The sequence below is a fragment of the Alnus glutinosa genome, chromosome 12, assembly GCF_958979055.1.
Source record: "Alnus glutinosa chromosome 12, dhAlnGlut1.1, whole genome shotgun sequence".
Taxonomy (NCBI): domain Eukaryota; kingdom Viridiplantae; phylum Streptophyta; class Magnoliopsida; order Fagales; family Betulaceae; genus Alnus; species Alnus glutinosa.
The window spans coordinates 24823752-24895129 of NC_084897.1; the positions used below are offsets into that span (position 1 = coordinate 24823752).

The following is a 71378-nucleotide window of genomic DNA, read 5'->3' on the forward strand; positions in this document are numbered from 1 at the left end:
TTATTTGTTTAGGTGGCCATATTTGGTCGTGGGTTGCACATGCACAATGCAAAGTCACAACTCACAAGTACATGGGATGGGTCTTTTGGGTTTTTGCCGGAATTCCAAATTTCTGGGCGGGTTTGGTTTAGGCCCGCCCACATAAACATTAGGACAGCCGAAGCAAAGGCAGCCTATCCCGACGGAACACGTTGCCAGCCAGCTCAGAGTCTCGGACCAAAGCAAACAGTACCGTATAAGAATTTCACGCGCGCTCTCACGTGCTCCGCCTTATCTAAAACCCCCGTCCAAACTACACGACAGAACACTGAGAGCGAAGCGTGAACGAATACCAGGCGCAAATACACTTGTGAGCGAAAAAGCCGAAGGGTGTCACCTATTGAGGAACGACGCCGTTTCACCCCAGCCCACAAACCAGACCAACCCTCCCTCCATTTAATTTATATGGCCAAAGATGAAAAAGCACACAGGCCAGTGATGAAAAGAAGGGGCATTTGGGAGCTCTCTGGTTCAAACTTGTAGGAAATCTGAGAGAGAGAGAAAGAGAGAGAGAGAGGTAGCTTAAAGGGTGGGTCTCAATGGGGGAGCAGAGGAACCGGTGGAACTGGGAGGTGAGCGGGTTCGAGCCGAGGAAAACGACGTCGGACGATCTCAAGCCTGGTGCTCCGCTGGTCCGGAGGTACTCGATCTCGGCAGCATCGGCGCTGGCCCATTCGGAGCTGACGAAGCCCTCGGTGGCCTCCAAGGTCCAGCAATTGAAGGACAAAGTTAAGGTCAGTAGCTTCTACTTTATCTCTAGCATTTTCCTTTTGTTTCTTCTTTGGCTTGATATTTACTGTTTGAGTAATGGTATTTACTTGTGAGAAGCTAGTGCTTTGAATTTAATGCGGATTTGGCTAAGAAGTTATACCAGTGAAGAATTTGAATAACAAGCGAAGAAAGTTGGTCTAAGGAGCCTAGAATGAAGTAACCACTTGACATTTTCTCTAAGGGACACATTTGGTCTCGTTTCCACTAAGCTCTTAGATCAACTGAAAATTTTCATTACGTAATAATGAAAAACTGATTCTTCCATAAAAAGAAGATAACAGTTGAGATGGTCATAATTTGATGGCCAAAAGTCCATAGCATCAGAATGCTATTAATATTTGGCTTGCCATGTTTTTATGCAAGACTTGCCCTCTGCATGATTAGATGCACATTTAAGCTACATAAATCTAGAAGATAAAACTAAGGGTCAAGAAAAAAATATGAGCAAAAAATACCAATTTCCTCTTTCTTGAACCTTTTGTTCTGATAATCGGGATGGATTGCAGGCTTTTATGTCCTTGGCAAGTTCTTTCGGCTTTGCTGAGGGCTAGAATTATAATAGCTGTACACTATATTGGTGGATTGGTGTTGTATGTGTAAGAAAAGTGGGGAGCATATTGATCATCTTCTTCTTCATTGTGAGGTTGCAAGAGAATTATGGAGCTCGCCTTTTTAGTTGTTTAGGGTTGTATGGGTTATGCCTCGAAGGGTGAGAGACTGTTGGTGAGTTGGAGGGGACAATTGGGACAGCGTAAGGTTTTTGATCTGTGGAAGTTGGCTCCTTTATGTTTAATGTGGTGTATTTGGAGAGAAAAGAACACAAGGAGCTTTGAAGATTGTGGGATAGTGATGTTAGAGTTAAAGAAGATGTTGTTTCAATCCTTTTATACATGGATAGTAGTGTTGGTTAGATTGTCTGTTTTCTAATTTTTTCTGAATTTTTGGAGTTTTGTTCTTCTTTTTCTGTACTTTAGGAGTTCTCTTGTATACTTCTTGTGTATTAGGGTTGCGCCCCTCTGCGCTTTTAATAAATTTGAATTACTTGCAAAATAAAAAAAATTGGAAATCCTTGTTATTTCCTATGAAGATTTATTCCTTGCCAAAGAAAATCAAGAAGTGTGTAGACCCCTTCTAGACTTTGTAATCTGGTGTTGTCATGTTTGCTTATTATATTGAGTTTTGGTGGTGCTTTTCACATATGGTGATTTAGGTGTGTATGTGGAGCATGTGATAGTGTTAGATGTTTAGATGTTCTTGTTGACAACCATATCTCATATTTTGCGCAGCTTGCAAGAGAAGATTTCTTGGAGTTGAGACAAGAAGCAAATGAGCTGCAGGAATACTCAAATGCAAAACTTGATCGAGTTACACGTTATTTAGGTGTTCTTGCTGAGAAAACCCGTAAACTAGGTAAGGGTTTGTATTCTGTCTTTCGGTTGTATGGTCCATGTTAAAAAATTAAGAGGATGCTATTTTCCCTGGGTTCAGGGACTGAAGTATTTCATTTGATATATGTGGAGTGGATGGTATGAGACTGTTTTTCTAAATTCATGATTGGGTAGAAGGATTGATATTCCATGCAACAATTATAAACATATTGTGGTGGACATAATCTCATCTTTGGGATAATTCATCAAAGTCGTGAGTGAAGTTTAGATATACCTCATGGCTCACATCATCTCATACTTTTCTTTGTAAGGTTTTTGGTTTTAATTTTTTTTTTGGGTATAAATGTCAGATCAAGTTGCCCTTGAAACTGAGGCTAGAATTTCTCCTCTGATCAATGAAAAGAGAAGGTTGTTTAATGACTTGTTGACAGCCAAAGGTACTCTTCTATCATTCTATGAATTTTTTTCATTTGAAAACTCTCTCTCTCTCTCTCTCTCTCTTGCTTGCTCGCTCTCTCACTCTCACCCAGGCACAAACACCCATGCACTCACATGGCACATGCTTGCATGTGCTTCTCAGAAAGTTCTTTCAGTCCTTTTGATTAAAAACTTTAAATTCTTCATTTCAGGAAAGATAAGGGTATTTTGCCGCACAAGACCATTGTTTGAAGATGAAGGTCCCTCTGTTGTTGAATTCCCTGATGATTGCACTATCCGCGTCAATACTGGTGATGAAACCATTTCCAACCCCAAGAAGGATTTTGAATTTGACAGAGTTTACGGACCTCATGTCGGACAAGGTGAGCATAACTGTCATTCTTTAATTTTCTTTCTCAATTGTTGCATCTGGTTGTACTGTATGAAGTTACTATTTATTAGTTCATACTCTGGTTGCATTTGAGCATGTTGATTAGTATCCTTGAGATTTTGTATGCAGCGGAACTGTTCAGGGATATTCAGCCACTGGTGCAGTCAGCTTTGGATGGATATAATGTTTCTATATTTGCTTATGGACAAACCAACTCTGGAAAAACACACACAATGGTTGCTCTCTTCCTCTTTCTCTATTTATCTGTCCACTTATAAATGTACTTGTTTGTGTGTGAGCTCTCTTTATCTCCATGCATGTGATGCATCCTTTTTGTCAGTACATGCAGATTTATACATGCATGAGAATGTGCTGCCTTGCGAGCTAATTTAAAGGGCTTCTAAGTTGGGGTGATTCTGTTGTAAGATTTGATGACTCTACATCTTGAAGAACCTTTCTTTTCCTGTCCCATTTTAAGGGATTACTTGGGAAGAGAGTAAACAAAGGGTATGGCCCTAGACAGGGCCTAGGGGCTTAAAAGGACCCACGCGGTTGACCCCAACTAGTTGGGTTAAGTGGATTTGAGTTTAGTTGAGCATAAGGGGTTACTTGGGAAAAGTAGAATGATTAGTATTTTTCACCTACTGACCTTGACTCCTCTCTTTGCGTGGTGGACTCTTCTCTTCCTCTCCCCCCTTTACTATAAAATGATCTGGAAAAACCTCTGTACAAAATGAACTGGATCATCCATTCATGTTAGCCCAACTTGCAGTGTGCCTATTACTAGGGGTGATTTAATGTCTCTCAGTTTTAGTGGGCTACCTACCCTGATTTGCTTTTGCATTTTTTAGGAAGGATCCAGTCATGATCGTGGTTTATATGCTCGCTGTTTTGAGGAGTTGTTTGATCTAGCCAACTCAGATTCGACTTCCACTTCGCGATTCAAATTCTCTGTTACAGTTTTTGAGCTCTACAATGAACAGGTTATTTTACTGTCCTTACTTATCTGTGGTAATAATGTTCTGTTTTCTGATTTTTGTTAGATGCCAGTTTTAACACAGCACCATCATTATGTTTTGATCTAGACCAGTTTCCTGTCCTTCTAGGTCAGGGATTTGCTTTCCGAATCTGGGACCAGTTTACAAAAAGTTCGAATGGGATCACCGGAGTCTTTTGTAGAGCTTGTGCAGGAAAAAGTTGATAATCCATTGGAATTCTCTCGAGTCTCAAAAGCTGCTTTTCAGGGCCGGGGGGAAGATATATCAAAGTTTAATGTTTCTCACCTGTATGGTCTTAGATTTGTTCCGTAAAAATATTTTACATTTAGTCTAGTTTGTCCTTGTTGTGAGTGTTTTAAGTTTTATAATGGTTCTTTATTAGATTGTAGTTATGCTTTGAGCTGATATAATTTTGGAAGAGTAAAAGTAAGCCCTCTTCTGCTTTTGGAAATGGAGTCCTTTCGCATTACTGTAATTAGACTACGAGGTTTTCATGTGATAGAATTACCCAATAAGTTCAGATGCATTGTAGTCATTCCTGAATTGCCTCTGCAGTATGGTTTGTGCTCTATAACAATGAATGTCTATTGTCTAGTAAGTTCTATTAGCCTTTTGCATCTTTGCCGAATCAGTTTAAAGAAAATTTACAACCTGCTCTTTAATATCTTTTTGATAAGTTAAATTTTTTTTTTTTATAAGTAACCTGCTCTTTAATATCTCATTTGAATACTTAGAAAAAGATTCTTCAAAGTCTGTACTTTATAGAGTTGCGCCATTTTGCACTTTCTAATTAATTTTTACTTCATAAAAAAGAAAAAGAAAAAAGCAGAAAGCCTTTAAGTTGTTGCAATATATGATCATAATGAAATGGAGAAAACCATCAAATCAAGATGATTATTTGCAGTATTGATTTTTAAATGGGATATGAGATGGTAGATCCTTTTGTTGTTGTCTGGGCAATGCAAAGTGACTATTGAAGTTGTAGGAGGTAGCTCACTGGATGGGAGTTGCACCTCTTCTGAAACTTGAAACTTTGAAACAGGAGATGTTTTCATCTTCTGTTGCTACTCTCAAGGTCAAACAAGGCAGTTTGAAAGATTTTAAGCTTTATTTGGATTTTCCCAGAAGTTTAACTTGTTGTTCTCTCTAAAGGGCAATATAACTTGTCAATTTCAGACACGGAAAAATATGATGTAGCCAAAGTTTCCAGTTATTTATTTGTGTGTGTATGCCCCTTACATATGTTTGTCGTATTACTTAATGCTCTTCTCTTATTCATCTATGTGCATTTCTTGTCTCATTATTGTCAGGATAATCACAATGCATATATATTATAACAATTTTATCACTGGAGAGAACTCGTACAGCAAGCTCTCTCTTGTAGACTTGGCTGGAAGTGAAGGTTCAATTGTGGAAGATGATAGTGGGGAGCGTGTGACGGACCTGCTGCATGTTATGAAATCACTTTCAGCGTATGTCATGTTAGATAATCTCATATTTTTTGCCATGTAGCAATCTCTAAACTTGGATTTGCTGCTTGCTTATCAGGCATAATGTGCATGTCTCTCCTTGGGATTACCAGTCATTGCACTTACCATTGGTTTTGATCCAAATGTTTTATTCAATCTAATCTTATATAAATATACGTAAACATATATTCTCAGTTCTCTTTCTTGTTTTTTTTTTCCCCTGGTGTGGTTGTTGCTTGGTTAGTTAACCAGGACTCACATTCATTTAATGTTGGAGTTTTCTAGGTGTGGTGGGTGAGGTAGGAGGGTATTTGTTATCCGATTCTTTGGTATATATTATAGCAGCTATATCTCAGAATGCAGAATTGTCATCATTTGCTCAGGCCATTCTCTTCTTATTGCGTTTTCTGCTGCAAATGTAGGTTGGGGGATGTATTGTCGTCTTTGACTTCAAAGAAGGATGTGGTACCTTATGAAAATTCAATGCTTACGCAGATACTTGGAGACTCACTAGGTATTGAATTTTCTTCTTGTGTTTATGGTGGCAGTTATTATGGTCATAGAGTTATAAAAGCAACAAAAGTAAGTTTCCTGAGTAATGGTAACAATAGCAAATTTTTTTAATGGGGCTTTATTGCTCTTTGTTGTTTTTCTACATGTAGTTGCACTCGATTGATAATGAGATGCTTAATAAATTAGTCTTACGAGTGTGTTGTCTGATGGTAGCTTTGCTGAAGGAATGCCTAGTTGGCATTGTAGACTGTTTGGTTTTCGAATGATATAAGGCCCATTTTTGACTTGGACTATTCTTTGGCTCCCTTGAAGCTAATTTTCTAGTGTTTTTACCCCTGTATAGAATCTTAATTCCCCTCTATTTTAGTATTAAAAAACAAAACTTATAGTTGTCATAAAAGTACCATTTTATACTCATATAACTAAAGTTCATGTTTGAATTATTTTAAAAATATATGTTTTTTTCTATACCTGTTCATTGTCATAATTGAATTTCGTTAAAGACTGGGTTCATGGAAGAGTTTCTTTAGCGCATAGTTTTATCATGTCAAAGATTTTGGTTTCCTATCTAATAAAGAGAATGTTAGCATTTTTTTTTTCTTGATAGAGATCAATTTTGTCATCATCTACCTTGTTTTTACTTTTTGGCTGTTGGTGCCTATGCGGGGTGATGCAGCATGGCGTAGTTGGTCGTTGAATCAAGGACTTCGCAGGAAAAACTGAAGAAAACTCTCCCTAGAGTGTTTCTTATTAAAAAACTGATAACAATATTGAAGTCTGGTGGCCAAGCCGTCCTTATTAGGCTTAAATAGAAGTAGGGTTGCAACCTTGAAGATCAAATTACAAAATTATCATGCTGCGATCTCGTTCGAACAAGACAAAACATCACACTATGATTCGATCGAAACTACGATCAAATTGCACTCAAATCCCCTTGGAACAACCTTGGTCATACGAACTTCGACTGAGATATCAACTGAAGCTCTCTGGAATTAGTACTAGCGGTCCTCATCTCTTTGGTCGATTGAACTTCCTGAAACAGATTTTTCGTATTTCTATTGACAGACAGCTTTGAGCTAGTAAATATTGGAATTGGAAAATCTTCATGAAACACAAATTTGTAGCCCTTTGAAAAAGCTTTCCAACACCACCAAATTTGCCTCCATGTGATATCGGATCACAAGATATGACCTTTTTACTACGATTAGTTTGCTCATAAACTGGCCTGCATCATTCTTCCTGAGTTGTAGAGAATTCATTCTCGAATTCTAATCGTCTTTGCCTCGATCTTTTGGATGTCTATTCAATCCCTTCCATCCCGTCCTCCTCAATAGCAAAACAATTAGGAAGAGAAACAACTTGCAACTAGTCACAACATGACTTTGAATAGTAGATATAAAATTCTTCACACCAACTTGAGAGAGATTAATTTTCACACACCTTTTATTTATTTTCTTCAACTCACTCCATAAAAACCATTTGAAAACGGATTAATTATTTCGTGCCCACTAAAAATTAAATTTTCTTCTAGCATGTTGAAGCCATCATCAAGAATTTGATTTTGAAAACTTGATAGAAAATTTTCAACCTCAAGAAAATCAACATTATTAATTTTTTTTAAGACCCCATTAAGATACTTTTTGAACTTTTGCCAAATACTTGGTGGACATCGTTCTCTTCAACAATTTTTATGGTATCAATCGAAAAACTTACCTCCTCCAATAGATCATCTTTGTCAGAATAGGTATCATAGATAAGTAGGGAGTCCCAATCTGTTGAAGAATCTCCGTCAACAAATTCATTTTCCACCTTCACATGAGATGGATTTTGTAGATTGGTTTGAGCTTTGCTAACAACAGTCAAGGCGGGGAGCAACTAGTCCAGTGCATCAAGCCTCACCCCCCACTGTTGAAATCATGGCTCCAGTCCTGCATCATGTGTTGTCTCATCGTGTTCACACATCACCAATAGTTGCATGTCTTCCTCCATGTGCCCCTCTACGTGCCATGGTAGGAAAGTAGTTGAGCTCTAAATCTCTGATACTAACTGATGTAAAGCACCTTGGCTTTCATAACAACTGATGCATTGCGGCGTAGCGGGTTGTTGAATCTTCGAGCACACAACTCACAACTCTTTCATAAAACTAAGAAAGATCAAGAACTTTGTAGGAAAACTAAAGAAAACTCTCCCTAGAGTGTTCTTGTTGAAAAACTGAAAACAATATTGAAGTCTGGCTGTCAATCCGTCCTCATTAGGCTTAAATAGAAGTAGGGCACTGTCGTTTGATTGAAACTATGATCAAGTTGCGATCAAAGCTCTCCCTGGAACAACCTCGGTTGAACGAACTTCGACCAAGATATCAATCTAAGCTCTCGGGAATTAGTACTAGTGGTCCTGTTAAGGACCCAGGTTTGTGATCGTGTGACTGGTTTGGCTAGGGGTAAAGCCGCAGGGTCTAATTCCTTGAGCTTACCTATGATGAACGGGGGTAAATGATATGAGGTATTCGAGGTACCTCTGCCTCCTAACAACTACTGGAGTTGTGTTGATAATTTTTCTGCATGCCTTTATTCATTCGAAACCCCATATAAATAGGGTGAATTACAAATACAGCAGTAATTGGTTGATTTCCATTTTTAGGGAAAGTATAATTCCCTTTATTTGCTTCCTACAATTCAGCTACTAATTGGGAAGTGAAATCCCTTATTCTTAGGCTACAACTGGGAAAACACATCCCCTTATTCTTAGGACTTTCCTACCAAAAGTCGTGCTCCTCAAGCATAGACTTTTCCCCCCCAACCTTCCATATTTGTCTCAGCCGCCACTGTGGTTAGCATCAGGGTTTGCTAGGGTTTTTTTAAGCCTAACATAAGTGCGTAACAGGTCCTCATCTCTTTGGTCGACCGAACTTCTTGAAGCAAATTTTTCGTATTTCTATTGACGAATAGTTTTGACCTAGTAAACGTTGGAATTGGAAAATATTCATGAAACACAAATTTGTAGCCTTTTGAATAAGCTTTCTAACTCCCCCAAATTTGCTTTCATTTGATATCAGAATCACAATATATGACCTTTTTTTTACAATGACTGGTCTGCTCGTAAACTAGCCTACATTATTTGTGGGGGGGGGGGGGGTTTGTTTGTGGGCAAGCATTAGTTGTTGATTGTTGATATGGAATGTCAAGCTTAGGTGGAGATGTGATCCCATATAGGCACATTCATGGTACAATCCCCGATATGAAACAATAGCTATTTTGAGAATCCTAGGTTTACTTTAAACAACTATGAGATTAAGGGGAGGCATAAACAATTTAGAATTGTATTTCTTTAATAACAAAATGTCATATATATGAGCTTTATATATGACATTTTGTCATTAAGGAAATACAATTATTTTGTCATTAAATAAATACAATTCTAAAATGTTTATGGAAGAGGGAAAAGAATGATAGAAGTTTTGAGGACCGGGAGAGGATGTTGGAGAAGATTTTATCTTTATTCCTTAAAATTTTGTATCTGTGGACAGTTGTTTATGTGTCTCCTCTGACGATTAGTTATAGTGGTTTCCTTGTTCTTTTTGCTACTCCTTGTTAAGTATTTTATTTTGTATACTTCTTATGTACTTTGAGGCGCCTTACACTTTTAATGATATTTATCGATTACTAATAAAAAAAAATGTTATATATATGAGAAGAATATAATAATAAATTGATTCAGACATTTGATATGATGTAAATGTAATAACGAGTTGAGCCATACATGTGGGTGGGTGTAGAACTGTAGAAGGAATTGCGAAATCTCAATAACTTAAACCTGTAAAATGGAGATAAGCATGATAATAAACATAGCTTTCCTATTTGAAAGGGTGTAAGATCCTGAATGAACTGTGTATGTGGTTCAGCTGGGTGAAGACCCGTAGTCTTGAATTTGTAAACCAGCTACGTATCTATTACAGGCTCTATTGGGGTAAGGCGCTAAATTTTCCAAATCACACTTAATGCTTAATGCTCATATTGGCTATGTTTTTGTTGTTGTAATTGAGGGACCAGTACCAAAAACACTTCTAGAAAGATCAGATGTGATTGGATCTGTAGCTATTTACTTAGAACCATCCCAAGAATGCTCCTATACATTTTAAGGAGCACTGAGTGGTACCCAAGAGTTGTGTTAAAGAAGCTCATATCTTTCCAGCCAACCTTACAACAATTAGAAATAAGAGAACTCTACCACCCTAGCTGTTTTTCTTCTCTTTCCCTTTCTAAATCATCTTGGATACAAGTATCCTTATTTTTGGTATTGTGCAGAGTTCGTTGCTTTTAATTTTCTTTCTTGAATAAGTATAATTGGCAAACCATCTCCTGTTGCTTTTAAAATTTTTATTCTTTCTGTAGGTGGAAGTTCGAAAACTTTGATGATTGTTAATGTATGTCCAAATGTAAAGAATCTGTCTGAGACATTATCATCTCTGAATTTCTCTGCCAGAGCCCGAAATTCCGTGCTAAGCCTTGGAAATCGAGATACAATTAAGAAATGGAGAGATGTTGTAAGTGCCTACTGTTTTCTTACAAAATGAGGTGATAAAGTTTAGCCTTTGCTTCCATCAACTTGTGTATCCTGTAGAGAGCTACTTCATAGCAGTAGTTTTGATTTTCTGATATACTCCACCGGTAGGGTCTGAACAGTAGAGGTGACATGAACTCCTACACGATCACTGAATGAAATCTTTTGAATGCTGCTGTGGCAAGGACCCTGAAAAATGTTCCAAAGAGAAAATATTGAAAAAAAAAAAAAACAAATGGTGAAGCTACTTATTTTGCAATTGTACCTGAGTTAATTTGAGGACCCAAAATAAACTTGTTGAGTCCAACAATATTAATTTATTATCCATTTTGGGGGTGGGGAGGACCCTATATCTAAGAGAAAAAAGTGCCTCAAAAATAGTGTAAAGATGATAATGAAGAAGCAGCTGTTCTACAGTTTAAGCTAGTAGCTGATTTGAGTATTTTTCTCCTCAGAATAAAGTTCCTAAAGTACACAAAACATAATCATTTCTGCATTTTGGCTCACTGTCTTGGCAAGTTTTATCTGGCTACCATTCATGTAAGCACAACTATGAAGTGCTTAGCGGAAAAAAGCACAATCTTAACACATTTTCTTCTCTGACATGTATTTTGTGATGGTTATTGTAGGCAAACGATGCACGTAAAGAGTTGTATGAAAAGGAAAAGGAGATCGAAGATCTGAAACAAGAGGTTTTGGGACTGAAACAAGCTCTTAAAGATGCAAATGATCAGTCTGTCCTACTCTTTAACGAAGTTCAAAAGGCGTGGAAAGTTTCTTTTACACTGCAGTCAGATCTAAAGGTTTTGTAACTTCCATGAGTTTGGTATAGTTTTCCAATTCCATAATGAGTTACATGTTAAAATGGATTTGTTTTTGACATTTTCCCCCGTGTTAACTGATTGAATCTTGTTTATTGATTAGCATAATATCATTCCTTTCACTTTATTGTGATGAAAAGTGCTAGTTTTCATCACAATAAAATGAAAGGAATGATATTATGCTAATCAATAAACAAGATTCAATCAGTTATTTGGTCATTAAATAGGATCAACTTTTCAGGAAATTGATCTTTTTTTGATATTACACTAGTGAAAAAGAAAAAAAAAATTGGTGGAAGTGATCTTTTATTTGATTTGAGCCTTGTTATGTTTGCTTGAATGTGTCCCTAGTTGAGTGTATATACCCACATGTTTATAGAAAGCAATACACTTAACAAAAATGCTCCAAAGCTAATGCAAACACCTAAGAAATAGCAATCGCTAACACTTACAGGAAAGAAAATAGAAAAAAAGAAAATAATATAGAAACAGAAGTGGTATAGGGACAACCAATTTTGGAAGCACACCTCTCAAGAAAGAAGACTAGATAAGGTGCGTTGGTCATGCTATACTTTGAAAAGCTTGACTATTTTGTTCTAGTCCAATACTCCACATCAACACTTTCCATGCTAACCTTCTTTTAGCAAAATTCGCATGTAACTATCAGAAACCATAAAGACCCCAAACAACAAAGTGAGACATGGTCTACGTACTCCTCATTCCTTTTACACATGTACCAATCAATCTCCAATCATTCTCATTTGTTCAAATTAGCCCCCATGAGGATTTTGTGAAGAGCAACTCTACAAAAAAAGACCTTGATCGAAATAGAGTACACCAAATTTTGTTCCAATGAACATTTTGTCTGTGTTGGGCCACCGAGTGCCTTCTCATAAGAACTAATCTCAAATTTTTACTAATGTGATGCCAACCTCATGTCTCCTCTCCAACCCACTCCATCTTAGCCCCCTTCAAAGCTCAGAAGAAACCAACATGGAGCTCGTCTCTCACTCTTGTAGAGATCTTTGAAAAATCAGGATACATATGCAAAACTCCTGCAGACCAACTCATGTAATTTGCCACTAAAATGTCATCCTCTGCCATGTAAATGGATTTGGAAACTACACTCTCAAATGTGTCTTTGTACTCCACTCATCATGTCAAAAATGAAGCCTGCCACTGACCCCCACCGCAAAGAAGGTAAAACCTCTTCGACCTGCATTCACTTTTTAGCTTCACGACTCTTATGGGGAACCGACTATTGTGCAATCTTTATCATGTTTTCTGCAAGTATAGGATGGTTAAGATACTATAAACTCTTACTTTTTATTTCAAAATGTATATCATGTAAATATGAGTGAACTTTTAAGTTTGAGTGGTACTTATTTGGTATTTAACTGATTGGTAATTTCAAATTTTTTATTACCTTCTTAAGTGAAGTTTTTTTTATACTCTTTACTTACCAATAGTTTACCTGTCAATTTATTTCTCTACTCCTTCAAAATGTTTGGTATGTATTTTGTTTATTTATTTATTCATTTTGTTGTTTTACTGAAGGTTACATTAGTGATTAATTAATCAGCTTAACAGCGTAGTCTGTCCTTCAAATTGGTCTTTTACTGTCAAGATAGATCTTATTGTCTGTTCAGGTAAGCACATGGTTAAGCTGTTTCATTATCTTGTTTGATGCAGTCAGAGAATATTATGCTGGTGGATAAACATAAGATTGAGAAGGAGCAAAATGCTCAGCTTAGAAATCAAGTTGCTCAACTATTACAGTTGGAGCAAGATCAAAAACTGCAGATACAACAGCGAGACATGACAATTCAGACTTTGCAGGTTGGTATTATATATATATATATATATACACACACATATTTTTCAAGTAATGACAGAACTCGTGTTTGCATGAGATTGAACTGGTGGTCTCTCCTTCAAACCCTTGTGTTTGGAGGAGATTTCATATAACTGAATTGGTTTATGATGAAATTTCGTTGACATAGGAAACTCAAACTTTGTATCTGTCATCCTAATCAAGACATTGTCTTTACATGTTTGCATCTCTAAATTATTTTCTTATAATCACCGTTCTGATGTAGGTCAAAATTAAAAGCATTGAATCACAACTCAATGAAGCTCTTCATTCCGCTGAAGCCAGGTCAACTGGCTCAGAAGGACCTGGAGTTTTGTCTCCCAAGGCAATTGGGGATGGCATAGATTCTTCAGCAGTGACAGTGACCAAGAAACTTGAAGAGGAACTCAAAAAACGTGATGCACTGATTGAGGTCTGTTATACTTAACAGTCTGATGTGTATTATCATTCAAATGGTTGGTTAACTTGCATCTTATTCTTTGTGGATCTTATTCGTGAGTATGAGTGGCCTCTCAGAACTGTTTTGGCCCATTGTCCCTCTTGTCCTCTGAGCTCTCTCACCATTATCATGTCAACAATATTGCTCTCTCTCTCCCTCTCTTCCCATGCCAGAAATTAGGACATACTATATATATATGGTCTTCAAGATTGTAGAAATGATTGTTTCTATGTGTTGAGTTTCAATTAGATAGTTAGGATATTATTACTCAAAATAATTTTTATAAATTATTATTTGACCTGGTTCAAATGGATGTGTTTCTAGGATCATTGTAGGGAGCTGAGTGTCTCCATCTTTCACCAGATTGAAATATGTGCTCACAACCTGACTTGGTTCTTCTAGTTTTGTAGCGATAACCTATTTTTAAACCCATTTTTCCAGTCCCTAAAAACTTTAAGCGTCTTACTCCTTCAATATAATTATTTTCTGATAGCATGATTTATATGCTGTTGTTGCAGAGATTGCATGAAGAAAATGAGAAATTATTTGATAGATTAACAGAGAAAGCATCTTTGATTGGATTGGCCCAGGTAGATATTCTCCCACTCAGATTGGAATAAATGTTTGTTCTAACGATATAAATATTTATGTTTCAAACAATTATTTTTTATGGTATATGCATGTTTTGACAAATCTACCCAAGCTGTTATTCAAAGTTACGTGTAGATGCTTTCCACTTCGATTGGAAATTGGCTCACACAACTTGGTGCTTTAATGGCATACAGGCGAATTTGATGTAAAAAAAAGGCAAAGCTATAGAAAATAGGCATAAACTGGTGAAGTGCCAGTTATAAGTAGAAACTCTATCCTTATGAAGTAGAAGTTAACCACCACATGATATTGGAACATTCTTATACTTATTGGTGGTTGATTCTTCAGACTGAAACTACAGGGGTCCAATTGGAAGCTTGTGCTCAAACTGACCAGGATGTGAGTTAGTCCTAATTTACCTTTAAATCAATTAATAGGATTGTTTTTTCAAGTTAAAGTATTGTGCTTTGAGATCTTTAGATTCGCAAGATAATGATAAGGTAATTACCTTCTCAATGACAGTGGGTGTGTTTGGTAAAGATTGTTGAGTTGATTTTTTTTTTTTTTGGACTAGTAGTAACTAGTAAGAAGTAGGCTTGGCAATTCGGGTTCACGGGTTAGGTTCGTGTCAACCCGATCACATAAACGGGATTGGCACGAACCCGACCCGATCATTAATCGGGTTGTGACACGTGACCCGAACACGGCCCGATTAATAATCGGGTAACCCGAACACGACTCGACAAACATGACTGATAATCGTGTAACCCGTTAACCTGACCCGACCCAACATCGTGCGGGGCGGTGCGCACGATTACTGCAAAACACTCTTCTTTGAATGCCCCATCATCATCACCTCTGTCCACATCTCTATATCCCCCCTCCCTTACTGCAAAACACTTGATTCCCATGGCTCTCAATCTTGCTCCCAACACCTTCCTTCTTCCCCCCATTCACAACTTTCCTCCCATCCCTAAGACAAACCCACGAATTCTCAGCCCCCAGGTTGCTCAAATCCGCGAAGAAAACCCCGTCGGAGTTCACGCTGACCTTGAACATCCCCGATAAGTCATCCGAAACCGATATGTCCGAAAAGCAATCGACTTTCTCCTTGACCTCCCAGACCTTAAATCCCAGAACTTGATGTTGCCAAATACTCCTGAAGGCCCGCTTTGAGACCCAGAAGCCATTAACAAACCGTAGCCAAAAACCCAATTCAGTTTCGTGGCCGGTATCGCCGAGTCAATATCGGCACCGTAAATCTCGTAGTGACCGATCTCGGCCGCCGGACTCAAGCTCTGCAAATCGTAAACCATAATCGAATTCGAATTCCTCCGAGCCGATTCGAAGCTCGCGAACAAAAACTCCGGCGACGACCCGACCGGGTCACATTCTCCCAATTCAAGCTCTTTCTCACGAACCCATTTTCTTCCTCTCTCTCTCTCTCTCTCTCTCTCTCTCTCTCTCAAAAACGGGTCTAATCGTGTCATAATCGGGTTGACCCGATTACAACCCGAACCCGATTACAATAAACTCAAACCCTATTTTTCCGTGTTGTGTTCGTGTTGGGTTCGCGGGTCGTGTCAAAAATTGCCAACTTTAGTAAGAAGTGATTGATGTGATATAAAGTAGAAATAATTTGTATGGAAAAGCGAAAAAGTTTTGAATTGTAGTGATTTTTTTTTTGAATAGTAATAAAAAATTATTGATGTGATATAAAAAGTGAAAAAAGTCAGAATGTTTTGAAGTTAATTGTTTTTGGGAGAAGTGAAAATAAGGGAATTGAAGGGGTAGTATGTTACCAAACACACCTAGTATCACCGCCAATGCGACAACTAAATTTCATCCTGCATCCGTACATTTCCAAATTAATAACCTTCTTTTCCTTCTTGTCACAGTTGTTGGCCTAGAGATATCTCTATCAAGAGAAAGGAAAATTTTGTACCTTGAGAAACCCTTTAAATTGCTTGGTTATTGTATATGGTTGTAAATATATGTTCTACCTGATGCTTTGACAAGTTTGTTAGGTAGGAATTTTTGCTAATTATATTTCGGGGTGGATATCGGTTCGGTAGGCAGTTAAGTCGGTTGATTCGGTTGGTTAACCGACTTTTGTGACTTTTGTCGGAATGCAGTCAGTGAATTATTTTGGTTAAGTCGGTTAATAGGCGGTCGGTTAAGTCGGTTAATAGTTGGTTGGTTAATTCGATTAAGTCGGTTAATAAGCGGTCGGTTAAGTCGGTTAAATCGGTTAACATTCGGTTAACATGGGTAATGAAACGACTTCGTTTTGATTTTTTTAAAGGAAAAAAGAAAAAGAAAAAAGGATCAAACATTTTGTTCTTACTAAAATGATGTCATTTCGTTTTATGTCGGTTCAATTAATCGGTCGGTTAAAAGGCGGTTCGGTTCAGTTCGGTTCGGTTCGATAATTGTTTAAAAGGCGGTTCGGTTTGGTAACTTTTGGAACAAAACTTTATACTGACTACCGAACCGAAATTAGTCAGTAGAGTCGGTAGGCGATCAATGGCGGTTCGGTAAGCGGTAGTTGGATAATTTGTCCACCCCAAATTATATTGGTCTCTTTATGATGTTACCATGCACTAGAAGTGACAATATGGATTTATTTTGGTGAGTTGTGCTGAGTGGTCAATCCAAGTGGTGGTTCCTGATTCTTAATTTCTCTAACTTTCTTTTCAGGCATCAAGTCCATTATCCAGAGGGATGGTGAATGTTCAGCATCGGGACCAGGGGAGGTATTACTTTATTTCTGTAGTGATATTAGTTATTGTTTTGTGTTTTTTTCCCTTTACTTTAATATCTTCTTATTGAATTTCTCTATGATTGTCTTTAAACAGGATTGATAATAGTAACTATAGTAAAGGACATTCTATGGATGTTATTCCTTCGCCATTGGCAGCAGATAAGACTGATGGGACAGTTGCTTTGGTGAAATCGGGCTCTGAGAAAGCTAAAACAACCCCAGCAGGAGAGTATCTTACTGCTGCCTTGAATGACTTCGATCCTGAACAATATGACAGCCTTGCTGCCATTTCAGATGGGGCAAACAAGCTTTTGATGCTGGTAAACTTAGCTAATGCGTCTGCCATCCAATCTGGATTGTTTACTTTCACATTATGATTAATTTTCTGATCATGTGTTTGCCATTTCAAAATGGGGAAGAAGGGCCCTTCCAACATTTTACTTTGCGTACATGTGGTCGTAGGGAAAGTAGAATAACAACGGTGTTTCTTTCATGACAAGCATTACATTTATATTCTTAATCCTCGACTAAGAATCTTTCTTTTTCCCATGGGAGGCTCATGGAATTTTCAACAATATGAATCTTCATAGTACTAAACTTTTATTTCTATAATAATATGGTAGGTTTTTTTTTTTTTTTTTGTTGACAGAAATTCATAATGATTAATTTCTTAAGAATGCATATTTTCTGGTAGAGGCACGATATTGTTGCAACTGTCTCAGCAAAAATATTTGACACTAGATTGTTTATAACTTTGATGCAAAATAACTTCGTCAGCAATGTTCCATACTAGATTGCGTATAACTTAGGTGCAAAAGAGAGGCTCTAATAGGTTCTGACATTGGGCAGCTGCTTGTAATTTGACAAATGACAATGGACAATCATTCTTTCTGGTTTTTCAAAATTTCTTTTGGTGGGGTGTATGGGTTGAACATGATTGTCCAGGCGTGATATTTCAGAATGATCTCAAAATATATGCAATATGGATATTACATCCATCTTTGGTTCAGCATGTATTCCTGTTGGAGTCCTATTTTCTGTTGACACCGAGTCCTTGTATCCAGAAAAAGAATGAAAAGTATAACTATCCAATCTTAATTTTGCAGGTTTTGGCTGCAGTGATTAAAGCAGGTGCCACTAGAGAGCATGAAATACTTGCTGAAATTAGAGATGCTGTTTTCTCTTTTATCCGTAAAATGGAACCGAAGAGGGTCATGGATACCATGCTTGTTTCCCGTGTTAGAATTTTGTATATTAGATCTTTGCTTGCTAGATCACCAGAACTGCAGTCCATTAAGGTAATGAATGTTTAGTTTTTACTTTTCCCTCGAAGTATTTTCTTTTTCCTTTTCTGGTTTTTACAGTGTAGTGTATCCATTCTTTTGGTTTGCAGGTTTCTCCTGTTGAGTGGTTTTTAGAAAAGGCTAATAGCGGACGCAGTAGGAGCTCCAGCCGGGGCAGCAGTCCAGGAAGATCTCCTGTGCACCATGTTGATGAGCAGATCCACGGTTTTAAAGTGAATCTAAAACCGGAAAGGAAGTCCAAGTTCTCATCAGTTGTTCTAAAAATACGAGGGATTGATCAGGTTGCTGCTATTTGTCTTTTTTGTTTTTTTTCATTCATTTGGTTATTAATTGTGGCTATGAAGGTAAACATACTTCCCCCCACCCGAACTCAGACACACTCATGCATGCATGTGCACAGTTGTCTAATTTACTAAAAGTAGTCATTCTAAGATACTTCTGCATATTGCAAATGGTTTATTTAGATTTGTTATGTATGACCAAAAAGTCAAATGTACAGGATAGTTGGAGGCAGCAGGTAACTGGTGGAAAGCTTAGGGAAATACAGGAGGAAGCCAAAAGTTTTGCAATTGGAAACAAAGCTCTTGCTGCTCTCTTTGTCCATACTCCAGCAGGCGAGCTGCAGCGCCAAATTAGATCTTGGCTGGCAGAGAGCTTTGAATTTCTGTCTGTTACTGGAGACGATTTATCAGGGGGGGCAACAGGTCAGTTGGAGCTTCTTTCAACAGCAATTATGGATGGTTGGATGGCTGGACTTGGTGCTGCGCTGCCTCCCAGTACAGATGCTCTGGGACAGCTTTTGTTTCAGTATGCAAAGAGGGTCTACACTTCTCAATTGCAGCACTTGAAGGTATGTTTGGGACTTAGGTGGGACCTATTCTTGAATAGCAATTCCTTCTGATAATCTTAATTCTTTATAAAGTGAAGTGTGGTGATACTTGCACCTGCAGCTATTGGCAATGGCTTGATATAAAATCTTTTATGCATCTATCTGCATCATCACTTGGTGTGCATTTTCTTTTTCCCCCACAGTTCTTCCCCTCCCCCCTCTTTCCCTGATGAAAGTGGGATCTGACACTAGGTATCTCCATCAACGCCTTTGCATCCTCTTCTGCTACAATAGGGGTCATTGCTTTGGTGCTCAGTTTTTTATATGGATGCATCTGTATTGCCAATTATGGCTATTCCTTTATTTTATGATGTTGCTGGAATTGGCATATATTTAGTTATTCTCCTTATTCTTCTTTATATATGAAGGTGTTCTAGTTCTCCACCTAGAGGATGTCTTGATTCTCTCAACTCATTAGATATTTTCCTATTATCTCATTCTTTTATCAGGATATTGCTGGTACCTTGGCAGCAGAAGAGGCAGAAGATGCAGCACAAGTGGCTAAGCTGCGTTCGGCTCTAGAGTCTGTTGATCACAAAAGAAGAAAGGTACTCATATTTGTTGAACTGGCGCCTTTTTGTGCATCTCTATAAATGTCTTATAATTAAAAGTTCAATTGTATATCATTTCTCAATATCAAGGTTACACTGGTGTTATTGAGTTTTCTAGACTTATTATAAAATATGGATAAAAACTTGATAAAAACTTTTCTAAATATCAAGGTAGTCCTTTTGATAAAAACTTGCACATCAGAAAGGAAAGATAAATCCCATTTAGAAAATATGGGTAAAGTTGTACTTAAGTAGTTAGGTTAAACCAAAGGCAATTTTTTTTTTTTATTTATGTAGTGTTTAAGTTTTTACCATGTCTGGTGCTATTTATTCTGTACTTCTTTATATTTTGGTGTTTCTTAATACCTAACTATATTTTTTCTTGATAAGTAATTCAATCTTATTAAAAAGCTCAGTGAGGCGCAACCAAGTACACAGAGTATATAAGAGAGACACCCAACTAGGGAGAAGAAGAACATGAGCCCAGAAACTCTAGGAAATTAGAAAAGAGATTTATTGTGAGCAGCCATCCAATCATAGAGAGATTTGAAGATAGTAGCTTTTAACTCAATCACCTAACTTTATTTGGCTCGGAGAAGAGTCAAAAGAGGTTAATTCCATGCTTTCTTATAGGGTAAATTTGTAGCCTCAGGAAAATTGAAATTCAGGTCCGTGGTTTAAATCATATATCCACTTGATATCTTCTCGTGGAGTTTCTTTTGTTGACCACTTGAATCATAACATTTCAAATTTTAGGTCTTCAATAGACTGATAGCATTCCTGTCACTGCACTTGTTAAATCATGAGATTTTCTGCTTTCAGTTGCTCATCTTGTTAGACAAATTATATCTTTTGTTGTTCCGCATCTAGGCCAAAGGAAGTTGTGTCTGCCTTGGCTTTTTATCCAAGTCTAAAGAGGTTGCTTGTCTTGTATTTGGCAGAAGATTTAGTAAGCCTACCATTGTGGATGGGCACTATAAATTCTATCCTCTGCCTATCCATCTTTGCAAATTTATGAATATGGTTACCCCAGCATATATGCATTTTGGGCCATGACAAATATTTTAGCTAATACCTCAACTATATTTTGTTCTTGAATCAAATTTCCGATGGGCATGTTGTGATATCATTTCTTTGGGGCTTTACAATCAGCTTTTGCAACAAATGAGAAGCGATATAGCCTTATTAACATTGGAAGATGGTGCTTCGCCTATTCAGAATCCTTCTACTGCAGCCGAAGATGCACGATTAGCATCTCTCATTTCCCTAGATGGCATATTGAAGCAAATCAAGGTTTTGACCTTTCCCAAAACTAGTTTTTTAATTTACTTGATAATTGAGTTAGTTGGAGCGGAAACAAGCGACATCATAACGATATATTTACCAGGATATAATGAGGCAATCCTCTGTTAGCACCTTGGGCAAAAGTAAGAAGAAATCAATGCTTGCATCTTTAGACGAACTTATGGAACGGATGCCTTCCCTTCTTGATATTGATCATCCATGTGCTCAGAGGCAAATTGCTGATGCTCGTCGTGTGATTGAGGTATGTAAAACTTGTTTCATTTTCTGGAAGGAAAATTTTTATTTAATTCATGCTTCCTGTTTGTTGGGTAGAGGAATCACGAGTTTTTGTAGTTCTGTCTGCTAGTCTATGCTTTACTGGCAGACTTGGCCACAATCGGGGGTATGAGAAGATATTTTACAAAAAGTTAGTCTTATATCAGGATTGTTACAGTTGATGAGAAAACTGGCATATCTTCGATACACGATAATGTTGATCATATCTTTTGCCTTTTCATGCATCTAGAAAAACGAAAATGAGAGCATCTTCTCATATTTGGAACGATCTTAATCTCTGTAATAGGCTGGAAGCAAATAAATTCAATTGGTGAAAGAAACAAAACGGGCTTATTACAAATGCTTGTGGAATAGTAATGCACTTGATCATTGGGCTTTTGACTGAGACTGCACTTAAAATAATTTTTATTATTTTTCTTTTTCCATCACTCATCTATAATTTCAATTTGCCCTACACTGCTGCAGACAATTCCTGAAGAAGATGACCAGGTTCAAGAGACAGCACATTCTCACAAACCATCTGCAGATTTGGGGTCTGGTACAGAAACCGATGTGGCTCAGTGGAATGTCTTGCAGTTTAACACCGGCTCAACAACCCCATTTATAATTAAGTGTGGGGCAAACTCGAATTCAGAACTGGTTATTAAAGCAGATGCTCGGGTTCAGGAACCGAAAGGCGGTGAGATAGTACGAGTCGTTCCTAGACCATCCGTTTTGGAAAATATGAGCTTGGAAGAGATTAAACAAGTGTTCTCCCAACTCCCTGAGGCTCTAAGCCTGCTTTCGCTTGCAAGGACTACTGATGGAACTCGAGCTCGTTATTCTAGACTATACAGAACCTTGGCCATGAAAGTTCCATCGCTGAGGGATCTAGTTGGGGAGCTTGAAAAGGGGGGAGTACTGAAAGATGTGAGGTCGTGAATGCAGAGTTCGTGTTTGTGAAATTATTTAAATTTAATGCCTTCTTGTTAGATGATTGTCTCGGGCGAGGTCTGTGTTTATATCATTTTGGGGGGTTTGTCTAAACCGTTGGGCATTGTGTAATTTATTTATTCTGTGCTTTGTAACTGTTACATATCCACGAGTCGATCTGTGAACCATTGCTGATATTTGTAGCAATTTTGTGTAAATTATTGAAGCTTCTTTTGCGATACATTAACGGCTCTCTTTATCTCAATTGGTAGCCTTTGGGTTACGCTTTACTGGTCCAGTTTCAATTCAATACTGTTTTGATATTCTGAACAACGGTATTAGCAAAAGACAACAAAATTCTCCAGGTTTTTTAAAGAGAGTTTTCCGCTAGAGTTTTTAAAATTTTATCTATGATACTTTAATTTTATTGTTTTATTGTTTAGCATATTGTAAAAAATTTAATTATTATTTTTTATTGTCAAAATCTGAATATTAATATTTATATTTCATCTACGTGTAGGCACAAGTTGGCGGGTGTCTGGTCGTCAAGATAGTTTCCCTTAGGAATTAGGAATATGCCCTTGTCCGACAAGTTTATACTTAGAAAATTGCTTAGTCATTATTGAGTTTATTTATATTTTCCAATCATTTTTGACAAAGTTTTTTTTTCCTGTTTTTTTAATCAGTTTTTTAAATTAATATATGTCCTTAGACTATTTAATTTTTAATATAATTAATAGTAATAAATTGGATTATTTTCCAACAAAAAATGTCCAATTATTCTTTTTATTTTTGTAATTGATTTTTGTCCCTTTTCAATCAGATTCCCGTTAATAGTGATTCGACAATTTTCACATCCCATGTAGGTGGGAGTTAAAAAAATTTAGCTGTTGCATGTGTACAATGACGAAAATGCCCTTGCCCAAGAAGGAATCCGAATTCGGTTGTTTTCTGAGTTCACGAAGTCTCATCAAACGATGTTTTCTCGCTCTCGTTCCCATTTTCAAATTTGATTCGTAAATGTCTTCGCTAACGTGCACTAATCTAACACTATTCACCGTAGCTGGAATTATAATCCAAACCATCGGCCTCTCGCTCTTCGTTTATGGCTTCTTTCCGGTCAAACCAGCCCTCTCCGGCGTCAGGTACCGTTTGGTTCTCTAGAAATTCAAGGAAAAAAGAAAAGAAACGAAAATAGTATTCCAAATTTGAAGACAAGACTCAAAACAATTGGATAGTTTTTTTTTTCCTGTGTTTGAGACTTAGTGAATTTGTCAATGATTAGCTTTCTCTTTTCTGGTAATGTTAGCGGTCCCGAGAGCTTCCGTGCGCCGACGTGTAACTCCGTGCACAACCAGAGCGAGAGAGATCTGCCACCGGACCAGCTCAAAGCGCTATATGAGGTACTTCCTTCATATTTAATCTTGATTTTAATGCAATATTTTTTTTGTTGATTTGTGCTTTATGTTATTTGGTATTTAGTTATGAATGTGTTGACACATGCATCAACTAGCGTCTAGCTGGTGGGTTTGTAATTGATGGCATTTGTTTTCAGTTCCAAGGCTGTAATTCGTTGCATTAAACATAGCTTAACAGTAATTTGATTATTTCAGTTAATGGAGGAGTGGTGATTGATATTAACTAATTCATCACGAGCATTTTTTTCTTTCTTTCTATCGTGTAGTGTTTTGACTAACTGGGATAGTAGTAGATGAAGTTTCTTGCTGAAAATCGTAGTAAAAACACATTAAGAGAGTTATATAACTTTTTCTAGAAGCTCTGAATACATCAAAAGAGTACGCTCATTCCTTTTGATGTGGTTGATGTCTTAGTGCTGTATTAATTCAGTGGTGGGGGTCTCAACTCTCATGCTTGTTGATGATCTCTTAGTGCTCTGTTTTCAAATGGCATGGTTCTTAAGAAAGGTTTCCACAAAAACAGATGATTTCTTCTGTCAAACTTTTGTTTATTTTTTCTTTTAATTCCTGTGATGCAATATTATGGGAAAATATGAGTAAATTCAGGATGTTTGCTACTTGTCCTCTTCAAAATTTGTTACTAATTGGAAAATTGGACTTGTGTCTTAATGTAGGAACTCTCAGGAATCCCTCCATTTGACCGGCTTGTTTTAATGGTATGTAAAGTTTCTTCTGTGAACCATATCTGTTGAAATGGATGCCTTGGAAATAAATTTTTTTTGGCAGTTAATGATGCTGTATGATGGATCAGAATCAGTTTTTCATTTACAAGCATGTCAGTTTAGGTTATTGATGGTCTTCCAGCAGAATTTGTGCTTGGCAAGGATCATCAGCCTCCATCCAAGGCTTTGATGGAAGCTATGCCGTACATTCAGTCATTGTTAGCAAATGGAGCAGCAATTGGGTACCATGCTAAGGCTGCGCCTCCAACTGTTACAATGCCTCGTTTGAAGGTGGGTGTAATTGCAATCTTTTAAATATGCATAACCTGTAGACGTCTATTCTAATCCTCACTATTTTGGTATATAATGGCAGGCTATTGTTTCTGGCGCAATTGGGGGATTCTTGGATGTGGCTTTCAATTTTAACACACAGGCTCTATTGGATGACAATCTTCTTGGTTAGTTGATGCAATCATGTTGGAATAGTTGGCGCACCAATATAGTTTTATTAGTCCTTAGGAATGCAATTAACTTGTTCACTCTCCTGCTATATAGGCCAGTTTTTAAAGTTTGGTTGGAAGATGGTAATGCTTGGTGATGAAACATGGCTTAAGTTGTTTCCTGGATTATTTATAAGGCATGATGGAGTTAGCAGTTTCTTCGTAAGTCTTTTTGCACCCAATGAAATTATATTTTTTCTTTTAAGTTCTTCATGTTAATATTGTTAGCATTATGATTGAAGCAGAGGTCAGTAGTTCGAATTTTCCTTTATCCCTCCTCTTGGAGCCAATTTCTGATTAAAAAAAAAAAAAGCATTGTGATTGACAGTATTTGTATATTTTTCCCTCACCAGAATGTTTATATCCAGTTTCGAAAAAAATATGTATCTCATACCCATACAAAATGGAGAAACTGTCTTGCATTATGCACATTAATAGGATTGGCTATATTACCAAATATTTTTACCATCATATCTAGTTAGGCCAGTATTCTTCCCTGGAGGAACTTTTCTTGTTGGAAACTTTGTTCAAAGGTTAATACGAGTCCTTTTTTTGTTGGTGTTTACTATATGAACTGTTTAATGCTTCATAAAGTTAGGAATTAGAGTTTGCATCTTTCATCTGGGGTTGTTCAGCTATGAAAGTTATATTATAAGCTAATTGAAATGATAGACAAAAGTTTTTTCTTGTTACAGGTAAAAGATACTGTACAAGTAGATCAAAATGTTTCTCGACATTTGGTGGATGAACTAAGCAGAGATGATTGGGATCTTTTGGTTAGTCTTTGTCACTAGTCAATAAGTCATAAATTGGTCTTTTCTAGCCTGATAATATCTTCTTAGTACTTCCACTGGTGATAATAATTATGATGTCTTTAAATTAGCATGTCTGCTGGCTACTGCTTGAACCATAAATATATCTTTTCATCTCTCTAATTTAGTTCTTGGTTTTGTTTTCTTTGTCTTAATGCTTATAATTCTTTTCCTTTCTTATTAAAAGAAGTTTGGCATTTTGTTGATGAAGGATGTTGTTGTTGATTCTTATGACATGTACTTTTTTGCTGTACTAACAGAGTGGTCAGCTAGAAATATTTTCTGGTTTGTTTTTGTGAGTTCAGGACTTTAACATCTTGTTCTATGTGTACTTGTTATCAAGCATTTCAGGTATATTTTGGTGTATTACAGCCTATCCATGCTGCTATCTTGAGAATTTAGAAATTCTTTTATAATTTGCTCATATTCTATTATTGGAGTACAAGAATGTCTCTTTTAAGCTAAACCTCAGGAAGATGAGAATTATCACTTCTAAGGATAAAACAAAGAATTTAATAACAAACTAGAAGTAAATGACAAGATTATAGTTTTTCTGTTTGTTGTTGACTCATTTTGTCGGAAGGAATGTGACATCTCAAGTAAGATACAGCCTTCATTGGGTAAAACGATTAAAGGACTTATTAGACAGCCCATTTTTTTAGTTCAGATAAGGCATTTGTTAAGTTTGGTAGTGAGCCTTACTATTTACTTTGCTTATTCATTATGATCCAAAAGCTTAAGTGATGCGGGACAATCGACAGAAATCTAGACTAGATGAGAAAAGAGAAGAGAAAGAGGGGAAAGAGGAGAAGAAGCAGTAGCGGGAAGAGAAGAAGAAAGTTAGGAAGAGGAAGAAGACGAGGAAAAACAGACGTTCATTATTTTATTCATCAAAAGCTAATCACTACAGTACAAAATTATGCTTAAACAGACTAGAGATTAAACCCTAGCCCTAACCCTAGTGATACTTGGGCTGACAGCCCACTAAAATAACATAAAGCCCAAAAGTTACATAACCAGCCTGAAAAATAAATAACAAAGCAAATAAAATGTGAAATAACAAAAGTGCCCATAATATCATCTCTAGCTCTCAATCACCCAACCACAAAGTCATCGGCTACTAGGCCATCCTCCGACGTCGACGTCCATACCTTGTAACCTTGACACTCAACATGGAGAGTAAAGGGACTCGGCGACTAAGTGCATCTGCTGAGGAACATTGACTACTTCTAAATAGAATAAGTTGGGTCATATTTATTGGTAGTTTAGATTGGATATTGACACAATTGGTAGTTTGGGGGGACATTGATAATAGGGTGGTAGTTTGAGGAGGGTATATGTACTTTTTCCTAAACTTTATAGACAAAATTTATAAATTCCAAAGAGAAGTTCTAAAGTTTGAGGGGGGGTATGTGTAATGTACTGTATACAAATTAATGTTTGTACTAAATAATAATTCATAAAGATTATAAAATTGACATTTTGGGTGATGAATTCAATTTCCATTTAGAATGGTACTTCATTCTCTTTCTTTTAACTGAAGCTATTGTTTCAGATTCTACATTATCTAGGCTTGGATCATGTTGGACATATTGGTGGGCGTAATAGGTATTGCACTATAAATCCTATCCAAATGATTTATGCTATCATTTTTGAGTCTTCACTTTGGATGTTTGTTCATTATTTCAGCATCTTGATGGCCCCAAAACTTTTGGAGATGGATGAAGTGGTGAAGATGATTCATACAAGTATTATCATGAATCAAGAGAACGGCCAAGGACAGACACTTTTGGTTAGTGATGCCTCCTTTTTACCCTCACTTAGTTTTTAATGTGATATATCAAATGAGATAACTTTGATGTATAGCACTTAGTGAATATGCAAGTTGTAACGACTCACCCTAACGACACAATATTGTCTGCTTTTGGCTCTCCCGAATTAGACTTCGCAGAAGGTCACCCATCCTGGTACTACTCTCGTAGAAGCACGCTTAACTGTGGAATTCTGATAGATTCATGGTCATCACGGCTTTGAAACACGTTGTGTCAAGAAGGGTGCGAATATATATATATATATATACATCCTCATTTACATACTCAGGCAATGTGGGACGTCACAATCACCCCCTCTTGGGATCCAGTGTCCCCGCTGGCGACCCTCATGGGATCATCTCATTCTTGGTGTCCCAGCGAGTGCCTGCTGGCGACCCTCATGGGCTTGTGCACGCCTCTCCCAATCTCAGGTTGGGCAATGGCTCTGATACTATTTGTAATGACTCACCCTAATGACACAATATTATCCGCTTTTGGCTCCCCCGAAACAGACTTTTCAATAGGTCACCTATCTTGGTACTACTCTCGCAAAAGCACGCTTAACTGTGGAGTTCTGATAGGTTCATAGCTATTACGGCTTTAAAACGTGTTGTGTCAAGAATGGTGCGACTATACATATAAACACATTCTTTTTCCTATACCCAGACGATGTGAGACGTCACACAAGTTCTGTCTAACTAATGTTAATGTAGTTTGTGAGCTTGATATAAATTGTTTGGCCCATTTACTAGGAGCTTAAGCTTCCTGAAGGTGACCTCGTCTTTTTGGGGGCAAAGAGAGTGACCCGTAGCCAATTGTCCATACTTTTTTCCTTTTAATCTGGGAAATATCTGATATTAGTTTCTGTGTTTATACCTTTATATTTAAGCATACTGTTCATACAAATCAGCTATTTGTGTTTCCATGCAGGAATCTGTATGTTCTTACAATTGTTAAGCAGTATGTTAAAACATAATATGCCTACTGGTTGAGATTGTCAATGTGTGGGTGCCATTGCCAGTTTTTTGGCTATCTTTGTCTTCATTTTGTGTAGATCCCTGCTGTGATATCCTTGTGTTTGCAGTTTTTTTTACAGTTTACATGGTCATAACTTCTGTTTTGCTGTTCTGGCTATAACGTCCATTTAAGGAATTGAATTTTCTTAGATATCTGTCTCTTTTATGAATTTTGCATGTAGGTGATAGTAAGTGACCATGGCATGACAGAAAATGGTAATCATGGGGGTTCTTCATATGAAGAAACTGACTCCTTGGCTCTTTTTGTTGGCCTAAGAAATCACGTCTCTGATTATGCATCCCACACTCTCAACACAGTTTCTCAGGTAGCTCGTACTTTATGGTTCTTTTAAATTGTTTTCTTTGTTTATTTTGATGGAGCAGATGTTCAAGGACTCATATTTCAAATTGTTTAACAGATAATTGCATTTCAAGGTTGTAATATCTCAAAATGACTTGCATCTGATTCTTGTGATCCAGGTTGACATCACGCCAACATTAGCTCTTCTATTTGGTGTGCCAATTCCTAAAAACAATGTAGGTGTCCTTATCTCGGGGACTTTTGAGTCATTTACAGGTTCTCTCTCTCTCTCTCTCTCTCTCAGTTGCAAAAAGAAAAAGAGTTTGAAAAAAGAATACGAAGAAAGAAAGAGACCTGGATGAAATGAATATGAAAATAAAAAGCTACTTAGATTATGGAGATATTCATTACTCATTATCCTGTGGAAGTTAGATCTTAAGCTTTAATCCAGAAATGCTGTTTAAACTAACCCTTTGTTAATGATTTTGGCAGTGTGTAGCCATTTGACTAGGACCAATAGGTTGGGCTCAATCACATATGCTAGTTTTAATTATTTTTTGTTATGTTTGAGTTAAGTACAAAAGAATTGAAGTTATTTGTATCGACTTGAAACTTCATTCGGAAGCTGGACTTCAAGTCTTGGAGAATCTATCACATTTTGTGTTAAACACCTTCGTATTGGGAGGCATCTTACATAGCATGGATAATATAGTAGTGTTAATTATTAATGGGAATGGACCATTGTCTAAAAGTTTGTATGAACATATAACATTTTTCTTGGAGATTGTTGACAACTCACTGATTTTAGGAGCTTGGCTTGATGATTTTTATGCTTGGTGTGATTTCTCGAGTGTTCTTCTAAAACGAGATTATCTTTGGTTTATTTAGTAAATTGACTCCCACGCCGATTGCTTCTCAATTAGTTTTGTCATTTTATTGAATCAAATGTGGATTAATTTTCTTGAATTCCTTTGAAAATGTTAATTTTCTCAGTTCCTGTATTATACATCTGAAAAATATAGTTGCCTATATATGTATGCTGATAGATAGATATAAATATCTGCATGTATTATACTGAAATGAGGAATAGACCACTAATAGTTTTTAGTGTCAAATCTTGTAGTAGATTAATCAGTAAATGCTAGAATGCAGAAAATTTTCACCTTTTACGTACATATAACTATGTGAACTTGTGGCCCCTAATGTAATTGGGAATAAGGATTAGTTGAGTTGAGTTTATAATATATCAGTGTGATTATGCTGTTTCCCTTTTCTTGATGAATACAGATGACCAACAGCTGAAAGCATTGGAGTTGAATTCCTGGCAGTTACTCAGATTACTACAAGCACAATTACCTGGTCTTTCATGTGAAAATTCCCCGTGTGACAGCTTCAGTGATGTTCAAGGGTCTAGAAAAAGTAAGTGCAATGGGAATATTGAGATCATGGTTTGTTGCTTATATAGGAATGCCGCAGTTCTTCACAATTCCTGGAAGTCTAAGGATGTCTCTAGGTGGGTACATGATGTTTTATATCACAGTAATCGTGAAAACAAATTTCATTGGAAATACTGCTGATGCCTCGTTCTTCTTCCTTTGTAAATTATGTAGGTCTTATAGTAGGGAAGACTACGGTAGCATAGTTGCAGCATATTATGAGTTTCTGAAAACTGCAAGTGAGTCGTTATCACGCAGAGTCACTGACGTATGTCTCTATTCCTTTCTAAGAATTTCTGATTGAAAGTCTTTTCTGATGTGAAAATGAAAATAAAAAGAAAAAAAAAACGTGGTTATTTTTATTGTTAGCATCAGCAAATTGTCAATTGTTTCATCCTGTTGATCTTCTTTCCTATTTTCTTCCTTTTATTGACAATTTTTGTTATTTTGCAGAAACCTGTTAACCTACTTGCTTTTGGAGTTGCAGCAATGCTGCTCTCATGTCTGATATTGTTGTGCCTCATATTTCATATCTGCAAAGAATTTTACATTAGAGAGAAGCAACTTTTTGACTCAATCTATAGCATGTACACTTGGAATTTAGCCGAGACTTTTATTTTGGGTATAATGTTGATCCTTGTTATAAGTATGGGTTCAAGTTCCATGGTAGAGGAAGAGCAATATATTTGGCATTTTGTGACTTCCACATTGGATCTGTTGTTACTCCGTAAAACAATGCAGTCTCTTCCAGCAAGGAGATCACAAAGTTCATTTAGATTGTACAATGGAACTAAGAAAATTGGTTTTCAAATGTGTTCCATCTTTGTGCTTGTTATTTCCGGAAGAACTTTGAGAGGCTGGCATCAAGGAGGCGTGAATTGGACTTATCTTCCTGACATTTCTAAGTGGCTTGAGCAGGCTGGGAGCAATTATATAAAATTCATTCATCTAATCTCTGGCCTCCTGATGATCAGCTTCTGCTTGTTTGCTCTATCTTTAATAGGATCAAGGAGAAAACTTGTTCTGGTGGTTGGGTTTAGCTTTTTGGTGCCTGGCCTGTTGGTTTTGCAACATATCATGTTATATCAGGAGAACACACTCGTCTCATCAAGTTGTAGTGCTACCTTATGGGTGCAAATCATCTTTGCAATTCTGGGCATTGCCACAATTGGGACTTTCATGGCCTTGCCTTGGCTTATGCCTATTTGCGTATCTAAGAGATACTCAGGTCATGATAGCTACATGTCAACTTCTGTTCCTATTGAAATACAAAAAAAGTATCCGCTGCTGGAATTGAAAGATACTTTATTTGTGACTGGATGGGCATACATGTTCTGTTGGTGTCTTCTGCAGCTACTGCTCCAACAACCAATCAATTCAGTGCCTATATTATTGCTTCTTGTGCAAATCTTTGCAATCATGATTTATTCTTCTTATTGCGGTCTACATCATAAGCAATGGGTTGAGGTAAGTTACAGTATCGTCTTGTTTTAAATGTTGAAAGCAAGTTTATCATGATGCTGATAGACTAATGCTTTTTTGTAATGGGTTGAGGTCAGTTACAGTGTTGTACATTGCAATACAATAATGGGAATTTTTTTAATGTATTTTGCAGTATTGTTTTGTAACGAGTATGCCATTTTAAAATGAGTAATACTATAAACTAAAATTTTATTATACAACTATCCCACAATGCTGGCATTACAGTCCTAACTAAACCTTAGATTAGTCATTGTTGAAAAAAAATAAAAAAAAATAAAATTGAGGGTTGGTTGGGACTGCTACGTCAACATTGTGTGATAAAAATTTAGTTTCTAATATTTCTGATTTAAAATAAATTTTACAGCATCATAAGCAATGGGTTGAGGTCAGTTGCAGTATTGTTTTGTAATGAGTATGCCATTTTGTTGACCTTACTACTAAATACATTTCAGGAACTAATGCTGGGAAATTTTGTTTTCTTCTCCTAGATTGCTGCATTGTACTATTTGGGAATGGCAGGCCATTTTGCTCTAGGGAACAGCAATACTTTGGCTACAATTGATGTTGCTGGAGCCTTCATTGTATATCCTCTTCTTCTCTAGTGTAGCTTGCAAAAAAAAAAAAAAAATTAAAATTAAAAAAAAAAAAGAAAAAAGAAAGAAAGAGTACCTTTGAATACACAAACATTGCTATTTGCACTGTGTTTGGGGTTTGAGAAAGCCATGGGTTATCTAATTTTCCCAAAATTGTTTTACCTATTGCCAGGGCATGTCAAGTTACTCGACACTTCTTTCTGGCATTCTGATGTTCATCATCACCTATGCATCCCCCATCTTATTTCTTCTTAGCATGGTTATGTACATCTCAGTGAAGGACACAAGCTATCTGGTAATTCCTCAGAATGCAGATTCAGGACATCTTCTCAAGATTATGCTCGCATTTCCTTGTCTAGTTCCACTGGGCGTGAATTCCATTCTCTTGACTACATACACCATTGTATTGCTGTTGATGAGGAATCATCTATTTGTTTGGAGTGTCTTTTCTCCAAAGTAAGTCTTCCTCTAACCCCTAAATGAGTTGACCATCAATAAATTATTGAAATATGCATATGAGAATTTGCATTTAGCACCATGGGCCAAGGGTTGGTATCAATCGGTGAACCTAACTGAAATTCAACCTATTCTTCGAGGTCTTTAGCTATTTTTGTTGATGAAACTTATTGTCTGCATTTTTCCTCCAGGTACCTGTATGTCTGTGCGACAACTGTGTGCGTCTATATAGGTGTATCTTCTGTGGCCGGAACCATGATCTATTCATATTTGGTGCTGGCCCTCCGGAAAAGGATGCAGGGCTCCTCCTCTAGTATTGACCCAAGGTAGAATTTGGCCACCTAAAAACCCAATTTTGATTCTTAACAACCAATTCACAGATATTTTTTCTTTGTTTTGATTCAAAAAGAATCTGGCATAAACAGCGAAGCTAGTGGGAAATAGATTATGAGGTTTTTTGAAAATTTTATTCTCATAATTTTAGTCATTTCTCTCCTCAATCCTCATTATGAATCAATAGACCATCTCAATCGCGTTAGGACTAGTGCGAAGAGGAAGAAGATGTGATGTTGGTGTTGGGAGAGGTCACAGGCATCACCTATTGCTATTCATATCTTTTTAATCTAATTATGTATAATAAATTTGGAAGTCTTTTGAGTTAAGAGGATTTGACGTCGCTGTTTGAATTTTTTTTTTTTTTTTTTTTTTTTTTTTTTTTTTTTTTTGTGTGTGTGTGAGTGACAAATATTTTTTCTTGGTTCTTATATTCGGGGATTGTTCAGGTTTTGTCTTGTGTCAGAGGCTCTTGTCTTTTACTAGTTTATGAATCTATTATCTCCTATAACTTAGGTAACATGACACTGATAGACCCAACAATTATTGTGCTTCTTTTTGCATGCGAAGGGAAGTTTTATTCAATTACAACACTGGGTTAATTATTGGGTTCCACTTGATACCTAGTCGAAGGATCAGAGGATAGGGAACACTAAAAGGGTCCTTCAAGCTGGCCTGTTGGTCAAAGTCTACTGTTTTGATCCACTGAAGACTCGTCACCTTAAGGACTAAGAAAATATACACTTTTATTATCTGAATGGCTACTAATTTGGACGCGATAAAGATCTTTAACAATTTTGAACAATAAATATGAGAGAGCTTTTACGAGGTTTATTTGCCTTAATAGGTCTTAGGTAATGTACTCTCTACTCAAGCAAATGGGTTTTATGAGAGCCTTTTCATATTTGCTACTCGGATTGCTAAGAATTTTAAAGATCAGATTCCTTGAGCTTAAGCCCAAACACAATGGCTGTTTCGAGTCCCAATTTAACCTAATCATTCTTTTTGGTAATTTTATATGAAAAAAAGTAATTTTATAATTCTTGTTTCTGCAACAACTTTCAGATGATTTTTAACGAAATCGACATGGTCTTTTGTAGCATGATTCACCATTAACTTTTAGTGGCTGCTACTTTGACTATGAGTGGATGATTAGGATAAAATAAATCTATTTACACTAAGATGAGGATACAAACTGTTCCCGCACAGGATTACCACCTGTAGACTCCTTTAAACATATGGATATATTCATGCATAACTTGTTCATAATGCGCAACATACTTGCATATTTACACTTGTTCTCAAATATTTATATGAACTATAACCATACAAAAGGGCACCTATGCCATCTGTCAGAGTATATTTGGGGATTCGATTTAAGAAATTTATTGTAATTATTGTTATCTCCTATAAATCAGATTTACTGATAATCAAATCACATTGATTTAATTACCATACTTATCTATTCATACTCTCCCCAATTCTCTTATAAATAAGATCCTCATGTATTGTGAATTCATCAAGAGAAATAAGAATATAATGTAGCCATTTAGGCTTTATTTTGTGGACGTAAGTCTAGATCAAACTACGTAAAAACTCGTATCTATTTTATTATCCCGCTTTAATTTTCTTTATATTATATTTTCTTTCACCATCCAACCATATTTCATCATAACATAGAACTACTCATTAAGCAAAACCCAATAAAAGGTGTGTGATGTGAGTCATCTTTTATTTTAATAAAACCTCTCGATCTCTTTGGTTAAATAGAAAACATCAGCAACCTAATTAGTTTAGTAATCAAGAATATACAACAAAAATCTTTCTTACTAAAATACTTTTCTTTACTTGAGACCAAATGTGAAATCTTCTTTTGTTGAACATAACAAGAGAGGGTTTTCTTCTTAAAACCGAAAATTAGTCTAACATAAATACTTACTACTGAACCACTTTGCTTAATGAATACTAAAAAAAAACTGTACTTACAGAAAATAGTAGTTGCTATGAAATACTTAAAGTAATAAATACTGAAATAGGTACCATATACAATATTGTAGGTTCTAAACTGCTTTACATGATAATTACTGAAAATTGTTATATCATAAAATACTGAGTTTTTTTAGATGCTTTGTATGCATTAAAATGCTGAGAATGTTTTTGGCGTAAAAATGCTCTCTAGAGTCAAACTATGACTATGCTAACACCATGAGTGACTCTAACCTTACTGAAAAAATCCTTACTCGACTCCAACTATGCTAACGTCAAGGGTGGTACCTTAACATGGCTATAATGACATATGGTGTACATTGAACTAACTGGGAAAGCTCATCCTTGCATAAATCCGACTATGCTAACGTTAAGGGTGGCATTTGACCATAACTATGCTGATGTCTTGGGTAATACTGAATTAATTGAGAAAACAGATCCTTACACAACCTTGAATATATTGACGTCAAGGGTGGCACTTGACCATGAGTATGATGATGCCATAGGTAATACTGAACAAATTGGAAAACACATTTTTACTCGACCCTGACTATTCTGACGTCAAAGGTCGTACGTATACAATCTTGACTATGCTAACGTCATGAGTGGCACACCCAAGGACAAAACCCCTCTCTTTTCTAACTACTATGTTCCACACTTGGTAATTTGAAAAGCACAGATAAAAAATATGAGATAGTTTAGGAGGTCAAAGTATATTTTCCCATAAACAATCTACTAAAAACATATTAGAATTTCTAGTCTTAAACACTAAACTCTAAACCATATTAGAATTTCGTTCTATGGAAATTGGCAAATTGCTAAAAAAAAAAAAAAAAAAGTTTTGGTTTTCCTTTCGAATATATATAAAACTTGAATTGCCAAATCCTTTTTTAACTTTTTGTGAATGAATTAGCAGATACCTTTTTCTTCCAAGCGTGAAGAGCGAGCACCAAAGGCTTCATGATGACTTAACCAAGTTGGCTCTGACTAGAAATGGTAAAATATTTAAATAAAAAGGGATCAAAAGCGTGGACCGGACAATCTTAGCCGACCGGTCGACGGGCTTGGATTTTTATTTTGGACACTTGTTGCTGGACTACTGGTTCTACTTTAACCCACCAACTTTCCCTCTTCTGTTATGGTTGAAGATGTGATTGCACTGATGACTGATGATTAAAAAAAAGACAAAAAACGAAAACAAAACAAAAAAACAAAATATGATTTCGATTTCACTGTGGTTGATGATGAATTGGTTAAGCCGACACCCACATATCCAACAATAAGACTAGAAAGTTCTTTACCACCACACAAAAAAAAAAAAAAAAAAAAGAAAAGAGTACATTATAAAATTTGATTATTTAGCGGTTAACGTGTTAAAGATCAAACAGACTGTCATGCCAACTGTCCCACATTAAGAAAATGAAAAGTAGCTCACATAGAGTATGGTTTATAAGAGATGTTCATGGCCGGGTGCTAACTCCACATTGCTTACTTATTATATGAAATTAAACTTTACAAATGATTTTAAATAATAGCGTAGATGTGACAAGCGTTTTTTTTCTGTGTTGTTAGAATAACCATCATCATAAAGTTAATCATAAAATTACCGTTGGGATTCAAAACACACATGCATGCTGTAATATCAAACATAAAGTGGAGTAATTACATTGCCTTGGGTATCATAATTTTCTAAGAACAATAGCAAAAGTCAGGGGCTTGATTTCTTCTTTAGCCATTTCTTCATCCACCATCCTTCCGTAGTTGTCAAACAAGCTGTCCAAAATCCCTTCTCCGAAATGGTGGGAAATCATTGATTCTTGGATGGCCCTAACCGTCCTGGCAACTGCCTTTCCATAGTTCTCACCATCCTTTTCATCCCTCTCTATTTCAAACATCTCCAGCCGGTCTAACCCAAAAGAACCTTCCTTCCCCACTTCATCTTCTATTTCATTCTTTGATGGTGCATAGAAATGCACATCATAAGAATCAAGCTTCTCTTTCTCAACTTCTCCCTTTAAATTAACGTCCACATAAAAAATAAATATGAAGGCATTGTTGCAACTTACATAATTTGGAATTAATGAATAATGCTATTAATTAGTAGATTGTTATATGATACTAAAAAATCTGTGTTTTGATCGGTGAACGGCTTGAAAAAAGAAAAATTAAGTACTGATTTTTACTGTCATATCATCTAAATAATGTTGAATGGACTATATGATATATAAATATATATATGTATATACCTCTGAAACCAATTTGGAAAAGGAGCGAGAAAGAAGTTCCCAGAAGAAAAAGTTGCCTCTGTCGACATGATCTTGAGCTCTCCTACCCAGCAAGATGAGCACCATTCGTCCGCCAACAACAAGCTCCTCAGACCGTGAGCGAAGGAACACCGTGAAGTCCTGCTGGAATTGCTTATAGTACGCCTGGGAAACCTGCGGAGGGCTGGATTGAGAGATGTAAACGTGGCCTTCGTTTATTGGCCTGCCCTGCTCATCGTAGAGAGCTGGAGGAACCTGCGTGACGTAGAAGATGACTATGAGCATGCTCTAATTATAGCACTGAAGCATGAAAAAGGTATAATATATGAAGGAAACAAAAAATAAAAAAAAAATAAAAAATAAGTCTCACAACCCTCAAGTAATAAGAGCCCTAGATCCATCCTGGTGGCATTCCTATCAAGATTAAGATTCGACTCTCTTTTAAGTACAAACAATTTTTTAAGACCACTCCTTTTGACAAAAGCTAGAATCTTCCCTGATTTGTGTGGAGAAGGCGTTTTGCACAAGTTCAAAATTTGCCCGAGAGGGCTGCCTTGAAGAGTTAGTACTCGTCATATAAAAAAAGAAAAAAAGAAAAGAAAAAGATCAAGTCTCACCCTGGAGAGCCAGTGCAAACTGTAGGATGAATAGACAAAGTGCAAGCAATTGTTGGGGAGAAGTCTTCCATAAAAAGAGCCAGCATAACCTCCAATGAAAATAGAGGGACACCCACCATTTTTCTCTTTTTTAAGCTCCCTGTAGAACTCCGGCAAGGCCTTAAAGATGGAGTTGAAGTCATTTGTTGGAAGATCGTTAAGGTACACTCGTAACTCCGGCGGTGGATGCAAGATGTTGCGGCTGCTCCTTTCGACAGCATCAACGATATCTTTGATGATGGTTAAGGAATTGGCTCCAGAAGAGCAACCCAAATCAGCTATGCCTATGCTCTTCGGGGTAGTTGTCAGAAAAAGTTCTTGTATTGTTCCTGTGGTTATGTGCTTCACCATATCAGACGCCTTCTTCTGGATTTCAACAAACATTAGAAAAAGAAAAATAAGGAAAAAAATATTGATCTATACAGAGATTAAATGAATAACTCCATGAGAGTGAGAGAGAGAGAAGACCTGGAGTGAGGAATTTTTGGCATAGCTAGTGACACCAATTCCTCCAGTCATGTGGAAGACTTTCTCCACATCCATTTGCATTGGAGTTCAATTTGCCTTTCTCTGCTTCAACTTGGTGGCATATTGGTCGATCCCTCCCCCCCCCCCTCCCCCTTTATAGCGAATTTTAATGATGTAGTTCTTTACTTTATGGCTTGATGGCTTCTAACCTTTTCTTTAATTGATATATTAGTTATCATGGTTGTTCAAAATACATTAAATTCGATGTCATAATAATTAGTGTCTGTGGCCGGGTTTGATCCGATATAATTTGTTAAATCGTCGTTCGGCGGACTCAAGCTCTCTTTGAATATATAATTGAGCCTCGTAATATTTTAATTTATATGAGATGTGAATTACAGAGATAAAGTTCGAATTGAATACTTTTGTTATAATACTACGTTAAATTACCATTTATTTTAAAAGTTCAAACTGATAATAATAATAAATAATAATAATTAATAGATTCTAACGTATATATATAAATCTTGAATTTGGACCGCTAGAACCTGCTTTGTTGACCTTGAATGCAATTTGGCTTGTATGGTGGAAGTTGCATGCTTAACGTACGGATTAGCAAGAGTACTATGGAACTTCCTGTTTCCTTTATTGATTTTTATCGTACAAATATTTGTTTTTCCTTTTCTTTTGTTTATTATTATTATTATTATTTTTGCTTACCATTATAAGGTATTCCAACCCATCGGATTGAGACTAAATACCTTATTTAATTTTTTCCTACGGAAGACTAAACCCCTATGTGCACATTTATATACAATCAGTATCCACTCTCAAAGCGTTTTGAACGGTTCATAAGCTAGTTTGGTTCTTAAGTTGAGGTTCAAAAACTTGGTTCAAATTGAAGATAAGAAACTGTCGTTCACAACCTCGATCAAAAGGCGTTCAAACAAGACAATTTTACAAGGTTTTGAAATTCAAGGTACAATGCTCCCACTACAAAAAACATTTCAATTCGCCACGTGTCTACAGTAACAATTACTGTAGACACGTGGCGAATTATTATAGACATGTGGCGAATTGGCCATGTGTCATAATGACAACGTGGTAGATTGAATATGGAAAATGAGTGGCCACGTGTATTTTTGACACGCGGCCATGTGGCGACTTGTGAACGGATGAAGCGGCTGCGGGAGCAAAATGGCCTCCCTCATTATCTGGGCTCCAAAAGTTATGTCAGATTTAATCACGATGAGGTATAAACAGATATATGTATATGATTTTCATACTTGTTGCTAATTGTTTTTTTTTTTACACTATTTTCTCACTCTAGTGTTTGTTATATATTTCAACTTGATGGCGACATGCATGTACATTTGACACGCCTTCCACTCGTGCCGAGTCGTTCGTGAAGACGCACACAAAGAAGGACGGTACTTACCTGAATGAACGTACACGAGTCCTATGCGTATGCTACTGATCTATTTTACTTATATTTCTAAGTTATGCGTGTGTTATGGCATTATTTAATACATGTGTACTTTACGTTGACAACGTACATGAGAGGATGATGCAGGGTTTATCCAGTGATCCTGCGGCCATGCAGAGCATCTCAGGAGACACGGTGTGTTGGGCACCGAACGATGCTTACGAACAGGCGGTTGGGAGGCCTGAGAATGAGGGGAGGGTTCGTCAGGTTGGGCCGAATGTTACTCCTGTTCGTGGGACGTGTTTCTCGTACATGACTCGTATACAAGGGGGACCATCTGAGGGCACATCTCGGGATTGGGCCAAGCATGCCCGGGAGATGGCGAAAATGCGGGAGATGCAACGTACTGAGCGAGAGAGAAATGACGTCTTGGAGCAGCGCATGCGACAGTTCGAGGCATTCATGTCCTCTATGGGAGTATCACATGGCACAGTAGGTGCTCAGTAGTCTTCACCTGCAAACGTAGGTAGTACGTCGTCTGTTAGTAGTGCATCTACAGGTATGATTCATATTGTGTATACGACAAAATTATTTTTCAATTTGTTTTCATTACTTGTTTAAATTTGCATTTACCTATATATACTTTAATTGTTTTTATTACTTGCAGGTAATGCGACAACTATCGGTCTGTTGTCGCCTACACGACGACGGCTGAGTCAGCACTCCCTGTCACTACACCATCCCCCGCTACACCATTCCGTGCGCAGCAATCGCCGGTTGGCGAGTGCATGCCTGGGACGATGCCTCCTGATCCGCAGGGACACCCTCCAAATCTGTAGATATTTTGTGTAATTATTTCTTGTAATTATTTTTTGTTATTGATGAATATGTTTATTTTTTGTAATTATTTTTTGTTTGTAAAGATTTGTGTAATTAATAAATACGTTATTAATTATTGACTTGTGTAATTTGATTTTGTGATATTTTGGGGTAAAATAGATTTTGCGATATTTTAGGCTGGAAATAAGATAATTACCAACAAAAAAAAAAATTATTAGATTAAAAACGTAATTAACACAAAAAAAAAACTAAATAAAAACTAAATTTAAAAATAAATTTAAAAAAGAATTAAATTAATTTAAATAAAAACATAATTAAAAATTTAAAAAAGAATTAAATTAAAATACAATCAATAATTTAAAAAAAAATTAAATTTAAAATGTTTTTTTTAAAAAAAATAAAAATTGTCACATGTACTCCAATACATGTGGCCAGGTGGCCACGATTATTGTGGTACACGCGGCAGACTGTTAGCTGCGTGTACTAAATACACGCGGCTAACTGTCAGTTGCGTGTACTAAATACACGCGGCTAACTGTCAGCTGCGTGTACGTGGCATAGTGGCCGCGTGTATTTCAGTACACGCGGTAAAATGTGCATTTAGTTACAACTGGATCTAACATGTGTCGCACACGTATCCATTTACACGTGGCAAATTGTTCGCCACGTATACTGTCTGTACACGTGGCGAAATGCATGTGGCAAAATGCAATTTTTTTTTGTAGTGTCCATTTGCAAGCTCGTTAGAACAAGATCATCAATGCACTTTAGGAATTCAGTTCCATAATGTGATCGAAAGCCTCCGTTTGAATGAAAAACTTCAAGGCTGTAAAATTTTAAGGTCTTTAGAGGCTCGATCACAAGTGCGAAGGTTCGAACGAGTTTGCAGAAAAGTCAAGCTTTTACTAAAAATGTTTTGTAAGTGTAAGCTCAGGGGCGGAGCCAGCTTTTAGGCTTTGGGGGGGCCAAATTAAAAAAAAATAATTTTGGGGGGCCAAAACTACAAATTTTTTAAAGAATAGAGGTAACAATTATATTTTTTCTTTTTTCTTTTTAGATTTTTTTTTTTTTTTTTGGGGGAGCCCTTTGGCTTGGGGGGCCCAAGCCCCCCCAAGCCCCCCAAGCCAATAGTGTGGCTTCGCCCCTGTGTAAGCTTATTGTAATTTGATTATTCTATAGTGGATAAATTTTCTAGGGTTGGTTGCCTCTAGAGTTGTTTTACTTTTGAAGAGTTCTTCAAAAGGTTTCAATTTTATCACTAAAATTGTTGTGTCTTATTAGCTTACGTACCACTTTATTTTATTTTGGTGAAAATTAATCTGTGTGGTTGTAAAAATATTGTTCATTGTTATTATCTGCAAACAATTACTCACCCCCTTTTAGGTATTGTTTGGGGTCTTTGGGAGTTTTTTAATTTACAATAAGCCCAGTAAATTATGTGAATGAGGTCCCATGCAATATCCTATATATTGTGCAATAATTTAAATCTAGACCGTCATTTTAAATGAACGACTCAAGATTTTCATGTCATTAATGTAGATTAAAAACTAAAAACTTCATCTCTTTATAGTCGTCAATCCCTACCTCTACCATAGCTCCACTATCATCGCCACACCGCCATTACCAGCCTACCACCAAAAACACTTAAGAAATCATCTCTTTGTCCCAGTAAAAGTCGTGGGTTATGTTGTTTATATAGAGATGAATGAGGAAAAATAGGATTTTAGGCTAAAGTTTGCTAAATTTAAAACTATTGGCGGTGGGGCTCAGTCAATAGAGCAATAGGGTTTCGAATGAAAATTTGCCTTTTGAACTAACTCGGTTGATCGAGGGATCGACCGACCCTCTTGAGTTTTTTTATGGAATAAGGGATGCATCACCTTGGCCAACCGTCCATTAACTGAGTGTCTCAAGAATTTGTACTGGACGTTGATGGATCATCTCGAACAATTGAGCATCAACCGAGCTACTCCAAACTTCAATTTTGAATGCTTCTTCAACCGCATTATGATCTCAACTCAAACCTAAACCAAATGCTTATAAAAAATATGTTTTGACACTGAATTTGCCAATATTAAAATTTAACAGGGTCGAATTGGAAAATCGAAAAACTCTTACCCTTTTTCTGTCTTCTAACCCGACAAAGTAAAAAAATGATATATTTCTTCTGCCTACTGATCCGCCATTGTTGGAATATGACCCGGTCGATAAGTGGCAAACGAGTCAAATGCCCACTCTTTTAGACCACCCCCAATAACCAGGTTTTAGCAAACAATATTTTTGAGTATTTCACATGATCTCGATCCGTAAATTATGTCATACTCGCGTAACTTGAGGCACACGATCAGGATCCCTAAATTATGTCCATCAGAGCGTGCGTAACTTTTCAAGTGAAGTTTCTAGTTGGTCATTTTTGGCGTGTGACCAGGTCCATGGTGGAAACAACTTATATTGAAAGCAACCTAAACCTACTCTACTTTGATTCAAAAGGGTTGGAACCCTATCTTCCTAATAGATTTGGGACCCCATCTTTGTAATAACATTTGAAAGGGGCAAAGGGTTGGTCTTAGGGCCTCACGATCTCCATTTCTCCACTACTCTAAGAAAGCAACTTTAAGTTGATCAAATCAATTCCACTTGGGCTGAAAAAGTGAGATTCTTGTTGTCTATCTTCTTGCAAAAAGCAACACGGGTGCCAGACACGTGTCAGCGGAGGGATATGAGTCCGCCGGACCCGGTCTCTCATCGTGGGAGGTCCCTGTACTAGGTCTCTAGGTGCCATCAATTGGCCACTCACTATAATTTTGGTCCTTGAATCAATTGAAGATCCAAGACACAAGCAATCAAACACTAAACACGGCTGTAATTCACAAAGTGCATTCCGGAATTTTTTTTTTATTAGGAAAAATGTCGCTTATAATCACTAATTTTTTTTATTTTATCATTTTTGTAATTAAGTATTCAAACTTTAAAAAATGTTAATTTAAAATATTCATCTTTTAATTTCAACCATCAGTTATAATTTTCAATTAAATCATGTCAAAATTTTTCATTTTTTTCTAAAAAAAAAAAATATGCAAGGATTTAAGTGTTGATCAAAATTTAACGGAATTTGTAAAAATAATCATGCCAGAATCTTTAAAAAAATTTATAATTTTTTTAAAAAAAAAAAAAAAAACAAGAATATTTTGAAATTTTTTTATAAGATTCAACGTGAAAATCTAATAAAGGGTTGTAATTAAAAAAATTAAAAGATTGATACTTTAAATTGACATTTTTTAAAATTGATGTATTTAATTGCTAAAATAATGAAAAATAATAAGTTATAAGTGAAATTTTTTCTTTTTATTATTATCATTATTATTCATGAAAAAAATAAAATCATCGTTGCGTGTTAGCTAGGTTGTAAGCTAGAAGTGGACAATAACGGGTCCAGTGGGAAGTAGAAATGCATATTACGTACACTTTCTCTGCGAAAAGAGACTGAATATATAAATGAACTCCTCGTAGAGAGAGAAAAGAGAAACCAGAGTCTCCCAAAAGAAAATGAGACCAATTGAATGAACCTACCAAAAGTGAGACTCTACGCAAATGCATAATTCACTTTATGCATAATTAAAAGAAACCAAATAAATAAACGTACCCACTTCACCAAGTCAAGTACTCCCCCCCTACGTTTGGGTGGGAGGAATAGAGGAAATGACCTAATTAACTACCTCTTTACGTCAACTATATATCTCTTTGACGTACATGTCCATTTTTCTGATCGATGTTAGCATCCATGTAATTTATCATGTTAGTTACTTAAACGTGAATTATTACTACGTAACAATTTATATATTACTTATTACGTTTATAAATTGACGTATTATTTAACATAAGACGTTGCTACAATGTAGACCGTCACTATTTGGAATCAAGATTCTCTCCAGTTGAGAAGAACTGGAGAGAAGCCGATCCTTTATATAAATAAATATTATATAAAAGATCGGCTCGTCTCCAATTAAAAATAAAAAATATCGTTACACTTCACCTACACAACTTGTGCACTCACACCAGACACAAGGAAGTAGAGCCTAGTCTAGTGTGAATGCACAAGTTGTTCAGCATGAGTGTAACACTCCCCATTAAAAATTAACTGTAGAGAATCCTTTATGCCATCAATGATGACAAATGGCTTCAAAAGATTTGCTCCTCACTTCTCCAAGTGCCTAGGCACAATGAACGAATAAAGCTGGTGGTTGGAAGTCCACCCACACAGGACACAACCTCGTGTGTTGGAAGAATAATTACCGTTAGGTGGTAATTAATGCATGTAGGTGGATTAAGAATCATGCGTGTGAAGAAAGGAGGGATGGGTCAAGTTCATTTGAGAAGCCATGAAAAATATATGAGTTTGGGTTTTGCCAATCTAATGTCTGTTTAAGTATTGGATTTGAATATTATTTTAATTTATTATGCGAATTACAAGATTTAATTAACTTTGTGAGATAAAATTTAAAAAAATTTAAAAAAGTTAAATAAAATGTAAAATATTATTCAACTTTTTATTCGAACCAAACACACCTTAAGATTTTAAATTCAAGTGGAGTCTACTCCCATATAATAAGATGTTTGTTTCAGCTGGTATATATCACGTTTTGACCGATTGATAATCAGGTATGTTTGGCAAATATTTGTACAGAATAGAGTAGTGGATTGTTAATTTTGAAATTAGTAAAAATTGATGATGTGATATAAAATAAAATGAATCTATATAAAAAAATAAAAAAGTTTTGTATTATAGTGAATTTTTTTTATTTAAATAGTAATAAAAAATTATTAATGTAATATAAAAAGTGAAAAAAAGTGAGAATATTTTAATGTTGATTGTTATTAAAAAATATAAAAAAAATGAAAAAAAAAAAAAAGAAAAGAAGAAAAAGAAAATAAGATAAAGATAAATAGTAAAAAACAGTAGTCTGTTATGATGGTCGGCGGTTTCGGGGGTGGCGCGTGTTGTACACGCGCCGGTCTCCGGTGAAGACTGTTATTCCTCCGACGTGTTGGGTTGAATTTGTTGCTAGATGTGTTTGTGTATTCTTTTGTTACTAGGTACAATTGCCTATGTGTGGCTCAGGTTTTACTAGAATTTTTCTTTGTTAGGGGGCTTATTGTAATTTTAGTGAAATTTGAGTTTCCACATATGTAATTGTTTTTTAAGTCAGATCCTTTTGACTTAAGAGTGTGTGGGGGTATGTCCCTCATTGCTCATGATGTAGCCCTTGGACATTTTAGATCCAAAATAGCACATGCTATTTGTTAAAAAAAAAAAAAAAAAAAAAAAAAAAAAAAAAAACACCAATTTTTCAATGTCAAGGGGGGAGAAGGAGGTCAGTTTTTGAGTCAGAGATAAAAGAGATAGGAAGGGAGTGAAAAATTGGGTGAAAATAGTTATAACGCACTCAATTCTATATAGATTTGTCTTTTCAAGGTGTAAGTTGGAAAAGCCAAACACTGAAGCGACGAGGGGCACGCGGCTGTTTCCTTTTGAGTTTGTCAACGTCCATTACAACCAGTACGGGCATATCCACCGCACAAAGAGGAGCGAGCACAAGGCTGATGCGTTTGGAAATTATGTTGTTGGCTTAAAGGGTTTCTACAATCTACATACGTACGCAGGCGTGAAAGGGTTGTCCTGCTCCTCGCTCCCACTGTCTACTGTCTACTGTCTGGTGCCCTTTGTATATTTGTATGGGCCGGGATTCAGAAAATTATTCAACTGCTCGACATACAATGCTAAGCCGTACGCCAAAGTGACAAGAACACATTTATTTGTGTAACATGCTGCCGGGGACAAAAAATGAGAATGACAAGAGGTCAAAAAAGATGCATTACAGAATGATGATCGATTCTTCTACAAGGATTCCTTCCGCCTGCAGAGAGAAATTGGAATGAAAGTTGAGCACGCAACCTCACCGGTCACGCGCGCCCACGGAAGTGACATGCAGTACAGTATGGGACGTTGATTTGTACATCAAGATTCAGTGCATTTGTTAGGTTACATCATACCTAAAAGATAAGAGAACATATGTCTTTCGAGTGTTTATTCTCGAATGAAAGTACACATAATTTTTATTTTTTATTTTTTATATCTCTTATCTATGCAGTTGCTTTTAAATGAATAGTTTTTAGATTGATAAGGATAGAAATCATATCTACAATAAATGATGATTTGGTCACCTTAATAAAGAATTTGTTTGTATTTGAAATTATTCAAATTACTTGTAAAATTTTATAAATTACCTTCTATGTAATTAAATAATTAATGTTATTTAGTAGATTATTATATGAAGAGTATAACTTCAGTGAGGTCCTGGCATAAAATAAGGCTTTTGTGCCCACCAATAAAAAAATTGATACTTCATCTCATAACAAAAAACTCAAATGTTGCTGAAACACCGGATCATAGCAAATGTCCCACCCATTTTTTGTGAAAACCTTGTTTTACCCCATTTCCCTCTCACACAAGTTAAGAGAATATTGACCATCGCCCCTGCCAAAATCCACACCACCACAGCCAAGCTAAATGTTGTCGGCACCTCCCAAGCCGGACCACGTCAGAGGAGTAGCGTTCGGTGGCAATAGTTTCTAATAACTCTGAATGTCATCTCCATTGACAATATTTCCAACTGTATGAAGAGCAAGAATAAGCATTGACGGGTGACTACAAAATGTGAGTAAAGTTTAGAATTTGAATGCAAAATACCATCCCAGGGATTTTTGTTTGGAGCGAAAAAGTGAGGATACCATCCCATGGATTTCTGTTTGGAGCGAAAAAGTGAGGGAAAGTGGAAGAAAATTAAAGAAAGTTGGCAAAACAATTTCGAGAGAGACACAGAGACAAAGATTGAGAGTCAGAGAAAGTAGATTAAGAACTTACCGGTGGAGGAGCAACGACTGAACCATAGGAGGAGCAGCAGCTGACCCACATCGGAGGAGCAGCGTTCGGTGGCATTAGGGTTTGGCCTGGCTATGGTGGCGTGTTCCGACCCGGGTGGTGGCAGTGTGGTCTGGCAAGAGCGTTGGTGGCGTGGTCCAGCCTGGGCAGTGCCGGTAGTGTCCAACCTGGCTGTGGTGGTGCGGATTTGGGTAGGGGTGGTGATCTCTTTTCTCTCAACTTGTTTGAGAGGAAAATGGGGGTAAAACAATGTTTTCATGAAAAATGGGTGGGACATTTGCTATGATCCGGTATTTCAGTAACACGTGAGTTTTTTGTTCTGAAATAACATGTCAATTTGTTATTGGTGGGCACAAAAACCTTGTTTTATGCCATGACCTCATAGAAGTTACTCTCTTATACGAATGCCATACAACTGGAATGACGAGGCAGTAAAAATTAACCTTTAGATCAGTAAGGATTTGTAAAAAGAAAAATCCAATGGCTGAATTTCATTACCATATCACCACAGTCGTATATCACTAATAAAAAAAAGTAATTTATATAGTAGACTCATGCACAACTGCTTTACAACTGGATGACATGACAGTAAAACTCAACCATTGGATGAAGCTTATAAGGCTTTTCACCCGTGAATATAAATCATAAACTAAATCACGTAATTTCTATGTCTTTCTTTCTATATCTTCTACGGCTTGCAATGCAACGGTGGTCTGGGCAATGCCAAAGGGCATGGTTTGGCTCACCCCAATGGCTAGTTTGTAGGTGGCCGCAAACCTCCTTGGCTAAAGGGGGTGGTTTAGCCTGATGTCCATTTTGTGAGTAATCCAGCCACCCTATCAGTCACCTCTTACACTGCAAGCCACCCATTTTTTCTATTTCTTTTTCTTGTCATGATCTAGGCCTTTCCTTCTAAATAAAAGACCCATATACAAGGTCGTGCAATACCCTAGATATTGCACCGGATCTCAATCCTTAATTTGTGTGTGCAACAACATAACATAATTTTAATAATTTGAAGTGATACAAATAATTATGGGCATCACAATTCACAATCTTTTTCGGAATCTAAAGTTCAAGCTAGCGACAATTAACAAGTTTGTCAAGAAAAACTGAAAATTGATTTAAGAGGGAGACTAGCTAGTTTATAACACGGTCGAGGCCTTGTGAACAACAACATTACACGAATTAATGTTCCCGGAAATAACCACATTAAACGCTGGGCTTGCCGCTTGAGCCAGGAATATCAGCAGGCCCAAGTCGGCCTGCTGATATTATTTTAATTATAAAAGTAATAAAAGTATATTATAAAACGAGGCCCAAACTCGGCCGGATCCGATCCATGATTAGAGAACTGACACGTCATACCACGTATACGACCACGATCCGATCTGCCATCTTAATCATCCTTTTTTGATTAATTGAGAAACAATTAATCACCTCATCAATGATTGCTTTGTCAAAGTGACTGATACAGCTCTCATGCACTTTGCAACACTGTATATATCCACCATTACTAAATGCATCGGACGGGCTATATTTACTGTCACGAAACTTCCGGGCAATCCATGGCAATAGGGAAAATTACAATTTAACCATTTTTGCAAATAGATCCACGAATTATTAATGCTGGGACTCTAGCCCCCAAACTATTAAAAAGTTTCAAAAAAGCTATTTTGTCGAAATATGCCTATAATGCCCTGTCACGTGTCATTTTTCAATTAAAAATTAATAAAAACTAAAAAAAAATAAAAATTAAAAACTAAAAAAACTATTTTTTTAAAAAAAAAAAAGAAAAGAAAAAGAAAATGGGTCCGGTAGCCACCCCAAACACCTATTTTTTTTTTATAAATAAAAAAATAGAAAATATATATATATATATAGTTTTTAGTTTTTAAATTTTATTATTATTATTTTTTAATCGAAAATGACACGTGGCTTGAGTATTATAGGCATATTTCAACAAAATAGGCATTTTTGAAACATTTTGGTAGTTTGGGAAGCCAGAGTCCAAGTGTTAGAAGTTCGTGGAGCTACTTGCAAAATAGCTGATAGTTTTGGAGGCTAAACTCTAATTTTCCCGCAAATAATCCTTCTTAAAGAATTATTTTAGGCTATATACAAGCATGGCTTCATGGCTTTCCATTAGGGGCGTAAATCCAATCGGTTTTGGTAACTGGTAACCGGTAACCGAGAAATCGAAAAACCAGTTTGGTACCAGGTTGAAAATAACCGGCTCTACTGGAGCGGTTACTGGTTTTAGCAATTATATACCTGGTTATAATCGGTAACTGGGTATATACATATATAAATAATAAAATTTTAAAAAATATATATTAAAATTAAAATTACAAAATTAGCCTTAGGGTTTTACTTTTACACATCTGATTTTCATTCTCTTCCTTTGGACCTTTCCACCTCACTTAAGTCACTCGACACTCATTGCATTATGTTCTGCATCTATGCCTGACGTTTGTGAAGAAGGATCGATCACCTGCTCTACATTATGTTCTTCATCAATACCTCTGCCTCAACTAAGGGTGAGCAAAAACCCGCATACCCGCCCCAACCCTCACCCCCCGCCCCAAATACAACAGTTTTGGAGGGTTTTCATGCGAGTACCAGTTGGATTTTGTCCAACCCGTGCGAGGTGGGTTACGATTTTGGGTTTTAAAAAAACCTCGGGGACCCGTCCCGCCCCGCCTCTCCCCGATGAAAGAAAAAAAAATGAAAAAAAAAAAAAAAGAAGTAAAAAAACCCTAACCCCGTAACCCTAGGCACACCTCTTCATTTTTTCTATACTCTTCAGCACCGCACACCTTCGTCAAAACTCCCTGCATTTTTCTACTTCAAAAAATAGGTATCTTTCAGGCAGCAATCTGATTGGTCGTGAACTGAACGAGTCATCTGAGTTGCACCCTGTTGGAATTGTGGAATTTGAGCTGAGAAAGCCTCCAGTTTCAGTGTTCTTTCCAACGCCTTTGAGTATCTTGCGATTGAGCTGGTCTATCTAAGGAGGGAAGGTTCATGCGTGTGTTTTCATAGATTTCTTTTCTGGGATCGTCATTTCCGTGAATTGGGTACCCATAGTTTTGAAGCTAGGGTTAATGACAGATAAGAGGATGTGAAGAAACATAGGAACGAGCAAAGAGAAACAGAGGCAAAACAGAGTATGAAGGTGTTGAATCTCACTGGTTCTCTTCACTCCGTCTCTCCCAGCCATGAAGAGCTCTCCTTCTACCTACGGCAGCTAGCTGAACTTCAAACCCGCCCCATTGAACCCCACCCTCGCCTCGCGTCACCCTCTCCCCGCACGAACTCACCCCAGACAGGTTCCCCTAAAAGTATGCAGGCTGTGGGTTGAAAATTGTCAACCTGCAAGGATGCGGGGCGGGGGGGGCGAAAAAGGCAGAAATCCACCCCCCCCCCCCCCACCCCATGCTCAGCCCTAGCCTCAACCGACATCATCAACACCATTTGGGGTTTGTGAAGAAGGATCAATCATATCATAATACGATTGAAATTCTAATAATAAAGCCACTCTCTCTCTCCAGAATCAAAACTACTGCCACCACTACTGCCAAAAACCATGAGGTTCTACCCATCAGGACCAACAGATCTCCTTTGGACCTTCACCTGTAGTATTTTCAAACCCCCCTACATTCTGGTTGTATAGTGTGCGACGAGATCAAGTTCGAGCTCGATGCAGAGCAACTTGATCTCACATGAGCTATAGATTTCAAATTTCGTGCTACATTGCCTTTTTTTTTTTTTAGTGAATATGAGGTGGGGATATTCAAGCATATCTTCATCTTTCGTTTTTTCCCTTTTTTAAATTTCAGTACCTGGTACGGATAACCGAATACTAATCGGTAACCGTCGGTTAAGTGCCGATTATTACAATCCTAATTATTACAACCCTGGCTAACCGGCTACCGGTTACCCCGGAGCTAGTTAATGATTTTAGCCAATAACCAATAACCGGCACTAGGTTTTCACCTCTACTTTCCATGAATCTTGGGATTATATTTACTAAAGAATTGTTCCACATAAGGAAAGAAAGTGTCTTCAAGGGTGTGAGTATCTTGCCTTGATTATCTTCATGTTTGCCAGATCAAGGATTCTCGTTATTTGGACGGTTTAGATTTAGTTTAGGCATTTTAGATGAAACAACGACAGGTATAAGTACCAAAAAACAAAACTCTCGCTCCTTTCTCTCTATGATCTCTTCTCTTTTATGTTTTTTTCTCTTCGTTTCTCTCAGCTGTAAAACAAAGAGAAGAGACCATAGAGATGAAATGCGATGAAATATGCCATTTGTAGAAAGGAAATTTTGGAATTATATATGTTGATAATGTATTCACCCCTACTATCTGATTGAAAAGTGTTCATTTTAGAAGACAACATATTTTCAACAAGTGATTTAAATTTGATGAAGCAAATGAACACATCATATTTAGATTTCAAAGGAAACAACCATGTGAAGACAAAAAATTCATCAATAAAAAGAACATTGAATTTACAGCCACTTATAGATAGAACATGAGATGTCCACGCATTAATATGAATAATTTCAAGAGGACTTTTGCTAATTAACATGACACAAACCATAAAATGGTAATTGCTGACTCTTGGCAACTTAACAAGACTCATAAATAATGAGCTTGCTTTAAGATGTTAAGAAATATGTTATATTTATCAAGACCCGTGAAATGCAAAAGAAAAGAAAGCGGAAGAAAGATAAACAAAAAATCACAAAAGAATACAAGATTTACGTGGTTCACCGCTAAAAGTTACGTTCACAGAGTTGCAGCAAATTTCACTATGATAGAGAAAAATAATACAAGAGACTTTTACAATTCTGAGATGTTGATTAAATTGTTCAACTCTCAAATTCATCTATAGAAAACCTATAAAAGACCTTTTAGTGTTTTCACAATTTTTCTATGACAATAGTCTTATAACATGTCTTTAAATAGAAAACCAGAGTATTCAGATGGCTATGTCTGAACGCTCTCCTGGCTTGTCTAAATGCCCTTAGGGTTTTGTAGGTTAATGCCCTGCGTGTCCGGACACGCCTATGTGCTGTCCAGACATATCTCAAAAATAGCACTCTCTGAAACTTATGTCCGAAGGGGCCTTGTTGCATGTCCGAACGGGCCTGGCAAAAGCCCACTCTCTTAAGCTCCTGTTTGGCTAGTCTCTGCAGAATATAACATAAGATCCCAAGGCTCGAGTTTGTTGAGACTCCTTTTGTTGGTTATGGGAGTTGAAATTGGAAGGATTTGGTCTAGAGTTAGTTCCTCTGAGGTGAAATGGTCCGCAAGTACTTTTATTTTTGGGGTTTGAAAAGTGTCCTGGCCTGCTTGTTGGCCAACATAACAAGATTGCTAGTATCTAAAAAGGCACATACTGATTTGAGGACATTCACAACAAAAGTATTCACAACATATATACACAATAGTGGAGTGATCTTTGCACAACATGTGCATCACTATAGATACATGGGTTGGAACTCATATGAATAGGTTTTATCACATAAATTTCACCACATGTATCTACAGTTGTGCACATGTTGTGCATGGACATTTCTCTACACAACAAGACACATGAATTTACTTTTGTTGTTCACATATTTGTGGTGTAAAAATTATTTTCCTATTGATTTTGATTCTTTATTAATGTCTGATAGTTCATGAGTTCGGAATGTTTGAAATTCACTTTTCCCTCTCCTTCCCTTATTTTCACGTCTCTTAAAAATATCAACTTCAAAACATTTTTAACTTTTTTTATTTGTTATGTCACATCAACACTTTTTTATTACTTTTTAAATAAAAAACTCACTATATATAATACAAATATTTTTACTTTTTTATATAAATTATTTCAATTTTATATTACATTAACTATTTTTTTCAATCACTTTTTTTAAAAAAAAAAAAAATTAAGGGGAAGAAAGGAGTGAGAGATGAGTCATGAGTGGCAAATGAAAGTGATGTGACAAAAAGTTAAAAGAGAGGTAACTAGGATCCAAGAAATGAGTGATGAGTGGCAAAATAATGTGATATGACAACAGAAGGGCTAAGAGATGGACTGAGTCTGAGTCTGAGCCCACTTAGCAGGACAACTGCTCGGTCAACTTCGTTGCCATGAGATGGCCTACACAGCTTTTGAACTGTGAAGCAAAGTGCCTTGCATGCATCCACATGATCCCTCCGTGGCAAGTCCCCAACACACTTTTTTGGAAAGAGTGGCGTTAATCAAGCTGAAAACACAATGATCTTTCTTGCACTAGGTTACAAACTCCGGATTAAAGGCTTTGGTGTCCTTCCCTAGTTTGTTCATCAAAGAGATTTATTTAAATCTTGGCATATATGAGAGCATCAAAGAGATCTAAGAAACCCACAAAAGAGAACTATATTTTGTGCTCCCAAAATATGGGTGCCTTTCTCGTAGGGCCAAACTTGTGGCGTCACAACTCTGGAGAAGTACAATAATTAGGAGGAAGAATATTTTCAAATCTCTTGGAATCATATAATAATGTGGTGATTCTTATAAAAAAAAAAAAATTTCTTATCTTATAATAATGTGGTGATATAATTATAGTATATTCTACTTTTCCAGAAGCTGATTCTTGTCGCCCACAGAGGAGGACGAACAAGTTGTAATCGTGGCCTGTGAGGCCATTGTCTGACAAACGTATATTTTATACAGAAAGCTTTTAAAATAGTAATAAATTAATTGAATAGATGTTAAAATATTAATAAACTATATTTTAAATCAATTTAAATTTGGATACTTTCTAATATTTTAGAAAGTTAAGGTTTACATTCGATCAGTAAATTGATAATGATGAATTGATAATGAAACATTAACGACAAAAAAATAAAAGTACAACAAAATATAAAATAATATTCCTCATTAAAATAATAATGTAGATTTAGGTAGAGCTTTTCTTTCTTACATTAACAAAACCAATTGGACAAAGTGTCAAAGGTATTCATGGTAGCAAGATTAAACAAAGTTAATTAATATTAAAAAAATAATTTGCTGCCACTACTGACGTACATGTTATAAATCACTAGTTCTTTTGCTTAAATTTAGATCGATAGAGACGTGTGATATTTTGCTTAAATTTAGCATGATAGAGACCCGTGATTGATGGAAACGCAGAGAGAATAAAATTTTAAAGTATTAATTAAATGATTGATTTTTATTTTTTTTATCGGTTTATGTTTTGAAGATAAATGATAATTTAACATGGTATTAGAATCAAAGGTCCTGAGTTTGACCATTGACTTCGTCATTTACCTCCCATTTTAATTAAAATATTCAATGTGTTGGGGCTTACCTATTAATAAAAAATGAGTTTGAACGCACATGTGATGATAAATGTTAAAGTATTGATTAAATGATTAAATTTACCTCTTTCTATCAACTTAAGTTTTTGGGACAAATGTTGATTTAACATAAATAGAAAGATGAAGAAAAATGGAACTAGAAATGTAGCACCTCCATATTTTGAAAGAGTGGGGTTTTTATAGCTCGGGTTTGTGTTTTGTCGAGTTATGGGTATATGACCATATGTCTCAATTCGAAGTTGATCTATTTAATTAATATGGTCGAACCACTAAACTTTTGGCACGACCCTTTTAAATAATTAACGGATAATACGACACAACTCGCATAAGTACTAGTTTAATAAATATACGGTAATGGGTTGACCCGAACACGACCCGTTTCAACATGTTTAATATAAGTGGGTTAAGTTGACCCAAATTCTTGATTTAACATGATTAACACAGTTTCATATCTTATAAGCATAAATTATACCAATTATACGCATTCACAATTAGATTGAAGACAAAATTAATTTGATGGTCTATATTTATAACCATAAGCCAACCTCTTACTGCATATCCAATTAAAATGAGATTACATTATTCTAATAAAATTCATCTAAATAAACAAACACATAGCAATAATAATAATAATAAAATTATATTCCATCAAACAACATGATAAAATCTTCTTACTAAACTTCAACCGAAGTTATTAACATATTTGAAAGTAGATAGAGTTGAAGGGTCGGGCGGAATACTCTAAACGATAGTGGTGGTGGTAGCTGTAGCGGTGGTCGCTGTAGTTATATTCAGTGGTGAAGACAGGTGATAGTGTGAGTGAGAGAGAGGGTGAGTGAGAGAGAAACTGAAAGTCCAAAAGCAGTGCAATGAGAATAAAAGGGTTTTACTGATCTTAGGGCTTTTAACTTTTTAAAGGTAAAAATATAATTTTATTATATTGATTATGAAGGTTAGTTGTGGGCTGACCCACATTTCACTCTATCAGTCTGTTTTAACCAGAATCATATTAAACTAAATTTTTTAGCTCTATAATTTTGTGCCCTTTAATGTGTTTACGTCGAATTTGCAGATAATATAAAATATTGCGGGCTCCATAATTTTTGAGAGGGTATTATAGCACCGGTGAACTTTCTTCAATGCGGGTGATGGACAAAATGACAAGGCATATAATCTCTTTCAAAATCTCACACTTTCACAAAGCGTCTAGTGGAGAATCTAATTCCGATGCTTTTCTGTTTCATACACTTTTTTGTTATTTAATTATTTTATCTAAGGTTATGATTTGTGTTTTGTGTTGTATATAAAATGGCTTTTGAGAAAACATTGAAAATATTTTCGGAGAAAATCATTTAATTTTACATTTTTTGGTTTAGACCCTAAAAATAATATGGAAAATATTTTCGATTGTTTGGTTGGTAAAAAAATATTTTCTTTGGTGTAACTAAAAATCACTCAAAATTATTGGACAAAAACCAAATATTGTCAGCAAAGTTATTTTTCAAAAAAAATTATTTCAATTAAAAACATTTTTTTGCGTTTTGTTCGTACGGAAAATCAGCGATAGCCGACAACCTCTAGCAGTGAACTTTGACAATGAATTTCAGCGACTCATGTTGGTGGCCGATGACTTCCAACGAACTCCAGTGGCAAATTTTGGCGGTCAATGGCTACCTTAAACAACGGATGACCTCAAACTCGAAAAATAGTTTACGGTTTTAAAAAAAGGAAACCAATTTATGAAAATTAAATAAGATTTTCCTAGTCCATCAAAAATGTTTTCGATTTCACCACGATTTTTGGTAGTACCAAACACCAAAAAATAAGAAAAAAAGTTTTTCCAAAATTATTTTTCGTCAAAACAAATGGAGTCTAAATGCAAAATCAATAAATAATGTTAATTGATTTACTATTAGTAGGAGAAACTAATATGGTAGTTAATAAGGAATATTTCCGTAATATGCTGAAAATATTATTAAAATATGAGATGAGTTATTCATACACAATTATTCTGTACACACTTGTATTTGGTATGTGACCTATACATATAGAATAGATCTTACATGCATGATCTCACACTAAATATAAGTGTCTGTATAAAGTATGTATAAAAAATGTGTACAAATATCATTTGTCTTAAAGTATTATGCTGCAAATATAATAATAAGAAATACTATGCGCTCATTTGGGTGTGCGCTTTTTTTGTATTATATTATATTATTATTTATTATATTCAAAATTGTGAATACTGATAATTATTTTAGAAAAAAAAAATTATATTTTGGTGATTTAGAGAATCAGAGACAAAATTAAAAATTAAATAAATAAATAAAATTTAAGTAAAATTTAAAATCAAAAAAACAACCCCAACACTTTTTTAAAAAATAAGTGTAACCCAAACATGCCTAACCTTTGACACAAGAATGATAATATTACAATTACGGTAATATATATTTACATTTGCAACATCTCTGATTGATTATAAAGCAAATGTTTTCTCAAAAAAAAAAAAAAAAAAAAAAAGGATTATAAAGCAAGTGTCGTATGTCCTTCCTTTTTGGGAAAGGGGACAAAAGAATCTGTTTCTTTTTTATGGTTCCTTTCCTCTTTTGTTAATTGTTATATTTTCCATCATCAGAATTGCCACTTTTCATTGAAAACTATGAATCGGTGCTAGCTGTTTTTCACCGATTATTAAAAAAAAAAAAATTGTTTTAAAAATTTTATTGGCTTTGACAACTAAGTGAATTTTATATTTGTACAACTCGCAATAGTATAATAATACGAATCTTTGCACTATAGAACGGGTATTGAACCACAATAATTGGAGAGTTATTTTGCCTAATGAAATATTTAAGACGATATCTAACTTAACTTGTAAAAAAGAAATAAAAGTTTTAGAATTGAAACTAAAACAAGTAAAATGATGAAAAACGGAAATTAAAAGTGAAGGAAATAAAACTTAAAGTAATGATCTTGTCTAAACCGCATGGCGCATACCAATGGAAAACTTAATGATTCATATGAATTTTCCTAACATGCATGATATGAGCGCGTAATGGGTGTCAACCATGCGACAACCTCGACACGAAGATATTTTACTTAAGAAGTAAAATAATCCATCTAGTTACATCCAAATCACCCACCCAACAACTACTTGTGAAATGATTTAAAGATTCTAAACTCCTTAGCATGGATCATAAGACCTCCTAATAAGCATACACAACACATGAACATCATGGTTATGACATAATAATAACGCATCTTAGTTACACATCAATCAACTCCACGAAAAGGTTAAACTACAATTAAAATGCGTTTTAGACTACGAAAGGTGTTGACTGATCAGTGTTCATTGCATACCTTATAAAATGACTCTAATAAGTAAACATGTATCATGTCAAACGGTACAATTGCATAGACATTGTTCCCTCAATCACAGAAATCGAAAACATTGGTTTTACTCAAAAAATCAAAGAACTCTCATAGATAAGAAGATATATTTTTCATGAATAACTATAGCTTGAAAATCGCTAACAAAAACGGTTTTGATGATAACAAAATCGGTTTTGCAATCCTTAAAACTATACAATCATTATACATATCTATAAAATCCTAAAAACATTAAGAACAAATCATAGTATTTGGAAAAGAATCGATCAAAACCCTAAGAACGGATTAGTTACACATATTGAAATGAAATTAGATATTGAAATATATGAAAAACAGCAAAGAAACATGATTGAAATGAACTACAATCATTATTTTAAACTTAAGAAATTCGGATTACAAAATAAAATACAAACCCTAAGCTATAAATGGAAAAACAAGAAAAAAAAAAAAAAAAAAAAAAGCAAAGAAAACGATCTCTTTGGATTTTGGCCCCGAGAGGGTGCATTAATGGAATTGTAAATCACAAAAATTAACTAAGGGATGCACTTGGAAAAGAGAAACCCAAGAAAATGCATCCATGAAACTCTAGGTTACCTCTCATATTTACAGAGAATTCAATCAACAAAATATCAACAAGAGTCGATTATGGCCGCACAAAGAGAAGATGTCGAAATCCATTTTTGGCTGCACAAATCAACTTTTGATTCGCACCGCACAGAAATTCCAAAATATCAGATGCTTCTGGAAGAACATAAGTCACTTGAACATATCTATAAAATCCTAAAAACATTAAGAACAAATCATAGTATTTGGAAAAGAATCGATCAAAACCCTAAGAACGGATTAGTTACACATATTGAAATGAAATTAGATATTGAAATATATGAAAAACAGCAAAGAAACATGATTGAAATGAACTACAATCATTATTTTAAACTTAAGAAATTCGGATTACAAAATAAAATACAAACCCTAAGCTATAAATGGAAAAACAAGAAAAAAAAAAAAAAAAAAAAGCAAAGAAAACGATCTCTTTGGATTTTGGCCCCGAGAGGGTGCATTAATGGAATTGTAAATCACAAAAATTAACTAAGGGATGCACTTGGAAAAGAGAAACCCAAGAAAATGCATCCATGAAACTCTAGGTCACCTCTCATATTTACAGAGAATTCAATCAACAAAATATCAACAAGAGTCGATTATGGCCGCACAAAGAGAAGATGTCGAAATCCATTTTTGGCTGCACAAATCAACTTTTGATTCGCACCGCACAGAAATTCCAAAATATCAGATGCTTCTGGAAGAACATAAGTCACTTGATCGATCGATTATTCGTTCGATCGGCTGCCCTGTATCGATCGATCGACTTTCTCTTGACAGTGATAAATCCGATTTTTTCTTGGCAGTGATGATCTTGAAGTCCTCAGTTAATCTTTATCGCTCTTGATATCTTTTAGGCTTAATTTTGATGATTTGAACTTGTTTCCAATTAAGACCTAAAAATGAAAGATAACACTAAAACACAATAAAACGTTATATGTACAATATAAATTAAGGATAACAAATGTAAATTAAGGGATCTTAAATATAATATTTCAAGACTTATCAATCGGCCTTGCCTAAGTTCACTTATGTTTTACTCTTTTTCCCCACTAGTCCAGAATGCTCAACATATTATTCTAGGGGTAATACTTGGCTGAAGCAAAATTTTCGGCAATTTTACTTCAACGTAGCACTGCTCTTATTCTAGAGTGTTTGGTAAAGATTATTGAGTTGAATATTTTTTTAAGTAGTAATAAATAGTGATTAATGTGACATAAAGTAGAAAGAATTTGTATGAAAAAATGAAAAAAGTTTTGTGTTGTAGTGAAATTTTTTTATTTAAATAGTAATAAAAATGATTGATGTGATATAAAAAGTTTTTTTTTTTAAAAAAGAATATTTTGAAGTTGATTATTTTTAAAAAAAATTGATTGTTCTTGGAGACTTGTAAATGAAGCTACGCAACAACAAACTGATCCCTCTATTGGAGGTGACTCAGGTGAGAGTAATTAAATTGTTCCTAAGAGAGAAGATCAAATTGAAGCATGTATTCAATAATATAATAATAATAAATGGAAATTGTTGAATTGGTCCCTATGATTTAACCTTGTAAGTTTATAACAAATAAACGAGACCATTTTTCTAACAAAGTTCTTATGAAATTACAATTTTACTTTTTTTTTTTTTTTAAAAAAAAGGACAATAGAAAAAATGGTTTAGGGTGGCTGACCAAACTTGATTCGACCACCCCAATGATTGACCTTCTAGGGTGGGTGAACCCCTCCTCCCGAAGGCCCTAGAGGTGGCCGACCACCTCTAGAATTGGTTAAAAGGGATGGTTAACCACCTCCAGTGACCTATGATGGTGGTTAATTTGGCCACTCTCGAACCAATTTTTTGTCTTTATCTTTTTTCGTTTTTATTTTTTACAATTTTTTATTTGTAGGAAAGGGTTTTGTTGGAATGATAGTCGGAATTTGTCCATAAGAATCATTTTGTTATAGAAGCATACCACATAAATTTTTAAGCTTATTTTAAAATCATAAGAATTTATTTTCCACAATGTCAAACTACATTGACCAATTTAAGAATTTTTCCTAATAATATAATTAACAATAGATTATATTTATTATTTTAAAAATAAGACAAAATTTATACCTTCTATATATATGTATACGTGTGTACCATATATGCTCCTCTCTCGTAGCGATGTTATGCCTCTATTAATTTTAACGGAAATCCCTCGTTACTTACTCTCTCTCTATATATATATATATATATATTATGTCACCAAAAAAAAAAAAAAAAAAAAGAAGAAGAAGAAGAATAGAAATTCGAATTAGTAACTCGACTTTCGAAGACACGATGGCTTTTCACCCTCGAGGATCTCGAAAGATACGAAAGATCTAAAAGCAGATCAAACTACATTTCGAGGATGAGACGACACAGACAGAGCGAGTGCTATAGATCACAAAAAAAAATGGATGACCCACCATCAATTGGATGATCTTATCTTATTTTACATTTCTGGCCAATAAAAAAGTAGTCTTCTTTATATTATCTTTAAAATGATTATGGCATACACATTTCCAGGACATTGCACTATTCCGGAAGCCGATTCTTGTCACTCATAGAAAAGCCTGAAAAAGTTGTGACTGTGGCCTGTACGCCATCTGACACACGTTCATTTTTTTATTTTTATTTTATTATTATTATTATTATGGGTATTGTGCAATTTAAAGGATATTGTGCAATTTTTAAAATAATAAATATTGTGCAATTTAAAGTTTACAAAAATATTGTCAATTTAAACTTCATTGACCAATAAAGTTTACAAAATTTTTTAACTATTTTCAAAATTTAAAGTTTACAAAAATATTGTGCAATTTAAAGGATATTGTGCAATTTTTAAAATAATTGCCAATTTTTTTTTCTTCGTAATTTGAACGATATTGCGCAATTTAAAGTTTACAAAAATATTGTCAATTGTGTGGTAACTTGAGGAGAAGTATGTGAACTTTTTCTTTTAGTTAATAAGTTGATTGAATAAATTATAAATGTTAAAATATTAATTAAATATATTTTAAATCAATTCAAATTTGATAATTTGTGATATTTTAGAAAGTTAGTTATACTTTTTTTTTTTTTTTTTAACAAAATAATTGGAATTATCATGCATTAATCTGAAGAGGCCCGAAGGCAAATACAATGAATAGAGGCACATCGATACTTTACACACTAAGCCAAAAAAATCTGACTTGAGTGCTGCCTATAAATAAACAAATATTATAAGGACAGATGTTTGAACTACTATTTAATAATAAAGCACTCATAACAAAGAAAAGATGGCTGATCTAGCTAACAAGCCATAAAAAGTCCAGTAAAATCTGCAAATTTAACAAACAGACTTTCAAAAACTATTCTAAAAAAACAGAGAAAAGAACAATTACAGAAAGCACTCAATACAAGCCGACGTTGAAAGAAAAATTGAGCGTAGCTTGTGGAACCAGCGAAAAAACATAGAGCTGGCCTTAAAAGTAGATGTAGAAGAAGAAAGCTCAGCCAAACTTTCACCGGCGACACGGATGGAGAGGTCACTTTCCTACGAAACGTCTTGTGTTAACCTTCCTGCTTAAAGAAACCAAAAATAAGAAAAAACACAAAGCTTCATAGCCCTAGAATGACTATGAGATCCAAAGTTCCATAGCCTTAGAAGGACTAGAAAAACAAAAGCTCTACTAGATCTAACTATCTAAGCCAGAGGGAAAATAAAAAACCTTCATAGCCCTAAAAGGATTAGGAAAGAAGCACCATTGAGGGTGCACCTCCCTCCTCCTCAAACACCTCTCTTCTTTCTTCTTTTTGAAAAGTTAGTTATATATAGAAATGGTAGATTATGAAGGAGTTGTGTGAGTGTGAAGTTCACATTGATTTCTTACTAGATGAAATTGTGCTATATAAATGACTCTAATTTATCATATATAAATGGGTTAATTCATGAACGGAAAATCAATACAATTTATTATTAAGAGCTAAACCCAAACAAATTTTAGGGAAAAATGCAAAATAAGTCCATGTGTTTCGCCTAAATTACAAATCGTTTCCTGTCATATCAAAATGGATTCAGAGGTTCATGGGTATGCCAAAAAAAAAATTTAATCCTTGTAGTCAAATCCTGTTAAAACATTTGATAGATTATGTTATGTGCCACACCAGCGTCAATAAAACAACGACACGTGTCATTCTTAATAAAAAAAATATAAATATTTTAAAAACATAAATATATAAAACTAAAAAAAAAATATTATTATTATTATTATTTTTTTAATAAAGAAAGGGGTGGCCTACGTGCCACCTGTAGGCCATAGGGGGTGGCCGCACGCTACCCCCGACAATCTCTAGTGAGGTGCAAGAAGGGCCACAAACTTTGAAATGTCCAATAACTCAATCTGTAATCTAACAAAGAAATAATTGCAATAGCACACTCAAAGATGAACCACTGCAACAGAGAAGATACTTATGAGGGTCAAAATGAAGCCTATGGTGGAGATGGCTTTAATAGCTCGAAGTAAATAAGGGAAAACAAATAAAATCACGGAACATAACACCGGCAAAATGGCGTGGCAGAGGAGGGTGAAGTGTGCCAGCACGTGAAGACCATGCACTGGCAATGGTGGCCCGGAGAGAGTGGACCACCACTGGAGGCCGGTGTCAGCAATGGAAGGTAATGGGAGTTGCCACGCGCAGCATAGGGAAATCCATGCATCGGAGCGTGTGGGACACACACGCGAGTAAGATCTATTCGCAGACACTTGTTGACCAAATAGGGGCACAATTAATGGCAGGGCGAAGCATAGAGAGCCTGGATCAAGGTCGAATGGCGCGTGTGGCAGTGGTGCTTACTGAAGTTGATAGATCTGAATTAGAAAAAAAAAAAAAAAAAATCAAATCCAAGAGCTTCAACAGGTAGTAGATTTGAGGTTAATTAATGGTAGGAGGAGGCTGAAGCCGGGCCATCTGCGATGGAGGAGGAGCTGATGGAGTAGATGAACTGAGATAAGGCTTCTAAAAAGGCGAATAGAGCTTTCAAGAAGGTTGTTGGGGCCTTCAATGATGCAAGTAGGACCCCTAGGGAGGCAATTAGAGCCTCCGAATAGGCGAAAAAGGGAGGAGGGTGAAGGAATAGGGAGACGACTGCCTCCTCCTCGGCAGCCTGAGGGTTTTGCTTTTGAGAATCAGGAAAGAGAAGAGAGCTTTTTAATGTTATGACTTTTTATAATATTCTAGACCCTATATTTTCCATTGTTTGAAGTTGGTAAAACTAATATTTGTCTCCTTGACAAACTTACTACCTACAGACTTTATGCAACATTAACACTGCAATATTGGATGAACTAAATGCTTGCTTATAGAGAAATTACAATTTTTATTATAAGCCTCTTTTAAATTGATACGATAGTTTACGTAACATTTATCACGTTTAGTTAATTATTAAATAATTAAATTGATGTTGCTTAATTTTTTCATCCATGTTATAAAAACCGTAGAATATATACCAAGCATTAATTTTCCTACTCACCATAGGTGTCACCCACCCATCTGGCTAACTATCGAAGGGGGTTTGTTCATCACAATTAGAATAAGAAAGAAAAAGAGCATGCCACTAACCCTCATCACAAATGTTAGTTCCCATGGTAGGGGTCCGTTAATCGTGACTTTCTTCATGCTAAAGCTTGACAGATGGAGAAAATGTACTCACTAGGAATCAACGAGAACAATAATCCAAGTACGCAAATTTTCATACACACAATTTTAGTACATTAAAAATGCACTAAAGGATAATTCATTACAACTCCAAAATAAACTAGGAAAAAAAAAAAAAATAACAACAACAACAACGTACAGCTTGAACTACTACGTACCACACTATTATTAGACAACCATACCAGGTTCTACTATACTAACATTATATATTATAACTTCATGATAAATGAGAGATATATAGTGAAGAATATTTATTCATAATTAGGGGCCGGACTTGATATCTTGATCATCACCATGATCATCCCTTTCTTTTTGCCATGGAAACGGTCACATTGACAAATCGAGTCTTCTCTTTGGCAAGGCGATCAGAGAGAATTTCCTTGTACCTGCGGAAAACCTCCTCAATGATTGCATCTCCAAAATGACTAACAAGCAAGGGTTCAGCCACAGCTCTCATGCACTGCGCAACATTGTATCCACCGTCACGAAACGCATCGGGCGAGCTGAATCCTCTGTCACAAGCGTTCCAGTTGACCTCAGAAACCTCCAGACGATCAATGGAGAAAGACCCTTCTTTCACAACTTCGGATTTCACTTCTGATGGGGATGGCGTGTATTGAGGAATGTTGAAGGAATCCATTTTTCCTTCTTCTATCAGGCCCTGAAAAATTATTGTATACATACAACGTATGCTTTAGCACAATGATAAACTTAAGGGGACTGATCCCTCCACAACAAAGGTTGTGCAAGGGTCTTTTCCCTAAACTTAAAACGTCCTTATCCTTCCTTCTCTCATACAACGTACAATTTTCTTATAATATACGTCATGTACGAAAGAATATTGTATGCTAATTAGGATGCATTTGAGATTGCGATTTTATTGACAATAAGTGCAATTTTAAACCAAATCGCAAAATATTAATCGTTTGGGAACTGTATTTTTAAAAATTGCGATTTGAAAACTCAGAAAATCTGCTTTTTCAAATCACAGGTAAGATGATGTTTTTTTGAAAACCCAGAATATTAAAGGCTAATTTGTGATTTTAAATGTTAAACTGCGATTTTACCAAACGCTTAACTGCGTTTTTAAAAATCATTTTTTTTCTTTAAATCACACATTTTAAAACCGTAATTTTAAATCACACTTTTTAAAATTGCAAACTCAAACGGTCCCTTAATACATGTTCAACATAGCTCTATCCTATTGGTCTGAACATGCACCATAAGCACCGACATATTTGGGGGCCACGCTTTGAATTTTTTTGTTTTTTTTATTTTTTAGATAAATGCTTTGAAGTCTTTTCAATAATGCATGAATGGGCACAACGGCGTCAAGAATATGAGACATTGTTGAGACTTCCCACGACTAACATGTCAATAATGTAGTTATCAATAAAAATAAAAAAAACATGTCAATAATGTAGTAATAGTATAATGGAGAATTTTCGCTTCTCATTCACACGTTGCAAGTTTGGGTGTCACATGAACAATTAAGGACCCGTTTAGTGCGCCCCTCCTCCTCCCCCCCTCCATTTCATTTCCTGACAAAATATCATTGTCAGTGTCTAAATGCCAGTCTTTGGACAAAAGACTTTTGCTCATTTTGAAGCGTTAAGAAACTTCAACCCTCCCTTGAAATTCTAATTTTACCCCGCATGGCAAGAAAAAATCATTTTCTGAAAAAAACTGCTCCTGAAATTCATGCGGGATAAAATTGAAATTTCAGGAGAGGGGTGAAGCTCAAGAAGCTTCACGCTTCAAACCAATAAAACTCTTCTGCCAAAAGTCTGGCATTCAGACACGGCATGCAAAGCTTGTTGTGGGGGAAAGGGGGGGAGGGGCGAACTAAACAAGGCCTAAGACAAAGCCATTTGGCAACCCTCTCACTTTCTCCTTTCCTTATTTTTATTTTTCTAAAAAACATCAACTTCAAAACATTCTTAACTTTTTTTACTTTTTATATCACATAAATAATTTTTTATTACTTAAATAAAAAAACTCACTACAATACATTTTTTTTTTTTTTTACTCTTTCATATAAATTCTTTTTACTTTATACCATCAATTTGCGAAAATCAATAAATATTTTAGATTAATTAAGAAGAATATTTTCTGAAAGAATCTGATTCAGCAATTAATTTTACATCTATTTAAGAAATTCATACTAATTAAAGAGTCAGTTTTTGAAAGCGTAGGTATAGTAATTATATATTGTGAGTTGAATTTGGAGAAGTGGACGTTACCTCGGAGACCATGTCATTGAGGGCCAAGGCCAAAAGCTCCCAAATGTAACAACACTCTTTGCTAGAGGGATCATCGCTGCTTCTCCCCAGAAATGTTAAAACCATTCGCCCTCCCGCCACCAACTCCTCCGCACGACACTTCAAAAACATTGAAAAATCGCTTTGAAATTGCTCGTAGTATGCCCGAAGTACGCCTGGCGGGCTTGTGGATGCCATGTAAATGTTCCCTTTGTTACTCTCCAACCGTTCAGGAACCTAGAGAATTAACACTAACATTAATGTCTATTAACGTATAATTAATTAACCTCTCCTTAATTGGGTTATATATGTTTGGGAACAATATATTGGAATTAATATCATTTAAAAACTTAAAATTTATTTCTTACAAAGTCCTTGTCGATCAAAATGTATGGCAATTATATAGCAGTTTTAATCCCTAATTTTGTATATATTTTCTGTATTTTTCTGTACGTTAAGAGTAGTTAACCTTAGATAACCATTGGAGGCCATAAGAAGAATGGACAAAATGGAGACTCTTGATCGGAAAAAGCCTGCCGTAGAAAGAACCAGGAACTCCAGAGATGAAACATAGACCAGAGCCAGTCCCCAGTTTCTTGCTCAGTTTGTTCAGGAAGCTTGGCAAGGACTTGAAAATTGTATTGAAGTCGTTCCCTGGAAGGTCGTTCAAGAAGACTTGATATTCAGGTGATTGATGGCCTAGGTTTCGGCGAAGCTTGTCCACCACCTCGATAAGTTCAGAAGCCACGAAAAAAGTGTTTGGTCCAGAAGAACAACCCAAGTCTGCGATGGCTAGGCTTCTTGGCGTGATGCTGGAGTAGAGCTTGCTTATAGCTTCCTCTGTGATGGGCTTGGTCATAGATATTACTTTTTGCTGTACGTCCAAAGTCCAAACAAAGAATTTCAATGAGTTCGATCTTGTGTATTTTCTCCACATGATGCACATAAATTGCGCAAATAACTTATCGTCGGTCATCAATGATTTTGATAATAAAATTAATACGATTGCGATTTAATTTCAACGAAGAGTTGAAATTAAAAAAATTAAAACATAGATATACTAATTTGACATTTTTAAAAATTAATGATATAAATTAATAAAAGATTAGAAATGGTAAGTGAAATTTTTCCTATTATATATATACGTACGTGTACCAATTGAAAAAAGTCTGTGAAAAATGGTAAAAAAAAAAAAAAAATCCTTTTATAAACTCACGTGATAGTTTACCATCGAGGTGGTCATAATAACTGTGAAGCGGTCATAATAACTGTATAGCCAATTTATAATTAAAAATAAAAAATTGTAACAAAAGTCATAATACGTGAAAATAAACTTATTCCGTTCTCACAAGTGGGTAAAAGTCACTTAAAAAACTAGGTCTTTGTAAATTATATACAACGTGACCTTTTTTCTTTCTGGGATATATATATATATATATATGTATATATATATATATATATCTTGTCAGGGTGACTTGTACGTAACAATATATTTAGACCAAATAGCATGGTCAAGTACTGATCATATATGAATAAAAATTCAATTCCATGCATATAAAAGAAAAGATAGCCAATTAAGCTACGGGTTATAATTACTTCTGTGAGATGACATGCAGGGATATGATATGGGTTAAATAAAAAAGAAAAAAAGAACCGAGTTGCGGATATGGTAAATAATTAAATTCTGCATAGTAAAAACGCAGTGATCAATGGTGAGTATTTAGTACGTGTACTTCTAACTTCATATATTCCAAAAGATTTGACCCATTTTTAAATGGCATTGGCCTGATCGAGTGCTGGAACAATTAATCATCTATCACCTGCATGCGTGAAAGTCAGTTTGTAAACGTAAAGAGAGGCCGGGAGCGGGTTGCTGATCAGTTTAATTACCTGAACTAGGGAGTTGTTTGCGTAACTTGTGTCTCCCATTCCTCCATTCATGTGAAGCACTTGAACAACTTCCATCTCTCTATATGGCTCTGTCTCTCTCTCTCTCTCTCTCTCTCTCTCTCTCTCAGTGTAGCTGTGTGAGTTTGAGCTGATTGTGTGGAGGGAGAGGGTGCCGTATTTATAATCGCAGATGGCAATTGGCTAGTAAACTCTTTTCCCAAGATCGAACAAGTGGTCACCATTATTTTGCTCGATCTCTCTGTCTCATGTCGTCAGCAATCCTTTTAGGAAGATACTAGCTGTCTAGTGGCCACGATTACCTTTTGTTTCTTTTTTTTGCCTTATTGGGCTTATGATTGATGTAAACTATTGGTAGAGGACAATGGGTTGGTAGGTATGAGGTGAAACGCAGGGTTCGCCTTATCATGTTCTTAGCTTCTTAAGTTAAAATTGTATTTTGACTCGTCATAGACGAAGATGAAATTAATTTTTTATTTTTATTTTATTTTGAGTAATTAATTTTACAGTACTTTATCAGTGTGGGCCGTCGGGTGAGCATTTTGTAGGAATTTTGAAAATATAAAAGATACGGTACATTTATAATTTCTATTTAACTTTTATATAATTTTTTAAAAAATTAATTATTGAATATGTATTTACAAAAATAGATTCAATAGTTAATTAATTTGAAAATAATTATTAGAATTGAACAAAAATGACATCAAAAAGTTATACAATAATCATTTCTCGATTATAAAAATATAATAAGGATGATTTTAAATATAGCGGTTAAAAAAAAATAATAAAAAGAAAGAAATGATAGGTAGGAAAGAATCTCTGGATCTAGGCATGGTACCCACACAAAACGTGGAATATTGTCAGTCCCATGACTTGTTGCGGCAGATTATGATATCATGCAGTGCAGTGGATAAGAATTCTCCGTTTCATTTGCGATTAGTTTATTTAAAGGGGTAAAATAGTAAAAATAAAATAAATTAAAAATTTTACCTTTTTAAAAATAGCCGACTCCTTTTCATTTTAAACATCCGTTTCCCCCGTAGTAGTGTGACTTTGGCGATGACCGACCACATAAAGTTCCGTAATCATCCTTACTTTCATTTTTTTTATTTTTTTATTTTTTTATTTTTTTTCACTTCTTAACTTCAAAACATTTAATTTAATTTTATTTAATTCACTTTTTACATCATATTAATTATTTTTTATTACTATTTTTAAAAAATATTCACTTCAAAACAATTTTTTTTTCAACTTTTCATAAAAAAACTAAAAAAAGTTACTTTTTTTCTACTTTATATCATATTAAACGATTCCATTTCTTAATCAAACAAAAATTTCACTGTAAAATCATTAACCATATGGTGAAATTCTCCGACCATGTTCAGTGCTTTATGATGTCGGCCGGTGCATAATTGCTTGATTGATGATGATATGTATTATTCCATCACATTATCATACATCAATCTTATACCAAAACATATTAGATGTGTGATGTATGTATATGGGATTTATATATATAGAGTCTATATGCATGAGTCTCATACCTTATATATTTTAATGTAGTGATATAAAAAATCATTTTTCATTGATAATTCAGTTCCTTTGACAGGTGTGCCCCTGCCACCCGCTTACAGCAGCCCTTTCTATTATTTCCTGACATTTCACGTCTCCTACTCTCACCATTATTTTCTTCATTTGTTTTTTTTCTTGCAAAGGAATATTTTTGCAAAGGAATATTTAATTATGTTTAGTAAAACCTTTTCACGTCACATTCTATTTATTTATTTATTTTGCGGCTTAAATTAAAGAAAGACGCCTTTCAGCCTTTGCCTATCAAACTAGCCACGATTGAGGTGCCAAGAGGAAACCGACCCGGATCCGGAAATTAGATTTTTTATTTTTTATTTTTTTTCTAAATATTTATATTTACAAATTTGTCGTATGGTAATATATATTATTATATGTGTGAAATGTAATTTAAACTATAAAATAAATTATTATCATTTCAAATGAAATAAAAAGGATGTTGATCTGATCCTTTTACTTAACAAGGCATATATATAAATATTAATTAGAAACATGCTGCCTCTCCATCCCACATCAGTCTCTTTTTTAAGTTCACCATTATATTTGTAGGAGATTTAATGTGAATTTGAAAATAATATGAATGGAGATAGAAAAATAGTATTTCTCTATTAATTAAGCTAGTTATTAATAACATTTTTGTTGAATGAAAATGAAATTCCTCACGGGATTTCTTTCCATTTTAAAAGGGAAGGATATATGCGCACAACATATATAAAAATGTATCTGACGGCTAAAATTCATCTCCCCAATTTCAATAAATTCTTCTGACCGAACGAGGAGCTCATTTCTTCTACCTTTCTCTAGTGTAGCTCTTATTTTTTCTTTATTCAA

At 35.5% G+C, this 71378-nt stretch overlaps 4 protein-coding genes across 9 annotated transcripts; 2 read left to right on the plus strand and 2 right to left on the minus strand.

Moving 5' to 3' along the window:
• Positions 1 to 309: 309 nt before the first annotated feature.
• Positions 310 to 22514, plus strand: LOC133851020 (kinesin-like protein KIN-14B). Of its 2 annotated transcripts, XM_062287308.1 has the most exons (24): positions 310 to 773; positions 2097 to 2220; positions 2549 to 2635; positions 2828 to 2998; positions 3136 to 3242; positions 3858 to 3989; positions 4113 to 4291; positions 5315 to 5476; positions 5896 to 5987; positions 10378 to 10529; positions 11176 to 11349; positions 13060 to 13206; positions 13467 to 13652; positions 14198 to 14269; positions 14619 to 14669; positions 16971 to 17026; positions 17129 to 17354; positions 18141 to 18332; positions 18428 to 18619; positions 18838 to 19188; positions 19677 to 19775; positions 20931 to 21071; positions 21166 to 21324; positions 21825 to 22514. In XM_062287308.1, the coding sequence occupies exons 1-24, from the start codon at positions 579 to 581 to the stop codon at positions 22278 to 22280; spliced, it is 3903 nt and encodes a 1300-aa protein (XP_062143292.1). In that variant the 5' UTR covers positions 310 to 578; the 3' UTR covers positions 22281 to 22514. The 2 variants fall into 2 exon arrangements, with proteins under 2 accessions (XP_062143292.1, XP_062143293.1); XM_062287309.1 differs by lacking the exon at positions 14619 to 14669 and having other exon boundaries at positions 311 to 773.
• Positions 22515 to 23205: 691 nt separating this feature from the next.
• LOC133883067 (GPI ethanolamine phosphate transferase 2) lies at positions 23206 to 33541 on the plus strand. Of its 4 annotated transcripts, XM_062322260.1 has the most exons (17): positions 23206 to 23416; positions 23581 to 23674; positions 24364 to 24405; positions 24535 to 24702; positions 24785 to 24869; positions 24967 to 25073; positions 25607 to 25687; positions 27279 to 27331; positions 27413 to 27515; positions 28733 to 28876; positions 29031 to 29127; positions 30139 to 30364; positions 30462 to 30555; positions 30741 to 31754; positions 32258 to 32350; positions 32535 to 32818; positions 33010 to 33541. In XM_062322260.1, the coding sequence occupies exons 1-17, from the start codon at positions 23292 to 23294 to the stop codon at positions 33146 to 33148; spliced, it is 2949 nt and encodes a 982-aa protein (XP_062178244.1). In that variant the 5' UTR covers positions 23206 to 23291; the 3' UTR covers positions 33149 to 33541. The 4 variants fall into 4 exon arrangements, with proteins under 4 accessions (XP_062178244.1, XP_062178245.1, XP_062178248.1 ...); XM_062322264.1 differs by lacking the exon at positions 23206 to 23416 and having other exon boundaries at positions 23579 to 23674; positions 24557 to 24702; XM_062322263.1 differs by lacking the exon at positions 23206 to 23416 and having other exon boundaries at positions 23580 to 23674; positions 24476 to 24702.
• Positions 33542 to 36746: 3205 nt separating this feature from the next.
• Positions 36747 to 38666, minus strand: LOC133852753 (probable methyltransferase TCM_000336). Of its 2 annotated transcripts, none has more exons than XM_062289499.1 (4): positions 38526 to 38666; positions 38019 to 38423; positions 37384 to 37656; positions 36747 to 37149 (listed from the first exon to the last, which is right to left on the minus strand). In XM_062289499.1, exons 1-4 carry the CDS (start codon positions 38604 to 38606, stop codon positions 36817 to 36819), a joined length of 1092 nt encoding a protein of 363 aa, XP_062145483.1. In that variant the 5' UTR covers positions 38607 to 38666; the 3' UTR covers positions 36747 to 36816. The 2 variants fall into 2 exon arrangements, with proteins under 2 accessions (XP_062145483.1, XP_062145484.1); XM_062289500.1 differs by having other exon boundaries at positions 38019 to 38420; positions 38526 to 38665.
• Positions 38667 to 64805: 26139 nt separating this feature from the next.
• LOC133851017 (S-adenosyl-L-methionine:benzoic acid/salicylic acid carboxyl methyltransferase 3-like) lies at positions 64806 to 69060 on the minus strand. The gene is made up of 4 exons (XM_062287306.1): positions 68943 to 69060; positions 67522 to 67926; positions 67035 to 67289; positions 64806 to 65452 (listed from the first exon to the last, which is right to left on the minus strand). Exons 1-4 carry the CDS (start codon positions 69015 to 69017, stop codon positions 65090 to 65092), a joined length of 1098 nt encoding a protein of 365 aa, XP_062143290.1. The 5' UTR covers positions 69018 to 69060; the 3' UTR covers positions 64806 to 65089.
• Between the last annotated feature and the right edge of the window lie 2318 nt (positions 69061 to 71378).

Excerpts from the sequence above, each read along its gene's own strand:
- LOC133851017 (XM_062287306.1), bottom strand. The coding sequence starts at position 69,017 with ATGGAAGTTGTTCAAGTGCTTCACATGAATGGAGGAATGGGAGACACA. Across the intron at positions 67,290-67,521 it reads GCCTCCAATGGTTATCTAAG|GTTCCTGAACGGTTGGAGAG; the intron begins GTTAACTACTCT and ends TTAATTCTCTAG. Across the intron at positions 65,453-67,034 it reads TCAATGACATGGTCTCCGAG|GGCCTGATAGAAGAAGGAAA; the intron begins GTAACGTCCACT and ends ATAATTTTTCAG.
- LOC133852753 (XM_062289499.1), bottom strand. The coding sequence starts at position 38,606 with ATGCAAATGGATGTGGAGAAAGTCTTCCACATGACTGGAGGAATTGGT. Across the intron at positions 37,657-38,018 it reads GTTTGCACTGGCTCTCCAGG|GTTCCTCCAGCTCTCTACGA; the intron begins GTGAGACTTGAT and ends TACGTCACGCAG. Across the intron at positions 37,150-37,383 it reads TTTCCAAATTGGTTTCAGAG|GGAGAAGTTGAGAAAGAGAA; the intron begins GTATATACATAT and ends GTTAATTTAAAG.
- LOC133883067 (XM_062322260.1), top strand. The coding sequence starts at position 23,292 with ATGTCTTCGCTAACGTGCACTAATCTAACACTATTCACCGTAGCTGGA. Across the intron at positions 24,406-24,534 it reads TTGACCGGCTTGTTTTAATG|GTTATTGATGGTCTTCCAGC; the intron begins GTATGTAAAGTT and ends ATGTCAGTTTAG. Across the intron at positions 27,332-27,412 it reads CATATTGGTGGGCGTAATAG|CATCTTGATGGCCCCAAAAC; the intron begins GTATTGCACTAT and ends TCATTATTTCAG.
- LOC133851020 (XM_062287308.1), top strand. The coding sequence starts at position 579 with ATGGGGGAGCAGAGGAACCGGTGGAACTGGGAGGTGAGCGGGTTCGAG. Across the intron at positions 2,221-2,548 it reads TGAGAAAACCCGTAAACTAG|ATCAAGTTGCCCTTGAAACT; the intron begins GTAAGGGTTTGT and ends TATAAATGTCAG. Across the intron at positions 5,988-10,377 it reads GATACTTGGAGACTCACTAG|GTGGAAGTTCGAAAACTTTG; the intron begins GTATTGAATTTT and ends TTCTTTCTGTAG.